This window comes from Cheilinus undulatus, linkage group 20, assembly GCF_018320785.1.
Source record: "Cheilinus undulatus linkage group 20, ASM1832078v1, whole genome shotgun sequence".
NCBI classification, from domain to species: domain Eukaryota; kingdom Metazoa; phylum Chordata; class Actinopteri; order Labriformes; family Labridae; genus Cheilinus; species Cheilinus undulatus.
Window position 1 is genome coordinate 19612233 of NC_054884.1, and position 65394 is coordinate 19677626.

The following is a 65394-nucleotide window of genomic DNA, read 5'->3' on the forward strand; positions in this document are numbered from 1 at the left end:
ATGGCAGAAAACTTTTTACAGCTCAACCAGGACAAAACTCAGGTTTTAGTCATTGGTACAGGGGACAAGAGAGAGAAACTGGTCAGCAAACTCAAAGCATTATCTTTTAATCTGTGTCAGCAGGCCAAAAATTTAGGTGTTTTATTTTATTCAGAGCTGAATTTTGAACCACACATACTGGATATCACCAAAAAAAAAAAAAAAAAGGAAGCTTTTTATCATTTAGAAAACATTGCCCACATGCGACCGTTTCTCTCTCAAGCCAATGCAGAGACATTAATTCATGCTTTTATGACGTATAGAATTGACAATTGTAATGCTCTTGTTTCTGGTCTCCCCAAAAAGATATCTCACACCTGCAGCTGCTCCAAAACTCAGCTGCATGAATGCTGACAAAGACCAGAAAGAGAGATCACATCACACCAACTTTAAGGTCTCTGCATTGGCTACCCATAGATTTTAATATTCTTATTCTGTTAAATGGGTTAGAAGGGTTCTGCTGACTTACTTATTTCTAGGTTTACCATCTTATTTCAAGATATCTTATCAAGTCAGATTATCTCACTGCACTGGCAGATAATTTCACTAGTTTTAAATCTTAAGTCCTTTCTTCTCAGTTTTGGTGTTTTTATCTTGTATGAAATCACCCATTTAGAGCTTCTCTAGTTGTCTGACTACTCAATGCGCTTTATGATACACGTGCCAATATTGTGTTTGGATTACAGGGTGGGAATGAAGGGACAGGAATGGGGAGGGAGGAGTGGGGTGGGGTAGAGTCATGTATTCTTTCTTTTTATTCTGTTTGATTGTAAAGCACTTTACGCTATGTTGTTTTGTATGAAAAATGCTATACAAAAAAATATTGATTGATTTTCCATTTTAAAAAGTATCTAAGAAACAGCTCGTTTCTTCATTTAGATTTCTCATTTCAAATTAAAAATCCACTGGCTGCAAAATATACTGACCTGAAAAGAACACATCATTTCCTCTTCGTTTTGTTGTTCCAGTTTTATAATTGGGGCGTTTCCTCAAATCAGTAAAGTAGGTCATCAATTCTAAATATTTCGACATCAAAGATACACAATTAGAATCCAATTTGGAGTGATTAGGCGTGGGCAGGGTACATTTCTTGGTAACGAGCTGCTACACAAAAACAAAAAGCTAGTCACATGTAAGGTAACACAATAGATGCCTCAAGAAACTTGGACCACATGTTGTATTTTTGTGGCTGAAACTGAAAATGGACTTCCTAAAATTATTATTCTGACTAATTATTTTCCCATAAGATGTATTAGATTTTTCATGACTGAACTTCGCTGATTCATGTTGGAGTTGTTATTTTAAGAAGTTGATTTAGATATTTTCACTCCTGTAAAACATAAATTCTCTCCACTGTAGCCAGGTTAAAAAGAACACAATAGGTGAAAATTTGATTTTTTTAGTTTCTTTTTCATTTATCAGCGTCAGAAGACAGGGGAAATTCTTTTCATACTTGTTTTCTGATGGAGGAAGACATTTCAGAGATGGATATCTTAAACGCGAGGAAACCAAAACAAATCATGGAGTCTCCCACAGGCCTTTTGAAAAGCTCTAGTTGAAATTCAGTATTAGTTTTCTTCAACAGTGGCTTTCTGTTTGCCACTCTCACATAAAGCTCTGACAGGTGAAGAACCTGGACGACAGTTGTTGTATGCACAGCCTCTCCCATCTCATTCTGTAATAATCATGTGTCTTGGTGGCCTCTCTTACTAGTTTCCTTTTTTCTCTCAGATTATGAGGATGGCCACATGTAGGCAGATTGTCAATAACCTTTTCTCTGAGTTGCTTGGCGTGTTCTTTTGTCTACATGGTGTCATTGTAGCAAGGAATACTGATTAACCAGTGACCGGACCTTCCAGAAACAGGTGTCCTTATACTATGATCATTTGAGACATTCACTGCACTCGGGTGGTCCCCGTTTCACTAACTGTGAGACTACTAGCAGCAGTTGGCTGGACCTCTGTTGAATTAGGTCAGTCACTTTAAAGGGGATGAATATTTATGCAGTCACTACCTTTACATTACATATTTTTGTTTAATTGACATTACTTTGTAAAAATCTGTTTTCACTTTGACATGGCAGAATTTATTTTTGTTTTTTCTTTATGTAAAAAAGCCAAATAATATTGACTATGATTGCTTTACAAAATCAGAAAAAGGGTAAATGTCCTTTAAATGAACACATTTCAAGAATTATAAGAATATATATCTAGGTATTTCTATCATTAAAGGTTATTTCAATGTGTAATAAAACAGTTACACACTCTTTATTTTATCAAAAGCAGTGAAAGGAGGAAGTAATGATTTTTATTCCACGTGATTACATTGGAACTGGTCAAACTACAAGTTTGTGGGAAGGTACCTGATTTCACATTATAAATAGCCTTGCAGCAGCCCTGCATCACTCAGATGCACCTACAGAACCAGAGGAGCACAAACAGGTAATTAATGCATTTTGTAGGTGTGGGTTATTATCATCAGTCTGATGTGTTGTATCATTCAAGCTATTCTTATGATGGGAGTTTTTATGTCTTACTGCATCATAGTTTGACTTTATTAAGAAATGATATTAAATTAACAAAGCTAAAGAAATTTGTTATACTACACGGACTGCTTAAAAAATACATTTTGATTCAATGGGACAAAAGGCTTGTTTTTCACTGCATATCTTCAAAATATGCTTTAAGTAAGAATTTCACTGCTTTTTCTACTTTTAAATATATCACTGATAAATTGACGTACAGTGCTTAACAAATTTATTAGACCACCTCTCATATTTGTTTCAGAGACCATCCAGCATCATGAAGTGCTTTAATGTGGACTCTTTCATTTTCAGTGAGCTCTCCACGTTTTACCATTTCGAACAGGAATGAGGAATTTCAAACTGAATTCCCCTTTTTATACCCAAATTTGAGCCGGCTCACTGGGCTTCTTTGAGAAGTCAGAAATAAATCAAGCTTAACATTCAACCACTAAAACTTATTTTTCTGTTCAGGAATGCAAGTAAATAACTATAATTTGACATATTAATCAAGAAATATTAATGTGCTTTACTATTTTTTCAGTTTGTTGGTAAATCCGTAAATTTGAAAATTTATGGATAACAATAATAATTATATATTAGCGTTAAAAATATCATTTATCATTTGGGTTAAAGAGCTTCTACATATTGGTGTATTAACCATTGCAGAAACATAAAAAATGATTTTGGTAATTACCAATGCTGTTAATTTAGTGCAGCTGTGGCATAAACCTTACTTTGGGTAGTGGTCTAATACATTTGTTAAGCACTGTATATTCTCATGGACTTCAATTTGAATGTAAACATTTTTAATTAAAACAGTTCAAAAGTGAAATGTGACGCAACAAAGATGGAGTTGTTTTTTTGTAATTCAACATTTTATATCTGTCAACAGATTTTAATTTTGAGTTTTGGAGAATGGCTGCTCAGATGACGCTACCTGTGCTGCTGCTTACGGGGATAATATGTAAGTAATAAAATCCTACTTGATTTTATTGTTTGTTGTATTGATGCATTATATTCTATTTGTGTAGGGAGCTATTAAGCTCTTATTCTTTTATACTCTTAGCTTTATTTATATGTGCTATATGAGTAAAGATGATATGACTTACCATTAGATGAGAGCTTATATCACATTCAGGGGATTCCGTGTCTGAAAGCAGCTTTAAAAGATGTGACTCCATTGCTTTAAATCAATGAAGAAATCCTTAATGATAAGTGTAGTGTACATACAGCACAGCAGCAGCTTAAATGTGGAGGATGGAGTGGGTCGACACCAGAGGAAAGGCTTGTCTCATTGTTTTTCATATTCATGCTTTTGTCTCACAGGTGTGGTGACTCCTCAGACGACTACAACCATGAATCCTCAGGTGACTGCAGGTAAGCTCAACCTTAGAAAGGATGTAAGATAATTCATCTCACTTACAGTCTAGACAGAAAATTTCTTGAGGTAACTTTGGTTTTGAGTTGGTGCCATAAAATAAATCAAGGTTGATTGATTGATGTTGTAAAATTAATTCTTATTGTCTGGTTTTTAACTCAGGTATTTTTATGTTTTATTTCCTGCTTTGGATTATGTTCTCATTTCTGTTTTAGTCACTGTGCAGCGTATGGCTAATTTTCAAAATATGCTGCATAAATAAAGGACTGCATTATATTGTATTATATTTAAAAAACAACAGACATACAGTGATATCAAATGATTATTATTATACCAAGTGACTTAAAGCTAATAGCACATGTGTCTGATTGTATGTATGAATGAGAAGATTGAAGCTGGCTTCTGTCAAGTAAACAGATACTGTACATAGAAACATCACATGCACTGGGCAGCAGATTTAGAAATAACCAAGTATAAGGACCTAAAACTCATGGCACCCAGTCAGCTGTTTGAGGACCTTTTTTAGGGCATTTCAAGGAGATACTTTTCTGTGAGCCAAATAGTCAGCTGCTTTTTTCCACTTTACAGAGCCTAATGGCAGCCTGATAGTGCTTTACTGCCCCCCTGTGGCTGTCCCTGGAAGTGTTGTACCTTCATCTACTAGTAATTTTATGGTGCTACAGTGACACATTGCAAAGGACTGGCATGTAATCACCAAACCAGTTTACCTACCAAGTTATTCTTCAATCAATATGATCATGTTTGATTTCCATTCCCATTCCAGTCCCTTAATCTACATAGTTTTCCCAGAATGCCTTTGGGCATTAATCCCTTTTGCCCCACGTGTTAAGTTACCAGCTCACTTAAAGAACTTCCACCTGTGGGGGACAGTGGTAATGTTGAGTGGACAACATACCTAACAAATAGGTCATGTCCACATGGCGGTTCAGTTTGGAATGGCAAAGCATACAGTTTTTCCATTCCATATCACAAAAGTTGGAAAGGGTCACAAAAACTGACCCATACTGTCCCAAATTTGTTTGGGCCCTTCCGTAGGGGTATGGAACTTACTTATCCGCCCCAAAAAGGTGGAGCTACACACACAACAATAGGGGTTTGCACTGACCTCACGTCAGTGTGCAACAAAACTGGAAGTCTGCTCTGTGAGGAGCGGGTAAAACAGAATTTAAACAGACTAATGTCTGCGAAAATCAGATATTTTGATTCGACAGTGATCCACAGTGTTTCCCAGTTCTTGGATATTGATATCTAGATTGTAAACGCACCGTTACAACTCAAAATGTTTCTGTACACGTATTCCATCGGCTGAGGATTTGTACTTTACATAATTAAGATGTACGTATTATTATAAACAGCACTCTCAGCTAAAACTAGATAAAAATGCAATTTCAGCTGAAATTGTGTGGGGATGCTGAGAGCTGAATTAGAATCAGAACTGCTGAAAATAGCTGAAAAAGCAAAAAAATAGCATAAAATGCCATAAAAGTAGCTGAAAATGGCATTCAGTAGCTAAAAATGAAAAAAATACCTTAAAGTAGCCTAAAATTAGCTGCAAACAGCACAAGAATAGCTGAAAGTAGCTTTAAAATAGCTTAAAATAGCATAAATATAGCTTAAAATAGCATTCATTGGCTGAAAAAGCATAGAAATAGCTTGAAATAGCTTGAAAATAGCTGAAAATAGTGGAAAATAGCTGAAAATAGCATAAAAGTTGATGAGTGCAATACCTGATTTGTGAAGAATGTGAAATCATAGCTCAAAATATGGAGTTAGTTAACAAAAACATTTAACACTGCCTTATTGACAGAATAGCCTTTTGAGTCTAAAGGCTGAAGTTGTGTGAGATTGTGCTAAAGATGGTGGATATGGTTAACAGCAGTGTTACATAACCCTGCTCAACCAAACAGCCAAAATGTTGAAAAATACCTTTGCAAGAGCCGCAATCTAAGAGGTGAAGCAAAAACAGCTTGAGGTAGCAATAAAAATTAGTTAAATTTAGGTGTCAAAAAGCAACAAAAATGGGTGAAAAGGGTGAGAATGGGAGAAAAAGTGGAAAAAGGTCAGAAAGTAACAAAAAATGGGTGAGAAGTGACCAAAAAATGAGTTATAGGTGAGATGAAATGGTCCAAATGTGGCAAAAAATGAGTGAAAATTGACTAAAATGGGCAAAAAGCAGTCAAGAGTGGCAAAAATGGGCAAAATAATTGAAAACATGTGGTATTCCATAGCAAAAGGTAGCTAAAATGGGTGAAAAGTGGTGAAAAAGGGCAAAAATGGGATAAAGTGGCAAAAAGCAGTGGCAAAAATGGGCAAAAAAGAGGAAGCAAGTGGTATTTAATGGCAACAGGAAGCTTAAATGGGTGAAAAATGGCAACAGAAATGATGAAAAGGGACAAAAATGGGATAAAAGTGGCAACAAGAAGTGGCTAAAATGGGCAAAAACTAGGAAAAAAGTGGTATTTAACAAGAAAAGGTAGCTTAAATGGGTGAACATTGAGAGAAAAAATGTTGAAAAGGGGCAAAGTTGGGATTAAAGTGGCAAAAAATGGGTAAAAAGTTGGGGAAAAAAAGCTCAAATGGGTAAAAATGAGGAAAAAGGTGGTATTTAATGGCAAAAGGTAGCTTAAATGGGTGAAAAGTGGCAAAAAATTGTGAAAAAGGGCAAAAAAGTTTACCATAAAACTATTTACACCTATTGTAAACATCTGAGAGAGCTCAAATATTCATTAAGTTTGATCAGTGATTATGAGAAATCTTCAATATCAATAATGTAAATCACAGAGCATTCCTGGCTCCTGTCATCCTCCGTTTCTCACTGCCCTGCTGATCAGTTATTATGATGTAAGAGATTTTATAATGTTTTATAATGTTTTTGATCCGTCAATTATCAACATACAGTAAATATATATTTTCTGCAATGTGGCACGTTTTAAAGGTTTTATAATGAACTCATATACTGATGTTTAATCATTAGGGTGTATCATCATGATAAAATATAGAAGTGGAATGTTTATGAAACAATATTTTAACAGTCTGCAGCTTGCTGAGTAGAGAGAGAGAAAGAGTGTGGTTTTTCATAGACAGCATTGACGCACATATGCGCCATGGTCAGAGAGGAGCTTTACAGCAGGAGCAAAGTTCAGTCCTGTGCTGAATCCTTTTCTCCTCTGCAGATAGAAGCCTCGGGTCTACACCACCAACACGTTAGCTTGTGTTTGTCTATCTGTGAGTGGTGTTTGTGTTTGCATCATTGGGCCAATGACATAAGGTGGAATGTGTCTGTGCAAATACGCACGACAGACGCATCAATAGACTTGGCCACACGGCAGCTATTTCTGAAAAAAAAAAAAAAAAAATCCTCCCTTTATGTATACATCAGTCATTGAAACAAGCATCCATTTCCCACACACTAGCACTAAGAGCCAAGCACAGTTAGAGGGAGATGGAGTTTGTGACACTGATAAATTCAACTCACCAAAGTGCCTCACTGAGGAACCCTCCATAGCTGGAATCAACCTGCATTGGGCGGCTGTCAGTATCAGGCCCTTCCATCAGTGTTTCGGCTGTTGCATTATGTGAAAGCCACACTTTACATAAGATAAGATGAGATAAGATAAGATAAGATAAGATATTCCTTTATTAGTCCCACAAGGAGAAATTCCAGTTTACAGTAACAAAAAGTAATAGATAAAGCAGGACAAAGCAGGCCATTTGGCGACAGAAACACAATAGAAATAGAGAACAAATAAAAGTAGTATTGCAAGAGCACTAATAAATACAAATATGTAATATAAAAATGCTGTCTTACAAAATATAAATAGTATCTCTCATGTATGAGGTATGCATGGAGGTAGAAACTCTAGACTAAAGTACCAGCTAGCCTAAGCATTAATGTGCCTTTGATCATAGTGCACATTAGAAAATAACAGTGAAAACTCATCAGGGAATTTGACTGTGCAACTTTTTTTCTGTCCTCCTGGAGAGGTGGAGAGCAGTGGAATGGTAACTTAAACTGTCATAAATAACATTCTTTTCAGTGAGCACTACTTCAATTTTTTAAGTTAATCAGATACTTTGAGTTGAATAATCAATAGTTAGATTTTAACTAGTATTACATGTGAAAATGACAAATTTACTAGTAAAGTAGCATAGCACAGTTAAAATGATAAAGTCAGCATGAGTATTTATTACTCAGAAATATTAAGTAATTGTATTTGCAGCGCATTTAAAATAAAAAAGAACTAAAAACAAGTCAAGTTTAGTTTACTTGTTATTTCGGAGACAACAACTTTTCCCCTTTTATAAGTAAGCTCATCCCATTTTATTTTTTGGCCCAATGTGAAAAAGTAATTGCCCCCCCTTGTTAAATCATGAGTTAACTGTGATTAACCATAGTTGTTGGAAAGCTGAGTTTAATTTCACTGTTGAATGAAGAAATCACTTAAATAGAAGTTTTCAGACAAAGTGAAGTAGGCTACAAGATCTCAGAAAGTAACGCATCATGCCACAAATTCAAGAACAAATGACAAAGTCATTGAAATCTATCAGTCTGGAAAAGGTTGCAAAGCCATTTCCAAGGCTTTGGGACAGAGCCATTATCCACAAATGGAGAAAACTGGGAACAGTGGTGAACCGTCCCAGGAGTGGTCAGCCAACCAAAATGACTCCAAGAATGCAACAACGACTCATCCAGGAGGTCACAAAAGAACCCAGAACAACATCCAAAGAACTGCAGGCCTCACTGGCCTCAGTTAAGGTCAGAGTTCATGACTCAACCATAAGAAAGACACTGGGCAAAAATGGCATCATGGGAGAGCTCCAAGGCCAAAACCACCGCTGACCAAAAAGAGCACAAAGCCTCGTCTCACATTTGCCAAGAAGCATCTTGATGATCCCCAAGACTTTTGGAGGAATATTCTGTGGACTGATGAGACAAAGCTTAGCTTTTTGGGAAGTGTGCGGCGTAAAAATAGCACAGCATTTGATCAACAGTCATGCCAACAGTCAAACATGGTGGCGGCAGTGTGATGGTCTGGGGCTGCTTTGCTGCTTCAGGACGTGGACCACTTGCTGTGATTGATGGAACAATGAAATCCATCGGTGGAGCTAGGGGATGGCTACATGGGCTGAAGCAAGGGTGAAGCTAGATGTTGCCAACATTAGGGGCTTAGCCCAAGACTAGCAATGTCTTGGGGTATTCTACCTGTGAGATTTTTTCCTACTTTACAGATACTATATTCATTGATTTAAGCTATTTCTATTCATGGAATGCACATTTTTTTTATCTTGGAGAACTTAATGTGCCTATTAAAAAATATTTATATGATTTTAAAGTGTTGTGTATCTTATCTCATAATAAAGACGTAAGTGTTGTGTATACACCTGTAACCTTATTACTTGTGCTTTTAAAAATTTTCAAAGACAGACAGCATAACAGAATTTTGTAAAGGGACTTATCATGGGTACTGTCTAATCTGTTCTGTCTTTCTTCTATAATCATCTTTAATTCTCTTCCTTCCTCTCTGAATCCTACGGTTCAGGGAGGTAAGTTAAAGCTTCAGTAACCCTCAGAAACTATTGCCTGTCATGTACTGTTAAAGATCCCCAAACAACCTTTTTAGATTTCTTTAAGGACAACAGTCATAAGAAGAGAGCCCAGTTTCCAGATTGTTGTACTGTTTCGGATCATCAAACCTATTTTAAAACCGCACAAAAACAACCCAAGTAAATATATTATGCAGTTTCTAAATGATGATTTTATTTATTATGGAAAAAAATAATCCAAACCTATCTGGCTCTATGTGAAAAGGTAAATCCAATAGAGATAGAGATAAAAGATCTGTAAAATCTGTAAGAACGAGAATGTCTCTGTGTTGGTATTATGGGTAGTGAGCATCAGGATTGAGGGGGGTTGGTCTAGGATGCTGGCGATCACTGTTTAGCCCTCTGGGAGTTTGAGGACTAACTGGACGAAACACCAGTGAAGGTGGTCCCACTAATCCTGGTGAAGTGTTGCCCTCATGGCACGCATCAGTCAGCACGGTTGACTTGTGGAGGCAAATAGTAAAGATTTAACCAGGTTTAGGCACTTCTTCGCTGTGCATTTTCCTTTCTGTAGCGCACAAGTATCTTGTGTTTGCTTCAAGAACAGAAACAGTCTGACTTCCGTGATTTGGCATTACACAATACAATATCACCTTATAGAAGCAGATTAAGTTATGGATGTTTTATTAACTATCTGGGCTGATTATATGGCAGCTTTTAAATAATTTATTTTGAGAGGAAGTGTTATGTAAGTGTAATGGTTGAACCCAGGATGCGGAGACGGATAGCAGTTTTGAACAGGTTTATTGTGCAGGTAAGTGGGAACAGGAGGGGGGATTCCAAGAGTCCGAGAAGGTGAGAGAGTGCTGGAGCTGGCTGCGGTGATCTGGGCAGGAGGCACTGGAAGGGAATGGAGAGGCACGTTAGAGGTGAGCACAGGAATAAACAAGCACTAGAGAATACTCAAAAATCTCAATAGAAGAAACACTGGTGAACTTCTCTGGAGGAATCTCGTGAGAGAAGGAGCCTGGAGCTGACGATTACCGTGAGGTAAGTAAGGCGAGACTCAGGCGCTGTAGAGAGCAGCAGGTCTTAAGTAGTGATCATGATGAGTGATTCGCTGCAGGTGTGAACTCTCCACAGCACCGGGAAGGGGTGGAAGCCTCAGGAAGAGCAAAGTAAAGTTAGCTGCCAGACACAGCCTCCGTAAACCTGATGTTACAAAAAAAAAACACGACTCCACAAAGTAAAACACCACAGGAAGTGGTCGACATGCAGATGATAATTTGCTTTAGTTTTAGTTCAAATTTGTACATTAAAGACAGAAAAACTGTATACTTGTGTGTACAATGTCTCGTAAATGCTGTCAGTAGATACAGTTATTCTGAGATCGGATTTATCACTTGTGTGCTTCTCAGGTTTTTTTTTTTTACTGTAAGTTATTAAAAATAAATGATGTCAAAATATTTTAATAGGTCCAAACGCAACCATTAAAAAAGTTCCTGTTTAAACTCCACCACTGAACTCAACACAATCTGGACGCAAGTTAAATATTAAATGTATTAATTTTTGTGTTATTTTATTTTTTATTTATTTATTTATTTTTTACATGCTGAGCATGCAAACCTGTAAAGATATATCACTAAACGTAGTCAATATTTAAAGATTGTACTTACTCAACCAGAATTAAAACTTTTTTTTTAAATGTGCATTTTAAGCACAAATAATTTGATTTAATCAAGAGTTGTTCCTTTTCTTGTACCTTTTTCATTGTTCAAGAAATATCTACAGGGCTGTTCAATTAGTTTGGAATGGGGGGCACTTTCTGAAAAAGCATCGATATGAAGGGCCGGTGCTGTGAAAAAGTATTTGCCCCCTTCCTGAGAAAGACAACTTAAGTAAATACAAAAGTCAGTTTCTAATGATGATTTCATTTATTGAGGAAAAACCCAAACCTATCTGGCCCTATGTGAAAAGGTAATTCCAATAGAAATAGAGGTAAAAGATCTGTAAAATCTGTGAGAACAAGAATGTCTCTGTGTTGGTGTTATGGGTAGTGAGCATCAGGATGGAGGGGGGTTGGTCTGGGATGCTGGAGATCACTGTTTAGCCCTCTGGGAGTGTGAGGACTAACTGGGAAACAACAGTGAAGGTGGTCCCACTAATCCTGGTGAAGTGTTGCCCTCATGGCACGCATCAGTCAGCACGGTTGACTTGTGGAGGCAAATAGTAAAGATTTAACCAGGTTTAGGGACTTCTTCACTGTGCATTTTTCCTTTCTGTAGCGCACAAGTATCTTGTGTTTGCTTCAAGAACAGAAATAGTCTGACTTCTGTGATTTGGCATTACACAATACAATATCACCTTTTAGAAGCAGATTAAGTTTTGGATGTTTTATTAACTATCTGGGCTGATTATATGGCAGCTTTTAAATAATTTATTTTGAGAGGAAGTGATCGACATGCAGATGATAATTTGCTTTAGTTTTAGTTCAAATTTGTACATTAAAGACAGAAAAACTGTATACTTGTGTGTACAATGTCTCGTAAAGGCTGTCAGTAGATACAATTATTTTTAGATAGATTTATCACGTTTGCTTCTCAATGAATTTTTTTTTTTTTTTTTTACTGTAAGTTATTCTACATCAATAATGTCAACATATTTTCATAGGTCCAAACGCTACCATGACAGCAGTTCCTGTTTCAACTCCATCACCAAGCCCAACACATTTTGGAGGCAGGTTAAATATTAAATGTCTTAGTCTTGTGTTTTTTTTTTTTGTTTTTTTTTTTTTGTTTTTCTTTTACATACTGAGCATGCAAACCTGTAAAGATATATCACTAAACGTAGTCAGTATTTAAAGATTGTACTTACTCAACCAAAATTAATACTTTTTTTATTATAGATGTGCATTTTAAGCACAAATAATTTGATTTAATCAGGAGATGTTCCTTTTTTTGTACCTTTATCATTGCTCAAGAAATATCTACAGGGCTGTTCAGTTAGTTTGGAATGGGGGGCACTTTCTGAAAAAGCATCGATATGAAGGGCCAGTGCTGCGAAAAAGTATTTGCCCCCTTCCTGACAAAGAAAACCTGAGTAAAAACAAAAGTCAGTTTCTAAATGATGATTTTATTCATTAAGGGAAAAAACCCCAAACCTATCTGGCCCTATGGGAAAAAGTAAATCCAATAGAAATAGAGATAAAAGATCTGTAAAATCTGTAAGAACAAGAATGTCTCTGTGTTGGTATTATGGGTAGTGAGCATCAGGATGGAGGGGGGTTGGTCTGGGATGCTGGAGATCACTGTTTAGCCCTCTGGGAGTTTGAGGACTAACTGGACAAAACACCAGTAAAGGTGGTCCCACTAATCCTGGTGAAGTGTTGCCCTCATGGCACGCATCAGTCAGCACGGTTGACTTGTGGAGGCAAATAGTAAAGATTTAACCAGGTTTAGGGACTTCTTCGCTGTGCATTTTTCCTTTCTGTAGCGCACAAGTATCTTGTGTTTGCTTCAAGAACAGAAATAGTCTGACTTCTGTGATTTGGCATTACACAATACAATATCACCTTATAGAAGCAGATTAAGTTTTGGATGTTTTATTAACTATCTGGGCTGATTATATGGCAGCTTTTAAATAATTTATTTTGAGAGGAAGTGGTCGACATGCAGATGATAATTTGCTTTAGTTTTAGTTAAAATTTGTACATTAAAGACAGAAAAACTGTATACTTGTGTGTACAATGTCTTGTAAAGGCTGTCTGTAGATACAATTATTTTTAGATAAGATTTATCACTTGTGTGCTTCCCAATTGTTTTTATTTATTTTTTTTTACTGTAAGTTATTCTACATAAATAATGTCAACATATTTTCATAGGTCCAAATGCTACCATGACAACAGTTCCTGTTTCAACTCCACCACTGAACTCAACACAATCTGGACGCAAGTTAAATATTAAATGTATTAATTTTTGTGTTATTTTATTTTTTATTTATTTATTTTTTACATGCTGAGCATGCAAACATGTAAAGATATATCACTAAACGTAGTCAGTATTTAAAGATTGTACTTACTCAACCAAAATTAATACTTTTTTTTTTTATGAATGTGCATTTTAAGCACAAATAATTTGATTTAATCAGGAGATATTCCTTTTTTTGTACCTTTATCATTGCTCAAGAAATATCTACAGGGCTGTTCAGTTAGTTTGAAATGGGGGGGGCACTCTCTGAAAAAGCATTGATATAAAGGGCCAGTGCTGTGAAAAAGTATTTGCCCCCTTCCTGACAAAGAAAACCTGAGCAAATACAAGAGTCAGTTTCTAAATGATGATTTTATTCATTAAGGGAAAAAACCCCAAACCTATCTGGCCCTATGGGAAAAGGTAAATCCAATAGAAATAGAGATAAAAGATCTGTAAAATCTGTAAGAACAAGAATGTCTCTGTGTTGGTATTATGGGTAGTGAGCATCAGGATGGAGGGGGGTTGGTCTGGGATGCTGGAGATCACTGTTTAGCCCTCTGGGAGTTTGAGGACTAACTGGACAAAACACCAGTAAAGGTGGTCCCACTAATCCTGGTGAAGTGTTGCCCTCATGGCACGCATCAGTCAGCACGGTTGACTTGTGGAGGCAAATAGTAAAGATTTAACCAGGTTTAGGGACTTCTTCGCTGTGCATTTTTCCTTTCTGTAGCGCACAAGTATCTTGTGTTTGCTTCAAGAACAGAAATAGTCTGACTTCTGTGATTTGGCATTACACAATACAATATCACCTTATAGAAGCAGATTAAGTTTTGGATGTTTTATTAACTATCTGGGCTGATTATATGGCAGCTTTTAAATAATTTATTTTGAGAGGAAGTGGTCGACATGCAGATGATAATTTGCTTTAGTTTTAGTTAAAATTTGTACATTAAAGACAGAAAAACTGTATACTTGTGTGTACAATGTCTTGTAAAGGCTGTCTGTAGATACAATTATTTTTAGATAAGATTTATCACTTGTGTGCTTCCCAATTGTTTTTATTTATTTTTTTTTACTGTAAGTTATTCTACATCAATAATGTCAACTTATTTTCATAGGTCCAAACGCTACCATGACAGCAGTTCCTGTTCCAACTCCACCACCAAGCCCAACACATTTTGGAGGCAAGTTAAATATTAAATGTCTTAGTTTTGTGTTCTTTTTTTTTTTTTTTTAACATACTGAGCATGCAAACCTGTAAAGATATATCACTAAACGTAGTCAGTATTTAAAGATTGTACTTACTCAACCAAAATTAATACTTTTTTTTTTTATAAATGTGCATTTTAAGCACAAATAATTTGATTTAATCAGGAGATATTCCTTTTTTTGTACCTTTATCATTGCTCAAGAAATATCTACAGGGCTGTTCAGTTAGTTTGGAATGGGGGGCACTTTCTGAAAAAGCATTGATAAGAAGGGCCAGTGCTGCGAAAAAGTATTTGCCCCCTTCCTGACAAAGAAAACCTGAGTAAAAACAAAAGTCAGTTTCTAAATGATGATTTTATTTATTGAGGAAAAAAACCCCAAACCTATCTGGCCCTATGTGAAAAGGTAATTCCAATAGAAATAGAGATAAAAGATCTGTAAAATCTGTAAGAACGAGAATGTCTCTGTGTTGGTATTATGGGTAGTGAGCATCAGGATGGAGGGGGGTTGGTCTGGGATGCTGGCGATCACTGTTTAGCCCTCTGGGAGTTTGAGGACTAACTGGACGAAACACCAGTGAAGGTGGTCCCACTAATCCTGGTGAAGTGTTGCCCTCATGGCACGCATCAGTCAGCACGGTTGACTTGTGGAGGCAAATAGTAAAGATTTAACCAGGTTTAGGGACTTCTTCACTGTGCACTTTTTCTTTCTGTAGCGCACAAGTATCTTGTGTTTGCTTCAAGAACAGAAACAGTCTGACTTCTGTGATTTGGCATTACACAATACAATATCACCCTATAGAAGCAGATTAAGTTTTGGATGTTTTATTAACTAACTGGGCTGATTATATGGCAGCTTTTAAATAATTTATTTTGAGAGGAAGTGATCGACATGCAGATGATAATTTGCTTTAGTTTTAGTTCAAATTTGTACATTAAAGACAGAAAAACTGTATACTTGTGTGTACAATGTCTCGTAAAGGCTGTCAGTAGATACAATTATTTTTAGATAGATTTATCACGTTTGCTTCTCAATGAATTTTTTTTTTTTTTTTTTACTGTAAGTTATTCTACATCAATAATGTCAACATATTTTCATAGGTCCAAACGCTACCATGACAGCAGTTCCTGTTTCAACTCCATCACCAAGCCCAACACATTTTGGAGGCAGGTTAAATATTAAATGTCTTAGTCTTGTGTTTTTTTTTTTTGTTTTTTTTTTTTTGTTTGTTTTGTTTTTTCTTTTACATACTGAGCATGCAAACCTGTAAAGATATATCACTAAACGTAGTCAGTATTTAAAGATTGTACTTACTCAACCAAAATTAATACTTTTTTTATTATAGATGTGCATTTTAAGCACAAATAATTTGATTTAATCAGGAGATGTTCCTTTTTTTGTACCTTTATCATTGCTCAAGAAATATCTACAGGGCTGTTCAGTTAGTTTGGAATGGGGGGCACTTTCTGAAAAAGCATCGATATGAAGGGCCAGTGCTGCGAAAAAGTATTTGCCCCCTTCCTGACAAAGAAAACCTGAGTAAAAACAAAAGTCAGTTTCTAAATGATGATTTTATTCATTAAGGGAAAAAACCCCAAACCTATCTGGCCCTATGGGAAAAAGTAAATCCAATAGAAATAGAGATAAAAGATCTGTAAAATCTGTAAGAACAAGAATGTCTCTGTGTTGGTATTATGGGTAGTGAGCATCAGGATGGAGGGGGGTTGGTCTGGGATGCTGGAGATCACTGTTTAGCCCTCTGGGAGTTTGAGGACTAACTGGACAAAACACCAGTAAAGGTGGTCCCACTAATCCTGGTGAAGTGTTGCCCTCATGGCACGCATCAGTCAGCACGGTTGACTTGTGGAGGCAAATAGTAAAGATTTAACCAGGTTTAGGGACTTCTTCGCTGTGCATTTTTCCTTTCTGTAGCGCACAAGTATCTTGTGTTTGCTTCAAGAACAGAAATAGTCTGACTTCTGTGATTTGGCATTACACAATACAATATCACCTTATAGAAGCAGATTAAGTTTTGGATGTTTTATTAACTATCTGGGCTGATTATATGGCAGCTTTTAAATAATTTATTTTGAGAGGAAGTGGTCGACATGCAGATGATAATTTGCTTTAGTTTTAGTTAAAATTTGTACATTAAAGACAGAAAAACTGTATACTTGTGTGTACAATGTCTTGTAAAGGCTGTCTGTAGATACAATTATTTTTAGATAAGATTTATCACTTGTGTGCTTCCCAATTGTTTTTATTTATTTTTTTTTACTGTAAGTTATTCTACATAAATAATGTCAACTTATTTTCATAGGTCCAAACGCTACCATGACAGCAGTTCCTGTTCCAACTCCACCACCAAGCCCAACACATTTTGGAGGCAAGTTAAATATTAAATGTCTTAGTTTTTGTGTTCTTTTTTTTTTTTTTTTAACATACTGAGCATGCAAACCTGTAAAGATATATCACTAAACGTAGTCAGTATTTAAAGATTGTACTTACTCAACCAAAATTAATACTTTTTTTTTTTATAAATGTGCATTTTAAGCACAAATAATTTGATTTAATCAGGAGATATTCCTTTTTTTGTACCTTTATCATTGCTCAAGAAATATCTACAGGGCTGTTCAGTTAGTTTGGAATGGGGGGCACTTTCTGAAAAAGCATTGATAAGAAGGGCCAGTGCTGCGAAAAAGTATTTGCCCCCTTCCTGACAAAGAAAACCTGAGTAAAAACAAAAGTCAGTTTCTAAATGATGATTTTATTTATTGAGGAAAAAAACCCCAAACCTATCTGGCCCTATGTGAAAAGGTAATTCCAATAGAAATAGAGATAAAAGATCTGTAAAATCTGTAAGAACGAGAATGTCTCTGTGTTGGTATTATGGGTAGTGAGCATCAGGATGGAGGGGGGTTGGTCTGGGATGCTGGCGATCACTGTTTAGCCCTCTGGGAGTTTGAGGACTAACTGGACGAAACACCAGTGAAGGTGGTCCCACTAATCCTGGTGAAGTGTTGCCCTCATGGCACGCATCAGTCAGCACGGTTGACTTGTGGAGGCAAATAGTAAAGATTTAACCAGGTTTAGGGACTTCTTCACTGTGCACTTTTTCTTTCTGTAGCGCACAAGTATCTTGTGTTTGCTTCAAGAACAGAAACAGTCTGACTTCTGTGATTTGGCATTACACAATACAATATCACCCTAGAGAAGCAGATTAAGTTATGGATGTTTTATTAACTATCTGGGCTTATTATATGGCAGCATATAAATCATTTATTTTGAGATGAAGTTGTTGACATGCAGAAGTTATTTTGCTTTAGTTTTAGTTAAAATTCATACACTAAAGACAGAAAAATGTATACTTGTGTGTACAATGTCTCGTAAATGCTGTCAGGAGATACGATTATTCTGAGATAGGATTTATCACTTGTGTGCTTCTCAGGTTTTTTTTTTTTACCGTAAGTTATTCTACATAAACAATGTCAACCTATTTTCATAGGTCCAACCACTACCATGACAGCAGTTCCTCTTTCAACTCCATCAGTGAACCAAACACATCCTGGAGGCAAGTTAAATATCAAATATTGTCTTAGTTTTTGTGTTCTTTTTTTTTTACATACTGAGCATGCAAACATGTAAAGATATATCACTAAACGTATTCAATACTTAAAGACTATACTTACTTGCATTTTAAGCACAAACAATGTGATTTAATCAGGAGATGTTCCTTTTTTTGTACCTTTATCATTGGTCAAGAAATATCTACAGGGCTGTCCAGTTAGTTAACCCTCTCAAAAGTAAATATCTGTGTCAACGAACATGTCAGTGCCATCAGAATGATAAGTCCTTGTGTCATTGTGTACGAATAAGACAGTCAAATTGCTTAGTCATGTTGTCAGTATAACAGTGTACTCTGGAGGGATGTTCTGATGTAAACTATGGCTAAAGTTTTGATGACAATTATTGTAAATTGTAAATTACACCTTAGTGTATGTGGGAGATTGATTGCAAGAGACTGGACAAGATTCACATTTACGCTTTTGCTGTTTGTACTGTAATTTGTTGACAGACGATGTCATTGTGATACAGAAAGGAAAAGACAGCACTGCATAGCACAAAGGAACCAAAAAAAAAGTAGAAATGTGAACATAGGACAATCTTCTTAGGGAAAACTGTACATGCAGTGCTGTCGGAATTACAGTGCAGTCTTCCAACACCTCCTGACATTCCTGTCTGTTGGCCACAAATTTTCATCCACATCACAACGAAAATCTTCTCTTGCGATGCAGCGTGGAAAGAATCTTTTAGAGTGTTTTATCCAGCCTCTGCAGGTATCTGCTGTGATGTCATCACACGCTGCATCCGATGATTCCTTGATTATTGGTTGATCTAATGTTTCACACATTTCCGTTAGAGAAAGTCAAGATTCACCTGGGAGCAATTTACCAATTCAGGACAGATTTAGGAAAAAGTCTAATGGAAATGTATAGAAATATGCTTGACATATTATGACAACATGCTCAACCATTTGGCATGTAAAGACTTATGTGATGAACTAATACCTAAATGTTGTGGGGGGTGAGACTGTTCAACAGAGACCCATTATAATACATTTTGATCAACATGACAAAAGCAATTCATGATGTAGGAAACAGCAGAGAATTGTACATAGTCGTTTGCATGGATGTACCAAAGCACTTGCAACTTGATCAAGGAAATAAGAAACTGCTTTTTTGAAGTGCACAAGTGACACAGTGATGTGAAGATTGAACAAGTAGTTTTAAGAATTTCAATTCTGATCTGAGAAATGTACCAAAGCGACTGAGAAAAACTGTAATATATATATTTTTTTTTAAGCACAGAAATTCTACATATTGTATGTTTAAAAGGCCACATAAAAAGACCTTGGGGGCCTTATTTGGTCCCAGGGCCTCCAATTAAATTGCCTGGTTAGATATTAAAAATATTTGCTTGCATCACCAGTAAGATAATTTGTTGTGTCTGTTGTTTCTAGGACCACTCTACCCCATTAATGGCACAGCAACTGCACCGGCACTTGATGGAAGTTCTCCTCTGATTCCCTTGGAACACCCCTTTGTGTTCTTTGGAAAGTCATATAACCAGACTTATGTATGTAAAAACAATTTCTGAAAAAATGTTTGTTTTATGGAGGAATCAGTTTGTTATTCTTCTAACATTAGTCCTAACCTGACTCACCGGATAGACTGTTTCATATACCTGTTGCATGCCATATATTTGAACCGATGTTTAGCTTGTCACATCCGTTACTGTCCAATCATCCAAGTGTCCAAAGATGGATAGGAACCTGATAAAAGCTACCTTTAGCCACGGGAAGGGGATTCTGTTTACTTTTTGCTATTTAGTGGTTTGGAATATGTGTTAAGAGAATCATCAAGCCAAAACAGGGTCACATGCATGTCAAGAAAAGATTAAGTAGTTGGCCTGCTATCAACATCGTATTTTTTAAAATGTCTTTAAAACGCTAACAAGTTTAGGAATTCAGATGAGATGAATTTCTTAGACTTAGCCCATACTAGCTATGTATCTGCTACACAGATGGGCAGGCAGATTCTAAGTGTATTAGAGTTTAAGTATATCCATAGAGTTTAATTACACTAATGTTTTTTAGTTTGTGCAGTGTGGTGCTACGGTCGCTACTTCTGCTTTCTCTCCTGCTGTTGGTCTGTATCACAGAGGTGAACGCGATACATAGACAAGTATTATCTTGTATTTTAAATGACTGGACCTACAGTAGGTATGAAGGGAAATGTACATCAAGTTACAAATAAACCTTTAATGGTGAGTTACTGCAAAGGCTGACCTCTTACTCTCCCCTCATTCAAAATACTTTGAGTTCTTCCTCTATGTGAACACTCTGTCATTTCCTTCACTGTTACCTCTCCTTGATCAAGGCAACCACCTGTATTGTGTTGGCTTCAAGCCTGCCCTGAATGAAGGTGATGTACTGTAATATCATCTGTGGAGTGTGGCTGATAGCAAAGACATGGAGGGTGGACATGATGGGAAGGAAAAACATTATAACTCGTACTGATAATGCACCAGACAATACAAAGTAAAAAAAGGTTTGGTATGGGGCTGAATCCTTAATCGAGTTTCAAGTCAAGTCTTTCAGGGGCAAGTCCTAAGTCACAACTGTGCGCAACTTTGGTGCAACTTGAGTCCAAGTCTCAAACCAAAATTCCAATCTCTGATCTGTTATGCCAAAAATCAAAATCCCTACATTTGGAAAGCTGTTAAAATTCTTGGAATATAGCTTTCAATTACTGTTAAAGAAAAAAAAAAACGTATACAATCATAACTGTATATATGTGAAAAATACATAGTGATCATTGGCAAAATTTTTTATTAATTTGCTTCCAGGTGAACCACAATGGACATTTGACCTTCGACTCCTCATGGTACAGCTACATAGCTCGACTGTTTCCATTGAATGGAACCAGAGATATCATAGCTCCATTCTGGACTGATTTTGACAACAGACAAACTGGTCTGGTTTTCTATAACCAATACACCAGTGGCGATGTCCTACAACAAGCGACAAAAGACATCAATGACTACTACCCAGGACTGAACTTCAACGCCAGCTTGGTCTTTGTTGCAACATGGTATGAGATGGCCTACTACCCCACCACTGGAACAGTAAGTCAGTTTGAAACATGAAATAGGGAAATCTAACAATTCATAGAGTTTACATAAGACGGTGTTTACAATGTGACTCCTGTTCTCCAGAAAACCACAGTTCAAGCAGTCTTGATCTCTGGTGGCCAGTACTCATTTGTGCTGATGAACTACGGGATAATAGCCCCACCAGTTCACAATGTTCAGGTAAGAGCTGATACACTAATAGAGCTTCAAGTAGCCACATGTACTTAAATCTACATGCAGAGATGTTAATGCATGGGAAAAGCTACGTTACATTTAATTTGTTTCTATTTAGGTGGGATACGACACTATCAATTCCCCATACTATTTCAACCTCCACTCAGCATTCACTGCCGCTACATTAGCCAATGTCTCAGACGAGTTCCGCCAGAGCAGCAATGTCAATGTACCCGGTCGCTGGGCACTCCGGGTCGATAATGGAACCAGGACCTGCACTTTCAAAGGTAAGACCAAATGCAGAGAGCGGTTTGCTATTTTAGGTGTTTTAAACCTCGCACACAAATACTTTTGTGTTTTGAACTACTGTTAAAAAAGGGTGACTACAAAAAAAACCCCAAAAAACAAAAAAAACAGATTGGTTTAAATTTTTTAAATTTTTAAGTTCAAAGGAATATTTTGTGATTTTTAAAGTTGGGTCATATGAGGTAGGCTACTTGGTTATAGTAGTGGCATTAGCCTCCAGTGATTTCAATGAAAGTTGATCCTGTGGTTATTACGAGCTCGGAGAGATTCGGCACATAGTGGCTGTAGATAGGATTGCTTTATCTGTGTAGTTTAATGAGTTTTACGTAAAAATGGGTCTGGAAGATATGTTAGCTTGCCTGTTCGCTGTGTCGAAAATGAACAAAGCACTTAATTTTTCCCAAAAATCCCTCTGTGTCAGGCACTAATTTACGTTGCAGCTTTTGCCATTTTCTCTCCTTCCGCCACACACTGTTATCCTCTGATCAGCTGTGTGGGTCTGCGGGTTTCTACAGGGATAATAACGCTAACACTAAGCTAAAACAAAGATAAAATGGGCGATTTCGACTCTAGTGATGATAATGTGCCGCTTACTGTGGATATTAGAGGATATTTGTATGAACCGCAGCACACCGAAGAAAAACTTAAACAGATGGTGAGTCAGCAGGCTGATAGAGAGCAGGGAAACTTCATTTGAAAGTTTTGAGCAGGAGAGATCCCGAGCATGGGTTCGCATTTTCCACACCTACACCACCAGGTAACTCAGGATCTCCCTCAATCTTGGTTTTAGTGCATGTCTGTTCATATCAACATGCCAGCACTCAATATCTGTTCATATTCATTGAAGTGCAGGGAGTGGCATTGGGTTAAATTACATTTTTCAAAAACATAGCACCTCCAACTGGCAGTATGAAGTAGGCTAGTGTTTTTGCTAAATCACCTATAAATCCTACAAAAAATGAAAATATCCAATTTTATTTGAATTCCAATTTATGGAAAAATATTAGGTAATCATCTCTGCCAAGTTGTGGGATTAGTTTAAGTTAATTTAGTTTTACAATCTGCCTGTGACACGGTTGCCATGGCAATTTGTTGCCACCATATGAAACAGGAGTACGTAATTTTTTCAGGGGTTTAAGAGACTTGTAGGGTTATAAAACTTAGTAGAAAAAATTCTTTTGGTAAAAGGAGATGACTAATAGTGGTTTTGTTACTAAGTGTGACTCATGGGCTCAGTTGCACCCCCCAAAATATTTTTAAAAATTGGCCCCTACACCTTGTTTAACCTAGGATTTTGAAATTTGGTACACAAATTCAGCCCAGCAGGACCTCCATAACAGCCTCTTGGACCAATATTGCCAAATCAACAGTAATTCTGCCATTTTGAAATTTTGTTAAAAAACCGGAAATGAAGCCATTTCTAGGGATCCTTCTAATTTTCTAAATTTTTGTTTGCTGCTACACCTTGATAAAGGGTATTGATCACTTTAGGTCACTCCCTCATTATACAAATAAACTTTACCTGTAAATGCTTCATTCCAATAAGCATTCCAGTTGATAAAACTTGGTGTTGGAAAATATGCATAAAAATTAAGATAACCCGCAGCCCGCGGTGGAGAAGACACCTTTGTGGAAAAAAAGAGTAAGTGGGCAAAACTCAAAGGGTGTGGCCATGGCAGCTCCTCAAACTTTGATCACTCACTGCAGCACACAATGTGGTCCCCTCACAAAAATAGGGAAAAATTCTCCCAGGTTGCCAGAATCCCTCTTAGAACTTAGTTTTTAGCATTTGTAAATATTCACCCTTATGTCATGTTAAGCTCACAGATTTGCAACTAAAGCTGTTGCTCTGATGACACATTTTGTCATTTTGAACATGAAGTAGTTTTTAAGAAGGGCTTAAAAAGCTTGTACTGCCATTGATATTGACAGAAATTATCCCAGTCAAGAAAGTACTAGGATCATTAAAGTTGTTTGAGTCATCGTGGAAAAATTTCTCAGCGGCACCCCCTTCTTTGTGAATTCACCCCCCAAAGGTAAGATGTACCTATGACTGTGAAATTTGGCAAGTAAACGTTACATGGTAGGGCCTCCAAAATACTCTTGTACCCATTTACAAAAACAATAGGAAGTCCACCATTTTTCAATTTTTGTTGAAAAGCGTCAAATTTGCAGGAGTCTTCTTTCAATGAATTCCTCCAACTAAGTAAACCCACCCCCTTCAAATTTGTGTAGGTGAAGAAAAACCTTGTAAACAGACATTTCTTGGGCTCTTGTATGGAACTCTAAGGCCATGGCGGTGATGGTTTGTCGGATTTTGATGTCTTGCCATTAGATACAAAGTGTACCATTATACACACATATGAGGTAACAAAATCCTTAAAATGTGCTTGTTTGATTACAGACCTCCTTTGAACATTTTGAGTGGCCAACATTAGCTACTATAAATTCTAAAACAAAGACAAGGGCTTTTATTTACAAGATTACAGAAGGTACCAGGCCTTTATGTGAAGGGGGCTTATTATTTTATATCAGGGATCAAGTTCTAATTCTCCCTGAGAACTATACTTGCTTATGGTTTAGTTCAAAGGAAATATCATAATTTAACATCAACAGTAAAGACTTAAACTAAAAATATTTTATAAATTGGATGTTGTTTGATAACTAAATAATATTACAAAAACTATTAACATTTGCCACTTTTAGTCTTAAGTAAGCTAAATAAGGGTTTGAAAGAAAATAGTGTTTTTAAATGTATATTATATGAGCTAAAAGTTGGGTCCCTGTTTCTTTTTCTCACTCTCAAACTTTCTAATTTAATGAAAGAGATTATCTTGAACTTTTCTGTTAACACTTGTTCTGAGCCAAAAGTGTGACAGGTAACCTGCTCTGTCAGTGAACAGATTTTCATGTTGATCTAAAATCATGCAACTTTAAGACGCATTGTTTGCACATTGTTGATCAGTGAATGATAGTCATTGTGGTCAGTGTGAGGATTCTGACTGATGGATCATATTGGACTCATAGTTTCTTAAATTTCTGTTTCCTCTGATACAAGGGAGTCAGGGTTATATTGCTCAAAGACATGCTCTGTCTCTTGGTGATGTAAGACCTAAACATAATAATCATGGGGACAGTAGAAACCTCATATGTGATGATGTCTAACCTAATGCCAAGAAAAGATGCTCTGTTTAGTAAAGATTCACATTTAAAAGCATGCACCAGAATTAGCATGTTAATTTTCTGCTGACCACAGCCTTACACATGGCAATGTCTGTGTCTGAGTAAGCAAGCCTGAGTGAGTGATCCTAATTTATAAGCCATAGAATACAGAGTTTCGTTTGCTTGGACTGAATGCTGGCGGTCATGGCTGCCTCCACTGTGTTAACTAGAGCCATACATGCAGAGTTGCGCCATGGGCGGGGTTTACTTGTGCTGAATGCCCTCTAATGGCTGCCTCCACTGCTGTAAATACTCAGATACAGCTTTAGCTTCTGTTTCACTAGAACTGGGCCCCATTTCTGTATGACAAAGAATGAAAACAACCCTACCAGCTTTTCATGTTGGGAAAGATGTTTTTACTCTTCTTCTGACCTGCTTTGGCATGACTATGTGATAGTTGAGGGGGGAAAAGGTAACTTCTTGTGTGAATGCTTGTGTACACTGGCTGCTTGTAGAGCGATTAGCTCTGAATTAGTCACAGCAGCACTTTAGTCAAAAGTGGACATTTCTTCATAAAAACAAGCGAAGACAGCAACACTAAAAGCTTTCTGGCAGAGAGGGTGATTTTGCTCTTCTGCCAAACCGCTTCAGCGTTAGTGTTTGATAGTTAAAGGGGGAAAGGGTTAGTTATTGTGCTAGTTGAACGTTAGCTTAGCCTTAGCCAGACCAACACATGTCTTTATCATAATTAGTGCTGAGAGCAACACAGAAAGCTTTCTGTGACAGAAAACAACATTGTTGCTCTTCTGCTGCCCCGCTTTGGCATGATTATGTGTTAGTTTCAGGGACAAGGTTAGTTGTTGTATACAGCTAATGAGTTTTGGCTCTTTTCTGTATTCCCACGGCAATCTAAAGAGACATTAAACCGTAAAAAATGCAGCCAGCCTTTCTTTGAATGACTGAAATTCTCCATCAACTGCTCAGACTCGTCATATTGCTGTTGCTGCTGTACGGTAATCCTTCTCAGTCTTGGACAGAGTGATTAAAAACTCTTAAACCTTGTTGTTAGTCCCGTTAGTTAAAAATATCAATCCAATGTTGAAATCTGTGTTAAGATCGGCAAGATGACACTGAGTAGCGAGGTAAACGAGGTGACAGTAAAATTATTATGTGTTTAATGACAACTCAGACTTTGGAGTATTGAAGGGGGGATAAAGTTAAGACATTTTGATGTTGTGTTCAAATGTCCCACGGAGAAAATTAGAATTTACATTTTTAGTGAGAAATCTGAATAAATCCAGTCATTTTAAAAGAGGAATATTTAATATAAGATAGATGTAAAGCATGAGTGCACTTAAAAACATGTCTCATTTTCCCCCCAAAATACACAAATAATCCTTTAAATGTAACTAATATTATAGATGAAGAGTAACAACTCCTCTAGCCCTTTAGAAGAAAAAATTGAAGAAATTCATACATTAATAAAACACATCAGCCTAACCCACCTGTAAAGCTGGAACAGCTTGAAAATAATTGATAATTTAATTTAATTTGGCTCGAGGTTTTAGGTACTGGGGACTCGTCTAGGACTCACACACAGGTAATGGGGATTCCACTTGGACTCAGAGTCAGGTAAAGAGGACTCGACTCAGGCTGGACTCAGATTTTTCTTTGGTGACTCGGACTCAACTTGGACTTGAACACTAGAACTCAACTCAGACACGAGGTCTGATGACTTGACTGCAACACTGTCTCCACACACACAGAAGGAGACGGACAGAGAGATACAACAATATGTAGCTTTTTACATTTCAATAACTAGTTACTGTACATTTGGCTAAAAATAATAAACTACTAACCATCAGGACAAATTCACTCAGCTAGAACACACATTTCACTCAAGCATTTCAACAGGCATCCCTGATAGTTGGGGTCAGCCATGTACTAGGTTTTTACCCAGTCTTGTTTTCGTAAACCCCTCGACCAAACAAAAGAGGGCTACCTCTTATTTGTTTGTGCAGACTACTGCCCAAGATGTAACATGGATCACTGCTGAAAATTGACTATGGGTCATGTTTAGGTTCAGGAAATAAATAGTATTTCAAAAGATTACCTATATCCAAGACCATGTAATATATTTAGGACAAGCTTTAGTTGGTTATGCAGTGTACTCTCATGTCGTGTTGGCAGTAGGTGAAAGTCCGAGGGCCCATTCAGTGCTGTCTGCAGCCCTGGTTTATGATTGATTTGCTCTCTAAATAGAAGCAAAGGCAGGAATTACACTTCGCTGTCAAACTTTGAGGGGCTGCATATGATAAGTGCATTTTTTGAGGAATATGGTACAAAAACCGCACATGCACATCCTTTTTTTGTGGATCTGCTTTAAGTCTTTTAAAGTATGTTATGTTAATAGGGATGCTCCAATACTCCTTTCTTATAGTGGGTGCATGTGCTTGCATTTGGATACTCACCAGTACATAAAACATATGAATACTTAAATTTTTTGAATAAGTTGAAAAGTTGGTTTGGTTTTTGTAGATGTTCATTTCACATCTTGCATATTATCTTAATACCTTGATTCTGTTCCCACTGTATTTTGGTTATTAAGCCGTGATGTGTTGTAGGGCATTTCCTGTGTAACTTTGGCTTTTATTTCCAACAAAGGTAACCAAATCCAAGAGGGTGAGTCATTCTGGAGTGACAGTACCTGTACAGAGAAATGCACCTGCACCTGCGCCGGCCTACAGTGCACCAGCCAACCCTGCTCTTTCTCTCAAATCTGCCAGCCTTCTGCCTTTCAGTTCTCCTGCCAGACAGTGCAGAGAAAAACCTGCACTATAATGGGTGATCCACATTACTCTACCTTTGATGGGACATTGTTTCACTTTCAGGGCACCTGTACTTACATTTTATCAGAGCAATGTGGTCAAGGACTGCCCTACTTTAGAGTAGAGGGCAAAAATGAACACCGGGGCAGCACCCATGTTTCATGGACCAGACTGGTTAAAGTGTTTGTCTACAATGAAACTATTGAGATTGTGAAAGGACACACGGGTATGGCCAAGGTTAGTAATCATGACTAAGGCTTTATTCTTGTAAATGTTACTTTTAATGGTATTTCTACAACTTTTCTTTGCTCTCTGGTGTGATAATAGGTCAATGGACTATTTGAAGCCACTCCAATATCACTTCACAACGGGGCTATACAGGTCTTCAAGTCAGGTTTTTCTGTCATCATCACCACTGATTTTGGATTGAAGGTATCCTACGACACCAATCATTACGTCCAGATCAGTGTACCCCACACGTACTTCAATGCAACATGTGGCTTATGTGGAAACTTCAACAACAACCCTGGGGATGACTTTCAAACCCCTGAAGGACAGCTTGTTAGCTCTGATGTGGATTTTGCCAACAGCTGGCAAGCATCAACAGACGATAACCTTGGTTGTGAGCCCCAGTGTGGAGGTCTGGATTGTGCTGCCTGCACCCAGTACCAGACCGATTTATACAGCAATTCTTACCATTGTGGTCTCCTCCAGAACAGTTCTGGTCCTTTTGCTGCTTGCCATCAAGATCTTCCTCCAGAGACCTTTGTAGAGAGCTGCGTGTATGATCTTTGTGTAGGAGGAGGTTACCAGCCCATTTTGTGCCAAGCCCTAAATGTCTATGCAAGTCAGTGCCAACAGTTGGGTATTCAGCTGCCAAACTGGAGGAGCGAAGGATTCTGTGGTACAGCTCAGTCACTAACCATTAAAATATTATGTAGATAAGATGCTTTGAAATCAACATTAATTTGCTTCTCTTCTGTTTTAGGAATCCAGTGTCCCCCTAAAAGCCACTTTGAGTCCCAAGGAACAGGATGTCCAGCTACCTGTGTCAATCCCAATTCTGCACAAAACTGCCCTCTGCCTGACCAGGAGAGCTGCATCTGTGATCCAGGCTACATCCTCAGTGCTGGAGTCTGTGTTCCACATGCTGAGTGTGGTTGCAGCTTTGAGGGTCGCTACTACCCCTCTGGGGCCACCGTAGTACTAGACGAGGACTGTGGAAGGCTTTGTAGCTGCAGTTATGGCTTCATGAATTGCAGTTCGAATACTTGTGGCCCACTAGAATCTTGCGGAGTGGTTGATGGAGAAAGAGGATGCACACCGAACAGCTATGCAACATGCTGGTTGAAGGGCCCTGGGTCTTATCATACATTTGATGGAAAGACATACCAGTACCCTGGGGCCTGTCGATTGACCCTTGCCAAAGTCATGGGACTGTCTGAGCATCCTCACTTCATGGTGACAACGGAAAAAGTCCCCAAAGGCCAGCAAGGTTTTGCCAATGTGTTAACGTTTGAGGCAGAGGGAACACACATCTCTATTGAAATTTCAGACAGCAGCAGAGTTAAGGTAAGTGGTTCTGGTTTGTTTCTGGAGCTTACGGAGAAAATTTAACAAAATGACTACATTTTTCTTATCTTAATATCTGACTATGTTTAAATGACCACTTAGGTTGACGCTCAGCTTGTCAGACTACCCTTCAGCTCAGCTTCTAACCGAATCCAGATCTACCACAGCAGCATCCACAGTATCATCATTCGCACATCATTTGGCGTAACTGTGCAGACAGCCTGGCCACACTTTGTGCGTGTCACAGCGCCCAGCAGCTACAACGGCTCACTTGGTGGACTCTGTGGTAACAACAATGGTGACCCTTATGACGACTTCCTCACACCCAACGGCAACCCTGTCGAGAGTGCTCAGGTCTTTGGTGACAGTTGGCGAGATGGTTCCCTATCTGCACACTGTGTTGAAAACAACATTGCTACAAAATCAAACAACTCCAGAAAAGACTGTGACATCCTTGGCTTGCCACATGGACCATTTGCTGATTGTTGGGCCATGGAAGATGCACAAAAACATTTGAATGCATGTGTGGAAAGCATTGAAGCCTTTCCAGATCCAGAATCAGCACTTTGCAAGGTCCTGGGTGATTATGCACTGATGTGTCAGCAGAAGGGTGTCTCCATTGGATACTGGAGGAATTTAACTGGCTGTGGTAAGCACTCTGTCTGTTTTTGATGTATTTGTCCATATATTTACACAGAAAGAATTTCCATTAGAAGTCCAGGACTCTGCTGATATTTTTTTTTGTCTCTCTCCAGAGCAAAACTGCCCTCCGCACAGCCACTATGAGCTCTGTGGCAACTCTTGTCCTTCCACTTGCCCCAGCCTCTCCTTCCCCTTCACCTGTAACACCAAGTGCCATGAGGGATGCCAGTGTAATGACGGTTTTGTCCTCAATGGCAATCAGTGTGTGCCACCAACAGGCTGTGGGTGCTACTATAAAGGACGATCCTGGCAAAATGGTGATGAGTTCTGGGACAGTGAGGAGTGCCAGAGCCTGTGTAGCTGTAATGGCAACACTGGGTTAGTCCATTGTACCCCGTCCACATGTAGTCCCCTTGAGTCCTGCCGTGTGGTGGAGGGTGAATACGGTTGCCATCCAAACCCGCATGGGGTCTGCTCTGCCTCCGGTGACCCCCACTACGCAAACTTTGATGGCAAGTTGTTTGACTTCCAGGGTACCTGCCGGTATGTTCTGGCAACACTTTGCAATGCCACTGATGGACTCGACAATTTTTCAGTGGAAGCAAAGAACAAGGCATGGCACGGGAGTCTTGTCTCAGTCACAGACGAAGTTTTTGTCTCTGTTTGGGGCTACCAAGTGTACATGTCAGGTGGCAGTAACAGCGTGGTCCAGGTGAGTGGATCATTTGTGTGAATACATTTTTAGCACTAAAAACCTGGGTCACTTCTTTGGATTTAAGGTATCAATGCTAAAATGCGTCTTTATTCATGGCCAGAAGAATAGTATTTGGATTTCTCGAGGGTTTATTTCAGTATTGGTACTAGCTGCAATCATGATGTATTGCTAAATCATCCTTGGGTTATGTTTACAGGTAAATGGAGTAACCACAAATTTACCAGTTGTCTTGAATGGAGGTCAAGTGTCAATCTATGCAAGTGGATCTCGCACCTTTGTTACCACTGATTTTGGCCTGAGTGTCACATATGACGGATGGAGTACAGTGACCATTTCTGTGCCTTCAAATTACAGGTATCTACTATTCAAATCTTACAGTATGGTAGTGCAATCAGACAGTATTCAGACCCTTTAATCAGTACTTAGGGTTTAGTACAGTTTCTTGCAGCGGTATTCCTGGTAAAAGATCCAATGGCCTGTAAGGGTAGCACCATGTCACTTAGATCCTGAGTAACCTGCCCGATTAAACACTTGTAGATGATGATGTAATAGTCAAAACTTAGTATGTTTAGGTTTTCAGGAAAGGACAAGTGTGATACCTCATGGGCTGTTTGTCCAGTATTTTTAATCCATGTTTATAATACCTCTTGAAGGGTTTTGAAGGGTTCTGACACAGCCGCCAAGGTGTGAGAGAATTACAGCGTGCAAAAATGTTTTATCTGCATCAAATTTTAGGCTGTCTCTGATCAGTCAGACGGTGTCTAATATCAATATTTGACTTTAATAGGGATTTATTTTTTTAGAAACTTATCATTTCATTTGGGATTACTTGCAGTGATCAAACGTGTGGACTTTGTGGCAACTTCAACGGGAATCCAAATGATGATTTCCGCACCCCATCCGGAATGATGGTCAACACCCCGGATGACTTTGGGAAAGCTTGGAAAGTGGCAGGCAACTACACTTGCAGTGATGGCTGTGGCTCCTCTTGTCCACAGTGCACCAATGACCAGCCTGCTAAAGCCAAATGTGAGGTGATTCAGGCAGTCAATGGCCCCTTCAGCTTCTGCTACACCAAGGTGGATCCAACGCCGTATTTCAATGACTGCGTGTTTGACGTTTGCGTGTCGGGTGAAAACAGCCAAGATCTTCTGTGCAGGGCCATTCAAGCGTACGCTGCTGCCTGTCAGGCTGCTAATGTTCGAATCTACCCTTGGAGAGAGAACACAACCTGTCGTAAGTTTACACCAAATCAGTCTCTAAAGAAACACAAACAGATATCAGCAACTCAATCTGCTTACCATTCTCATCAAGTTGACTCATGTTTGTCCTTTTCCTCAAAGAACTCGACTGTACAACAGCCAACACTCACTATGAGCTGTGTGGTACTGACTGTGGCCACACCTGTGCTAGCAACATCGATGCTATCTGTGAGCACGTCTGCTCTGAAGGCTGTTTCTGTGATGAAGGCTTTGTCAGAAGTGGGGCAAATTGTGTTCCTGTGGAGAACTGTGGTTGCCAGTATGATGGCTACTACTATAGTGTAAGTCATGGGAATTCAAAGATTTATGTAGTTGTGTCTATGTGTCTGGTATTCTGTAGCATGGGAGTCTATGCTTACATACAGATATTTACCTTAAAGTCTGGCACACACCTAAAGATTCTAACTGATTTTGAAAATGTGAGAAACCTCACACGTACTACATCCAATGTGGTAGTAATTTCGAGAGGGGTCTGGCAGCTGGCCATGCATTTCTGATGGCCACTCTTACTTTCCGTTCATCTGAGTCCCCTTATATCTCAGAAAGGAAGTGCCATTATTTGCCAGTACAGCATTTGGGTTTTGAAAAAAAAACATTAACTTCATTCATAATCAAAGTCTGGCAATTACATTTATGAAATAACCATATTGCAAACATTACAGACTATAAACATTTCACAAATTCTTAGGATTTTCCCCTTGTGGGACTAATCATTATGTCTAATCATTGTGTATCAACCCATTTAAGAAGTATTTTCAGAAGTCATTTCATGAATGGTGGCTTACTTTAGCTTCATTAGCTTTAGCTAATGCTAACATAGATATTCTAGCTACGTAATTACCTAAGCCAGTGTTGCTAATGTAGATACATAGCTTATGCATGCTTTGTGAGCTTAGCTTTAGCCACATTAGATATGTAGCTTACATAACTGCTTTGTTAGCTTATCTTTATCTACAATAAATATGTAGCTTACATAGCTCTTTTGTGATCTTGGCTTAAGCTATTTTAGCTACATAGCTATGTTATTGTTAGCTAAGTTCACTTTAGCAATGTGAGTTTTAGTAAACATTGCTAAAGTCACCTTTGCAGGTAACGTGGACTCTGTGTTGTATACTATTAGATTTCTGATTGTAGATATTGAAAATGTTTTTATAGTCTCAGGTCATAGCAGCCTGATAGAGAAAGGTCTTTACAAAATGAGGGAGCTTTAAAAGAGGCATAGCTGGCCTCTGAGCTCATTACAAGACTCTTTAAGGCTTTTAACTCTTTTCATCTAGCTGGATGTGAAGTAAGAGGTCTTCAGGACCAAGTCATATTGATATTGATCGCCTCCAAGCCAGACATGTTGTATGATCCTTGTGGGGAAAAAAATCCCCTTTTTATTGTAAAGTGCAGGGATCATACCTAATGTATGTCATTTTTGATGGCTCTCCTACAGGCCGGTGAGTCCTTCTGGACAGAGAATTGCTCACAACATTGTGAGTGCTTTGCTCCCAACGACCTACGCTGCTCTGCTGCATCTTGCACTCCTGAACAAGAATGCACCATCAGAAACGGCCAGCTGGGCTGTTTTGGTGCGATGCCTGCTATGTCTCTTTGTACCGTGTGGGGGGACCCACATTACGTCGGCTTTGATGGGGCACTGGCTCATTTTCAAGGCACATGCTCTTACATCATTACTGAGAGTGTGAGCCACGGCATCAATGAAACCCAGTTTCAGGTCGTGGCCACCAATAATCATCGCGGAAACAACCATGTGTCATTCGTGTCAGCAGTGGATGTATACCTCTCTAAAGCACCGGAGAACTCAGCACACATCAGGATTGGACCAAACAAAAGAGTGAAGGTAGCTCTTATTTCCAAGATGAGCAACTTTCTGCTGAAATAAAAGGGGAAACAAGTATCTCCTCACTTCCTGCTCATGTCTCTTTAATCTTATCTCTTCAGGTGAATGGAAATGCAGTGTCTCTTCCCACCACAGCAGGAGCCTTTGCTCAGTTGTCAATGCAGGGAAGATTCGTAGAGGTCGATGCAGGTGACCTGATTGTAGAATTTGATGGAAGGAGTACTTTACTGGTTAGAGTTAGCAGAAATCATGAAAACAGAGTCAGAGGGATGTGTGGAAACCTCAATGGAGATGCCACAGACGACAAAGCCTTGCCCAATGGAACTTTGGCACTGAATGATAACCAGTTTGGGCACAGCTGGAAGTCGCCCACGAGCCAGCCAGGGTAGGCCTGACATTGTCTCACCTCCTAATGAAACACTCTTTATTCACAATCAGATTTTTACTTTATGCATGTCTCAAATCCCCAGTTAGGAGTCTTAGACAGTTTTGAAACAGACTCAGTATTATTGTTGTCTTTTCCAGGTGTGGATCCACAGATAAAGAAGTTGATGGTGGAATAGACAACTGCCCTTTGTTGCAAAAATACTCTGACCTCTGCAGTGTCATCACCAACACGAGTGGCCCATTTAGTGCCTGCCACCCGCACTCCGATCCACAGCTGTTTTACACCTCCTGTTTGTATGATCTCTGCCTCTACACTCCAGCCCATGGCACGCTGTGTTCTGCCGTCTCCGCCTATGAGACAACCTGCACAGTTTTAGGATCAAACATCCTAGAATGGCGCTCTGCTCTGCAGTGTGGTATGTTCTTGTTAACAGACAGCCAGAGATAAAGAATGTCTGAATGTTTGTTTCTTTCTTCATGCTTTTCTTAATTTTTGCACAGCTGAGTCAGACCCCTGTGATCATCTGGACTGCACAGAGGATGAGTGGTGTGGTGAGAAGAATGGAGTATATGGCTGCTTCTGTGATGAGACACACCATCGGGCCAAAAACCAGAGCTACGGTGGGACTGTTAAACCCCAGACTTCTTTTTAATCATTGAAGTTTAATGCTTGAGTACATTAGCAGATATTTATGGCTGTTTATAACTTGAGCATTGTTTAACTATTTCAAGCTGCATTTGTGATGAGTAGGAGTGAAACTATCAGCTAAAAAGACACAAAAATGTCTGTCGGATCAAAAGATCCAGATCAAGCAATTGTGATGTGTTATTGTTTCATGTCTTGCTTTTATACTGTGAAGCACTTTGGTCAACCCTGGTTGTTTTAAATGTGCTATATAAATCAAATTCCCAATACTTATTTCAAATACATATATAAATATACAAGTTACATATCCCAAATTTCCATGAAAATTCATGTAAATGTCCATCAGTCTCCCCAACATCCAAACAAATTTCCCAAATTCCAATGAAAATTAAAAAAAAAAAAAAAGAAAAGAAAAGCCTTAAAAATATATCCTCAAAATGTCCATGTAAATACCTGAACATTTCTAAAGAAAAATACCCTAAAAAACCTGAAAATTTAATGGCAAAAAAATCCAACATTTCAAGAAAATTACCCCAAAAATTCAGCAGCCATTCTGGAAATTTATTTAGCATACAGCATACATACTGATTCAGTGTAAAAAAAAAAAAACCTGAATATTTAATCAACTGACACAGGTGTATTCTGTCTCAAATATGGAAGGTTTCGCTCATCAGATTGCAGACCTGACCGACTTATGTCTGAATTAATCTAACAAGTGCGCTGTCAATGAAAGACAGTAAACCAACAGACCATCTGTGCTTCTGTTCAAACCACTGTTGAAACCAAACCTACACCATAGGTCAGTAAGCTGTGATCACGACAAAAACAATGAAAACAACAATTTTTTTCTGTCTTTTTCCTTTCAAAGACTCAACTATCACTTGTGCCAGCAGCACAGGCAGCATGTCCTTGTCACGCTGCCAGCTGTTTGAAGCTGGGTTTGATCTGAGCGCCCTCCACCTCAGAGATCACTCTTGCAATGGGACAATCCAGGACGGACGATTGATCTTCAATTTTGACAATGCAGACCACAAGTGTGGGACAGTTCTCAGGGTATAGTCTGAATACCATAATGTCACAACATAGTCTGAATTAAAGAAGTTATCTGAATATGACTAGAGAGTAAAAGCACTACATAAAACACACTATTAACAACTTTTATCATTTGGTGTTTCTACTTTCAGAGCAATGGGACACATTTCATCTATGAGAACAATGTCAAGGGTGACGTTGATCCCCATGAGGGTCTGATCAGCCGCAAAATGTCGCTTAATCTGGCTTTCTGCTGTGATTACCCTCTGACACAGGACCTGTCTATGACTATGGGTATCAACCCCGTAGAGAGGTAATAAAAACCTCCTGTTTGCTTATTTTTACTCCTCTCTCAAAACTGAAAATCTGCTTATAGAGTTTTTTGTTTCAAAACTTCAGTAATGCTGAGATTTCACACACCATACTTCATGTAACCAACACCAGAACTGTACAGATGCTCTTTATTTTTAATAGTTACAGTGATACCAAGATTCAGTTCAAGTTATTTGCCCAATTACCCTAAATTGTTTCCTTCAATAAAAGTCCTACCCATGTAGCCACCTTTACAATAGAGATCCAAGAGTGTCAATGTGTCAAAGCATTTCAAAAAGCCGTTAATCTTAAATACTTTACGTACTCTAAAGCTTAAAAGTGGTATTCTTTTTCAGGTTGTTAACATTGTATTGTATGATGTCTGTTTTTTCAGCATTGTGAACAGGAAGCTTCCAAGTGGCATTGGGCAGTATAACATCAGAATATTACCCTACCAGGATGCTGACTTTCAATTCCCCCTCACTGGAGACAGCACCGCAGAAACAGAAATCAACCAGAAGATGTACGTGGAAGTGCGCACAGAAGGAGTGGATGAAGAGCAGATCTCCACCGTCATCAATTCATGCTGGGCCACACCTGTCAACATCGCAAACCACCCTGTCCGCTGGGATCTCATCACTGCAGAGTAAATCCACATTTGCCAGCCTAACTCATCCAGAAAAACAACATTCTTGTTTTTATTTTCTTTCTTGAAGTCTTCATTTGCTCCAGTCATCATCTCCTCTTTCGCATTGTCTTCCAGGTGTCCCAACCCAGAGGATGGAACCGTAGAGGTGATTCAAAACGGCATCTCCACTGTGTCCCGATTCTCCTTCAGGATGTTCACCTTCTCAAACTTCTCAGCCATCTACCTGCACTGCAAGGTCCACCTTTGTCTCCTGAAGGAAAATGATTGCGCCAGCGTAAGTACTGACATGTTTGTGTATGTTTTTATTCAGATTATGCTGTATAGACTATCAACAGGTGCATTACCATGAAACTATCTCTGCAGCACTGCTACCAAGGTGACCACGGACGATTTAAGAGGGCTGTAGCACACCTTGACAGCACAGACATCTCAGTTGGACCCATCTTTAAGAGGCAGGAACGATCACTTTATAAAGGTAAAGCTCTTAAGTTTGTGCCTGTAAAAAAAAAGTATTCACTCTCTTGGATTTTGTACCTTTTTATTGATTTTATAAATCAATCATGGCCAATATAATTTGGCTTTTTTGACAAAGAAATATTACAAAAACACCTCTTTAATTTCAAAGTGAAAGCAGATTTCTGCAAAGTAATGCCAATTAGATTAAAAAAAACAAGTTGTCTGTCTCAGTTTGTGAGGACGGCCTGATCTAGGCAGATTTACACAAGTGGCATACTTTTTCTTCCATTTCTTGATTATTGATTTAACTGAACTCCAGGGGATGTTTTCATTGCCTTGGACGTTTTTTTGTATCCATCCATTGACTTAGACTTCTCAAGAACCTTTTCTCTGAGTTGCATGGAGTGTTGTTTTGTCTTCATGGTGTAATGGTTGCAAGGAATATTGATTAACCAGTGAATGGACCTTCCAGACACAGGTGTCTTTATGCTGTGATCACTTGGGACACATTCACTGCACTCAGGTGATCCTGATTTCACCAGTTGTAAAAATACTGGCACCAAGTGACTAGACCTCAATGAAATTAGTTCAGTCACTGTAAAGGGGTGAATATTTATGTAGTCATTTATTTGACATTACATATTTCTGTTTTATGAGCATTACTTTGTAGAATTCTGTTTTCACTTTGATATTAAAGAGGGGTTTTTGTCTTTTTTTGTCCACAAAGCCAAATTACAAGGACTGTGGCTGATTTACACAATTGATAAATGGTAAAACCTTCAAAGGGGTGAATACTTATTGTAGACACTGTAAGATACTACAGAGTTGTGTGGTACATTGTATTTAAAACTGTGCCTGTTTTTTGCAGCTGTACCATTAGGAAAGAGCGGTGCCCAGGGCCAGCTGATCTCTGTCGTGATCCTGCTAGTCAGTTTGCTGACTGTAAAATCTCTGATCTAGAAAGCTCAAAAATGAGCCCACAAAGACATGCCATCATATAAGACTACAGCATATGAACCAGTGAGAACTAGCTTTATGTAAAAATGTATGTAAATAGTCAATTGTTTATCTTTATGCAATAGAAATATATGGAATGAGTACCCTTTTAGTGTCCTAAAACTTTTCCAGATTTGGGCCCCTCTGTAACACATCATGTCTGAAGTTGTGGTTGTATTTTCTGAGGAACATTCTAAGGTTGTAAGATGGCAAATACAAATTTGACTCTTGTAAATGACACTGATATCTCCTGCTCACTTCTTTGTATTTACTTTAATGATTATTGATTGTTTTTAAAATGGGATAATATGTGGTGTAAGTCATCAATGATGAAGGAAAAGCAGTAAATGAAGTTAATTGTTAAATGTGCATCTTTAACAAGTCACTTTATATAGCGATTTGTTAAATGTTTATGCATATTTGGATTGTTTACATGAAGAATTCTTTTTCTGAATTGTGTTTTCTTTCAAAGTTGAAAAGTGGTTGCTTTATCACACTAAGGAACACCTTTTTCACAGCGTTGTAATTTAGTCTATTTACTTTGTATAAAACACCATTTCTTTCTTGTATACTGGTTTTCTTTGAAGTGACTCATATCATGGGATCATTCACAATAAAGTCAAATTTATCTTTATTTGTGTTGTCAGGATCTTATCGGATATGGACTTATATTTATATTTCACACTGAAACCTACTAAGCCTTTCAGGTCATGACTCAATCTCTTAATAGTACTCTGTAATTATTATTGCATTTTTCATATGCTGTCCAGTGAAATGTTTAAAGAGGAATTCAGTGAAGATAATTTGAGAAAACTATAAAGTGCAAATATATAAGAATGTCATTAGGCCATTTTAACCTTATTTCGCGTATGGAGAAAAAACATGCAAACATGAAAAACAACGCCTAAAAATCCATGTTGCTGCTAATCATTGATTTATCCAAGACTGTAATAATTAAACACAACAAAATGTACTTTGCGTCAGTGGAAATAATTCATTTTTCTGTTTTTGTCATCGAAAAAGAAAAAAGACTGGCATCATGACAAAAACTGGCATTCAAGGGGTTAAGGTCTTAAAAATGAAAGAATATTTGATATCAATAACGAGGTCAGTTCTAGGAAGAAAAATTAGCACAATCAAAACAGAAGAAAATATTGATGTCCATTAATGTATGTAACATTATACAAAAAATAATGCGTAAAAATCAACGGTGCCACTAATCATCGACATATCACTGGCTATAATAATTCAACACAAAAAATGACTTTGCATTTAGTATATCGAAAATAATTCATTTTCTGTTTTGTTTGTTCATCAAAAAACATGGTGGCATCATATCAAAAAACCTGGCATTTGAATAATAATAGTAAATATTTGATATCAATTTTTTGGCCAGTTGTAGGTAAAAAAAAATGCTCAATGAAAGTAGAATAAAATTTATGGTGGTCACCTGTAGTTTTGCTTTCAATAAAGTGAAAAGAGCACAAATTCGGCTGTTTACAGCTGACCTACGTTTTGTAACTATTCCCCAGGCATACCTGCCATACTAGCTTCGAATTAGAAAATCCTGTTACTCAAATATTCAGTGTTATTTTTTGTTTGAACATATCAAGTGTGGTATTTAAAACACCAACAAGGCACCACAATAAACTTTTTTTTTTTTTTTAAATAAACTGGCTGGTTGGAATTTGGTACAAAATTACAGCCCCAAAACTTACACTTCTACACAGCTATCAGGCGATTTAGCTACAACCGGAAGTCAAAAGACATGACCGAAGTCTTACTCGCGGTCCGTGTCTGGTCTCAGTGCTACCTAAGGTGCAGGGCTGTATGTTAACTTTTTTTTGCCCATAGTGCTGGTGCTACAGGGTTTGACAATCTTGAAGAACAGAACACAAAACCTGTAGCACAATATTTTTTACATCTCTAAAACCAACATATAACCAAAATGTATGTTCAGTAAATGAATGCACTTTAAATACAACACCAAAACAGCCTAAATTATAGCTCTTAAATAATGTCTAACGAAGCAAACAGCCAATCATTGTTAAGAATTTTGAAGTGCAGCAGAGAAGAGAGAGATGCTGATGGTTCATCTCTACATTCAGACGCAAAAGAAGAGCCAACTACTGGAAGGTGACTAATTTCATAGCAGTGCTGGTGCTTGAAGGTGATTAGAGCAGTATGATTTGGAAATCAGACCTTGAGAATCCTTTTGTTTGTATTCATCAGTTTTTTAAACTTTAGGAGAGACCATCAGACAGCTGAAGTCTTTTCTGGTTCATCCTAATTAAACTTTCATGTGGTCTACATTTAATTTGTATATATCAACATATTATATAAACCCTGATATTGTGCATTCGTAGTCAAACTACGGAATAGAGTAAAGAACACGTTTTAGGTTCTTATGTGGGACTTCTATTTGATTTCTTGCCAGCTGAGTTGGCCCACAGCCCATAGTTTGGACACCCCATATGTATTTGCTGATACTCAGAGTAAAAAGAAAAATATTTCTAACATTATTAGAGTTTGGTCCATATTGTACACACTGGGTTCTGATGTTTATAGAGCTAATGTAAATGAATAAATCTATATTTTCTCTCTAACAGTGTAATGATAAAATCAGTACTATTGGAATTAGATTGTAATTAAAACAAAAAAACCTGTCACCAAAACGAGTCATTTCTACGGTGGCCCTGCAGGCCAACAGGAATAGTATTTTTAAAAGCACAAAATACATTTCACAAAGCACAAATAAATAAATTTTTAAAAACCATAAATACATTTCACAGAACAAAAATAAATTTCACAGAACAAAAATTAAGTGTTTACCAGGATGGAAGAGGACGTTCAGCTGATATAAGGCTTTAACAAGGGACATACAAATTGTGTGATTCTTGAAATACTCTCTGCGTATCATAAATACACATGATTGTGTCAATCTTGAATGTCATTTCTTGTGTGTCAGGTCCCAGCAGCTCTGGTAATATTTCCCTCCTAAAGATATTTAATGAAGAAAATCCACTCCTGGTCCGAGGTCCTTTAAGTGAGCTTTAAGGGTTCCAATTGGGATTGGGTGAAATTCCTTTTTTGATACTATCATCCTCTCCCTGGATTATACAGGAGTATACAGTGGTACCGCCAAGTGTTTACATTATAATCAAACAATACACATGTTGGGTGGATGCAAGAACAGCGAGCAGAGCTTGCCTACCCCAGCGTTTCATGAAATTATTCATCAAAGCGCCTCGAGTCTAAAAAAAAAAAAAAGTGTGGAAGGAAAGGTTTGCAGAGGATTTGTAATTGAATTGTTTTTTTTTTTTTACAATATCTAACTTACTAAAAATAAGCTACGTTCACTCTGTTCCTCTCTGGTTTTTGAATGTATTGCGCTCTTCTCATTCCTTTTTCCTTCCCTTGTCCCCGATTTACAGTTTTCCTCCATTGGTTTGGCTCATTCCTGAAACCTAAATTACATTCTCAAAATAACATAGACAAACCTCCAAACCACTTGGCAAATGTTCATAACAGAAATGAATTTCTCCTTCGTTAAATCAAATTGCAAATGTCATAGTACATGTCTCAATGTCTCAGTACATCTTTACAAATGATCAAGTACAGATAGTCTGCATTTAGCACAATTTCCAAGTGAATAGATCTTGTTGAGCTAAACTGGTTGTTGACTTCTCAGTCTAATAGTTGTTATCTCCAAAACATGTCAGCATCATTTCATTGTTTAAGTCATCACATGCACAATAGTCTGTTCAATAGTCAAAATTAGTCAAGAATATACTGTAAAACCATAAATACCATACATGAATCTCTTGGAACATCGGATAAATTAATTAATTGACAGTCAGGTGAAACTAGAACTTGAATAACAAAGGAGGAGTTTCACACATCTCAGATGACCAATCAAAACGTGTGTTTAGTTACCTGACAGGTGCTGTCCGTGATTGTGAATGCTGCCAAACATGTATAAATAGAGCTTGTTTTTTGTTTATGTAATTATATTACATGAGGTATAAATTTTCTTTTCACTCTGATGTATGGAAGTTACCTACAGTTTTTCTCCATTGGTTTGGCTCATTTCTTGAAACAGAAATTACATTCTCAAAACTCTAAGATCATTTGGCAAATCAGTCTTACAGTTCAACACAACAAAGCTCATATCTCTCCCAAAACTGTTCACTCATGCTTCACAACTCAATTCCATTCCCATATAAATAGTCAGTGCCACCAAAAATGCAAAGATCCTTCTCTGCTTTGCTTTGACTCATTTCTTAAAACAGACCGGACGTTCTCAACACTCTTGGTGCTTTTGCCAAAATAACCTGGATGATTCAGCACAACACCATGGTTCACCTGCAACAGCTCATATCTCTCCCAAAACAGTTCACTCATTTGTCAAAACTAAATTCTATTCTCATATAAATAGTCAGTGCCCCCAAAATGCATAGTCCCTTTGGCATTGTGTAAGCAATGCAAGTCAAAATATTTTGATGTTTTGTCACTATGGCAGATGACCATTGAAATATCCCTCATGTCCACCTCTCAGTCTTAGCCCACCCCTTTATTGACAACTGTTACTGTGCTAGTTTTTTTTTGTCTAGCTAACAGAATACAATTGTGTATAAAACTGAGAAAAAAATATATATAGGATTTCACGGTAAGAGTAGCCTCCAAGTTATTCTACTCATCTACTCAGCTACTCATCATAATGTTGTTTACCAGTAATGTAGTACCATAATAACCAGTTGTTACAGCGTTGTATGTAAAATGTAGAACTCTGGACTGAAAATGAACAGATATATTATATTATCTGTCAAGTATTACATCATCAGTTTTGAAAAAAAAATGTTATCACAATATCAGCCAGGATATTTTATTACATTATTGGTGACGTTATTACGTTATTGGGTTTTATTACATTTTTGATCGAGTTAAGTGCATAATTTATTATATTTTCAGGCGTAATTACATTTTCAGGAAATTATTACACATTATAGGGTGCTACATGGATGAGAATCTGTGGCCCAACAGACAGGAATGTCAGGAGGTGTAGGAAGACTGCACTGTAATTCTGACAGCACTGCATGTACAGTTTTCCCTAAGAAGATTGTCCTACGTTCATATTTCTACTTTGTTTTTTGTTTTTTTCTTTGTTTTATGCAGTGCTGTCTTTTCCTTTCTGTATCACAATGACATCGTCTGTCAACAAATTACAGTAAAAACAGCAAAAGCGTGACGGGGGGGGGGTGTAGGCAGCTCACAAGACCAGCGAGATCTCACAGGACTTGAGTTCAAACTGTGGCAGCAACTATACCATAAATAGAGTAATGAAGTGATTATTTTTTAATGAGGCATATAAAAAGCATACAGAGGAAGGTTGAGAAGTGTTGAAATGGCCCTTTAACATTGTTTCAGTGTATAATGAATGCATATATAGTTGAATCAATGTTGATGCAATTCTACATTCTTTCAATGTTGATCATATCATAGTAAAATCAAGGTTGATTCATTGTCAGAATTGATTGGAAATTCAATTATTCAATATTCAATTATTTCCCTGTAGATCATAGCGAGCACTTTCAATGTTTTTTTCCAATGTCTGACATCAGTGTTGATTGCAATCTTCAGCCTGACAGTATCACAATGTTGATTCAATCACTTCTTGCTATCTGGGATGGCTTTTGCAGGTAATCCATGGTGTTTTGCTATTTGTACGAATTGTTTTGAGAAATGCACTTACTGTTTTGTAAATGTCGAGGATGATTCGAGAAATGTACCAAAGCGACTGAGAAAAACTGTAAGTAACTTCCATACATTGGAGTAACAAGAAAATGTATACAGCATAACATTCTGTAATATAATCACATAAACAAAAACAAGGAACATTATATGTAGACTACAGTGCTGTAAATAAAGCTGGAGTTTCACAACTAACACTTCTTCACTGGTCGTCATCATCCTTCCTCTCCTGGCCCTCCTGGCAGTCCTCCTCACCCTCCTGGCCATCCACATGCTGTTGTCTGTCTGGCAACAGATTTTCATCCACATCACAGCGTATATTCTCCCTTGCAATGCAACAAGGGATTGTTGTTGATGTTTTTCACTAATTTTGACTATTGAACAGACTACTGTGCATGTGATGACTTAAACAATGAAACAATGCTGACATGTTTTGGAGAGAACAACTATCAGACTGAGAAGTCAACAATCAGTTTAGATCAACAAGATCTATTCACTTGGAAATTGTACTAAATGCAGACTATCTGAACCTAATCATTTGCAAAGATGTACTGAGACATTAAGATGTACTAAGACATTTGCAATTTGATGAAATGAAGGAGAAATTCAATTCTGTTGTGAACATTTCACATTTCATGCTACTACAGTAGTGTGCATAACACTGAAAACTCAGGCAAACATTAAATACTGTATCCAGCACAGGTTACAATTACAGTAAAAAGAAAAAAAAGGAAAAAAATCTGAAAAACAAAAAATACAGAACAGAAAATACTAGGCATTATCTCTTCAACTAGTTGGACCTGGCCAGAGAATTTCATCAACATCACAGGCGATATCCTCACTGGCAAGACAACATGGAAGAACTGTCTTGAATGTTGAATCCTTCCTTGCACAGCTGCAGTGTCGATTTGGTCACAGGCCTCCTCCATGGCCTGAATGAGGGGTACCTGAGCCTGGGGCCAGAGAACGTAAACCCTCTACTGCAATGCTGAGAAAAACTCTTTGATTGGATTTATATTTTTTAATGAATTTGGTCCTCTTCTTCTTTGAGCATGTTCTCTTTTTGCTTCAGGTCTTCCTCTTCCCCTTCCTCCTTCTCCTCGGTAGATTCCTCCTCTCACCCTCACACTTCTTCTTCTGACTCCTTCCATTTTGGTTGAAGACAGGTGAACTCACCTGCTGCATTTTTATAGTGCTTAAACTTGACTAGTGTGTCTACAATTAAGCAGTCGTGTGTTTGTGCACCTGATGACTGTGTTCAGCCAATGACTCATTGGTGTGGTTTTTTGACAGTCAGTGCTTTGGAATTGCAAGGAAGTGACATCGTGATATACTTCTGCGTCTAATGTATACAAGCGTGTTTAGTGTTTTGCAAATCACTGTGTGTATTGTTTTGCTAAAGGGGAAAAAGGCTGACATTGTGCTTATAGTGGTGCAAATCTGAGCTGATGTTTTGCTCCTTGAGTGTAAGGTTTTGATAATTGTGTAATACTTTTGATTTTAGTGTTTATGCAGTCGAAAAAACTTAAACACTTCAGACTGTTGTTCAGCAACATCATTTGACCCTACATGTATTATGATGTTCCTTACAGTTAGATGTTCAGCCACGCTATGCAGAATCCTTTCCGTCATGTTGAAAACGATATCCTTGGGGAAACAGATCACTTTGGTGTTTTTACTGCACATCCTGTGTAAGTCTCTAATGGCATTGTCACCTACAATCAAAGTTTGAGGCCCAGGCTTTAGCTTTCCCTGTAGCTTTTTGCTGTTTGACATGCTATCAGTCCTTACCCCGCCATCTGAGGATGGATGGTCTGACGGAGATCCAGGGTCCTTCATCAGTGGAGAATATCTGTTCTGCAGCTCGATATTTGATTGTTTTGGAGGTTTGTTGCTCATCCTCCCTTTTGCCGCTTTCCATGGCTTTGTCCTTCCAGATACGGGGGTTGAGGAGGCACTTTGCCTGGGAGGGAGTGCAGGCCAGCCGGTCTCATCACATATCTCAGCTCGCTGTGCTCCGCCTGTTAAACGTCCTTCCGTTACCCAGGGACATGATTTGTTCTTTGGCTTCGCTCCAAGGTGGTTCCAGGGAGGACTACTACTTGCAGATTTATTACACAGATCAGAGCCTATCTGTTTCGCGGTAGCTTTGTCTCTGCTAGTTAGCCGTGTGTTAGCCAGCTCCTGTCCACTGATTTAAGCCAGTGGTAAAGTGGTGTCATTCCCAGCTAGTCCGTTTACTTCCACATTAACCTCCAGGCGGTGAATTTTAGTCTCCAGCACGGCAATTTTATGTTGAAGTTTGTGGCAGTCGTCTGTAGATAGAGGAGGCATCTTGACGCTAATTAGCTTAGCTGAGCACTGTGTTTCCAAGTGCTGTGGTACAGGCTTGTGCTGTTGACAGGCCACAGTCAAGTAGCACTTAAGAGGTCACAAAACATTGAAAAATGGCAAAAAACTCCTTTGTCTTTCAAAAAGTATGTCTTCAGTGATTAAAGAATGTCAGAGACCTTCTGTCTGCAACTTTTAGTCCAAAATAAGAAAGATATCATCGAAAGAATGTAAGCAAAGCAGGGAGCGGACTGCGTACAAAGATCTGTGCATAAATCCACAGATGCATGTACAGATCTGAAAATGCATGCACAAATCCACAAATAGGTGTACAGATGTGCAAATCCGTGTAAAGTTTTGCAAATTTGTACAAAGATCCACAAATGCATGCACTAATCTGCAAATATGTAGACTAATTTGTAATTGTGGACTTGGTTCATTTTGGTTCAGAATCTGCCTCTCAATTGGCTGTCATCCACACGTGACTTTTGCAACACTTGTACTGCACACGATTTGTACTCAGATCCATAAGCGTGTACTTTGATCTGTAAGCGTGAAGTTGGGTCTATTACCCTCAGCGCAGGCTCACAGGCAAGGCTGCCTTTCTCATCACAAAGGCATCACACAGGAGGCAGCAGTTAAGACTTAGTAACGGCTCCATGTAACGTCAGTGTGGAAGGAGAAATGTAATTGTTTTATACTGTTATTGTAATTATTCATATTTTTATTGAAAAAGTGAATAAAACAATGACTCCCTTATCTCCAAAATCATATCACAGCGGTGGTTGAATTGCCATCTGTACAAGACGAGGGTTTCATTGTGTTGTATTTAACAGAAATCCCCATTAGGACGCTGTATGAGCCGGGGGATGTTAGCAATAAGATTGATAGAGTGGTCTGTAACATTTCTAATTATATAAATTACAGGGGAAGAGAAAGATTGTCGGCTAAATGGCACCGACCAATGTTGACATCTAAATCACATTTCTCAGCTGATGATGAATGTGTCGTTTAAGTGGCTGAGTGCCAGCATCGCGGACTTTCATTCACCTAGTCCTAGGTTTGAATCTTGCAATGTTCTTGCAATGTTCATCTCTGCTGAAGCTGCCACGATGTTCACCAAGAACCAGCTGATTAAAAACATGGGACGGAAATATAGATATTCAGTTCAGCCAAAAATGCTGTAAGCAAAGATCCATGCAAGCAATGTATGATAATGGCCGAGATTTACATTGTATATTTGATATGTTTCACAGGCAAAACCTTGTGGTGTATTCTTTAACAAATCTCCAGTTACTTGGTGAAAGAATGGCATGTAAACTGCCTGTATTAAATTGCAAACATCTTTGACATTCAAGAGCACTGAAAAAAATATATAAAAATAAAAATGTAAAAACAAAAGAAGTGGGATTATTCTATGCCTGATAAATCTGAAATAAATGCAAAAGTCACCAAGTGTCAGCACCTTAAATCTGGTTACTGAATGAATAAACGTGGTATGAATTGTGGCATGCATCTTTAAATAGTGAAAATAGTGAGTCCAGTTTTCTTAAACTTACCAAACAAAATGTTCCTCTCAGAAGTATCCAAACCAAAGTCTTCCTGCCGAATATCTCCATTGTGCATAAAATCCTGAGGAAGACCCATCCACGCTCACCTCCTAATGTTCATTATGGCTGAGTTAACTTTATCAGTCTGTGTCCATGTTTCCCCGCTGCAGGAGACCTTCTGCAACCTCCTTGCACAGCACACTCACTGTGAGCTTTTCTCAGAACTCCAGATTTTTAACAGTTGAGCCGTCTGCCCTCGTTCACTCTGCCCCCCCCCCAACACCCCACCCACTCAAGCACACCCCCTGAAGTTACACAGTGTGACCATTAACACACTGCAGCCTTCTTCTCCCTCAGTTGAAACATTATTTTATTTTATTTTCTGTGAGATTAAATCATTTAGTTTGTATTTTTATGAATTATAATTTGCTTCCTTTTACTGTTTATGAGGCCGACTGTTTTTTAAATAATGTGATGATGCCATCTTGTGGCCACATAGCAGACTGTCAGCAGAGCTCTCAGAGCAGAAAATATGAAGTAACAACACACTTCTTAGCTGTATGATCAGCAAGCCCAGTTACAAAAGGTTTTACCTCTCAAATTCCCATATTAAGGTACTAAATTAACTGATAAATAGATATGAGACGTATGAGGGAGGTAACACTATTACCTTGTTTGAAGACCACTGGTAGTATCTCTTTGTCACTCTATTACACTGAAATGAAAATGTGCATTTAAGAAAATTATAACTGAGAAAAAAAAGAAATAAGAAAATAGAAGATTACAAATAAAAGAATCAAAATTACTCTAAAAAATGAAAAAATCTAAAATTTAAAAAAATAAAAAAATCATAAAAATCAAAATAGAAAACAAAAAAATTAAAAAAAATTAACAATAAGAAAATTAAAATACACACGGTGAGAATTATAACAAATGCTTTCTTAGCATGTCCTTACTTAATTCAATGTTTTATGCTTGGAGTAATTTTTCCCCCTTTTTAATGGGCAGCACACATTTTTTCTAAACAAACCTTAAACAATAAAAAAGTCTGTTAAATTAATAAATAATTATGTTTCAGGATTGGGATCTCAGTGTTCAAAATAATAGCAACAGTTATTTTGGACAACTTCCTGCAACCGTCGATACATGCATGCATAAAGATAAAAACATATGCCTGAAATCACATTTGTAAGTGAGATTTTTAATCTCAATGAGGTTTTCCTGGTTAAATAAAGTCAAATAAAAAATAAAATAAATAATAAATGTACAAACCAGCATGTTACATCAAAAAAATGAAGGATATCTTTGGAATATAATATTCTTATAAATATCTGAGGTAATCTACCACTCTACTCCTCTACTCAGCATAAAACACATGGAAGCCCACTGGTAGTATGCAAGTGAAAGCTAATTCAATCAACTCAATTCAATTCAAAGAACTTTATTTTTCCGTTAGGAACTTGTAAGTCATTATATATATATATATATATATATATATATATATATATAAGTCATTCATAAGGATGTGGGCACGAAACTTGACATGGCTCTCTTGGTCCTAAAAGTGAGTGACCTGTGCCTCTGGCCTGAGGGGAGCAGACTGTATTGGCTGCGCATTGTATGAGTGATGTCTGAGGCTATCTGTGTTCCTTTTAGTTTTGTCCTTCTGTTGTAGGCGCTGATGAGTGGTTCTTGCTCCAGTCCAATTATTTTGTTGCTCATTGTTATGATTTTGTTTAGTGGATTGCGATGGATGGTGGATAGGGACCAAAACCAGGCTGAGATGTTGAGGGTAATGACTGAGTCAATGAAACATTTGTAGAAAGCTGTCAAAACTGACTGGTGAACCGGAAGTTTGCAGAGTTTCCTAAGGAAAAAGAGGCGCTGTTGACATTTGGAGAAGACGCTTTCACTGTTTGGTTGGAAGGTGAGTTTGTGATCAATGGTCGTCCCGAGAGACTCAACTCTCTCTAATGTCTGGTTGTTGACCGACAGAGTGGGGATGATGGGGGGGATCTTTGCAAATCCACAACCAGTTTCTTAGTTTTAGAGGGATTGAGCTAAAGGCAGTTCTGCCTGCACCACTCTGGAAAACAGTCCATCTCATCCTGTAACTCTCCCTGGGAGTTGGTGGTGTCAATGATCACAGTATCATCATTCCACCTCCTCCTGCTGCAGCTCCAGGTTTGCCTGGGTAGGTAGCATTGGAGTGAGCTCAGCTATAAGCTCCTCCCTCTCCTGAGAATGGTCGGACTGGTCAAACCTGCAGTAAAATTGGTTGAGGTTCTCTGCCATGTTGGCTGACTCTCTTGCCATGGAGGGTGATGATGCAGAGCTGTTGTTGGGGAGGCCAGCCAGTGTTTTAACACCTCGCCAGGCTTCCCTGGCTTTACCCTCCCAGAAGAATTTCTCGACTCTCTCCTTGTATCCTCTCTTAGCTGCCTTTATTTTTTTGTTCAACCTATTTTGAATGAGTTTAGACTCAATTTTGTTTCCTGAGTTAAATGCAATTTTCTTTTGGTTCAGTGTTGATTTCAGGGCTTTTGTAATCCACGGCTTGTTGTTAGGAAATACCTTTACAGTTTTTGTGGGCACAATCATATCCTCACAAAAGGTGATGTAGTGAGTAACCACCGCAGTGCCTTCCTCAAGGCTGCACTGCTGAGTTAATGCCTCCCAGTCAGTGCAGTTGAAACAGCCCTGTAGAGTCTCGGCCACATTATCATTCCACTTTTTCACTAACTTCTTGGCAACACCTTCTCTCTGCAGTTTTGTGCGGTAGGCAGGGATCAGATGAACAATATTATGGTCTGCAGTGCTAACAGGTGTTTTTTATATGCTTTGTATGCATTCTTCACATTCCCATAGCAGGGATCGATTGTTCTGTCGCCTCTGGTGGCGCATGTGACATACACTGACAAACAAAAGAAGGCACCATGAGACGCTCAGCACCCATCGCCATTACAGCGCCAGCGGAGTTTTACGTGTTTTTCACTGAGGAGAGGTTTCTGTCAAGCCACTCTGCTGGCGTCCACAATAATGACCATCAACCACTCTGCAAAACAAGAATCAACGTGATCTAAGGTTTGTAGCTGGCATTAAGATTAGTGTTGATTCAAGGTAAGGTAGAGAGGGTGGCGCAAGATCAGACAGTCAAACCTCAGAGTTTTGTTTTGTGTGATTTACTGTCTGTCATTAAACACTCATAAATCATTCCGTTGGAGTGGGACTGTCCATAATCTCTCTGTCAACAGCAGGCAAAAAAAATGTTAAAAGCATGCATAAACGCAACAAGGAAACATTGAAAGGCTTCGTGCACATGACCCATATGCACCTGCAGTCTGCCCTGTCACGCTCATGTATTACCTCCACCAAGGAGGTTATGTAATTGGCAGCGTTTGTTAGGTAGTTAGTTAGTTACTTAGTTTGTTGTTAGCAACAGAACTTAAAAAGCTGTAGATGGATTTTGATGAAATTTTCAGGAAATGTCAGAAATGGCACAAGGAAGAACTGAATAGATTTTGGGAGTGATCCAGATCACCGTCTGGATCCAGACATTTTTTAAAGGATTCTTTACTATTGGGAGATAGGGCTAATGGCAGAGGTCTGCGCTTTCCGAGTGCTTTTCTAGTTTGTATAAGGATTTTTGCTTTAATCATTTCCCACAATGCCAAGAAGGTAAAAGAATAAAACTTTATGAAATTCCCCTCATGTAGCAAGCTTTTGAAATGTTTGAAATTTTTCAGCAGGTGTGTTGTGTTTATTTTTCTCCAGACTGTCTGCAGTAGAACAAAGCTTACCTTCATTGTAATAACAGCGACCAAACAAGGAGCATGCTGACTACGGCCCTGTTTACACAACAACGTTTTCGGGTGAAAACACAAAACTTTGGTGGCGTTTTGCCTTTCTGATAATATCTGCACTCAGGCCTGCCCACAGAGTTGGCTGTGACCCTGAAAACCCCAGGGAAAGGGCCCCCTCCACAGTTGTGAGTTATTGCTGATGTCAATGCATGTGTGTTGGATCAGTAACATGTGTGTTAATGCTAACAGTTACCTCATTTTGGAGACGAAAAGTGTATAAAACTATTATTGGGTTCTGATGAAATTATTTATTTGTGCCACTTTTTAACCAATTTCCACCAATTAACACTTCTTTGCCACTTCAATTTCCCACCTTCATTTTTCTACTTCTTGTCCACTTTTGGGCCTTTTGACCAATTTTTGCCACTTTTTTCATACTTTTATTCCATTACTGCCACTTTTTGGCACTTTTAACCAATTTTTGCCCTGTTTTTGACTCTGTCTCAAAATTATCTTAATATTTTCCATCAACGTTGTCTCAGTTTCCACTACTTTATATTTTTAAGTCTGACATTACTTTCCAAATGTCAGTGTGCCCTCCACATTGTTGAAGGAAATGGAGATCTCCAGCACAGTGACCCTGATGAAGGCTATAGCCGGTCTAATAAAGCTGTTCTCTAAACTACAAATGTTGCAGGAGATTTGTGTTTCCTTCAAGACTTTCTTCATTTTTCATGCGCCCTGGAAGTTGGTGAGGTTGTGCAAGAATTTACTACTTTAAACCATCCACATTGTTAAGATCTGCATAAAAAGGTCACACTGGCTTAAGAAAAGGGGATTACACTTTAGAAAAGCCTTTATTGTACCACATCATAAATAAATACAATTCATTTTTATTGCTTTGATAAGAGTGGTTATTTTCTAGGTTAGAAATAAAACATGGTTGTCACAGCTTAACTTTACAACGGACCATGATTTTTCTGACCCCCATGAGCTGTCAATTTGGCTGGCTTGGTGGGATCTAAAACCTTTCACTTCTTGCCCTGGATGAACTCCTTTGTTGTTTTAGCAGTGTGTTTTGGCTCATTTTCTTGCTGCAGGATGACAGATCTCCGAATCAGTTTGGTTGCATCTTTTTATTTAAATTGGCAGACAAAATGTTTCTGTAGACTTCTTAATTCATTTTGCCATCACATGTCACATCATCAATGAAGATTAATGAGCCGTCCCAGAAAAGGCCCAAGCCATAACTACCTCCACTGTGTTTCACAGATGAGCTTGTATGTTTGGGATCATGAGCAGATCCTTTCTTTCTCCAACCTCAGCCTTTCCATAACTTTGATAAAGGTTCATCTTTGGCTCAGCAGTCCATTGAACTTTGTTTTCGGCGAATTCCAGCCTGGCCTTCCTATTCTTCTTGCTACTGAGTGGTTAGCATCTTCTGGTGTAGCTTCTGTTCTTTTGTTGATGAAGTTGTTACTGATTTAACTAACATTTGTTTTAGGGTCTTTCTTTACAGCTCTCACAATGTTTCTGTCGTCAACTGCTTTACCTTGGTCTACCTGTTTGACGTCTGTTACTGAGTACACTGGTGGTTTCTTTCTTCTAACCTGAGAGTAATCACCAAACAGTGAGGACCCACAGTGACTGAAACCAGTGTGTGGAGAGCTTTTCATGATTTTGAGGTTCTTCTATATACGTGAAACCTGATCTGAAACTATAGATTATTCATAATCAAACACGCCATTGCTTAAGGAAATACTCTACTTATCCACAGTGTGAGACCTTGCATAAACTGTAAAATAAGTTATGTAGTCAGGTTCAAAGTGACATGCCAACACTCAGAGAAAGTAATGCCTTCAAGTTCAATAGATTATTCAGTTTAAAGAGGTTCATGCTAAGATGGTTATTATAAAGTCTTCATCCTCCACATTTAATGCTGATTACAGGGAGTTAGCAGACGTTAGCTACCATTACAAAGTGTGGGCCACACCTGTTTGATTTGGCTCTTCTGAAAGGGAGCTCAAAGGACAGTTGTGATGAGAGTGCGTTAAAGGTGGTGACAACATGTCATAAAGCTATTAAGTGTAATTCAGTTTTGAAAGACCGGCTAATCGATTATGTTTACATCAGGCATGTCAGTTAATGAGATAATGTGGTTAACCTTTACTGTTGTAAACCTGAGTACACTTTGTGATCAAAAATTAAACTAAAGCCTGGTACACACTAAAATAGTTCCAAAATCTTTACTGTCAGTACAAATGAAAACAGACATTTTTGTTGGATTCCTGTCATCAATTCGAAGATATGAAACTTTCAAAATAACGCTTTCACACTTGGCATGAACCGGATCATGATTTAGCTTGGTCTGGGCCGAGACCACCACTTTTGGTCTGATCAAGATCTGGCTGTTTGGTTCAGACCATGGTCCAGGGGAGGTTTCACACCTTTTGAATTTGGATTAAACCGAAAAGTCCAAATCATAGGTGTGAAATCACCCTCAGTTCCACTAGATTTAAGCTAAGTAGAGATGAATGTCATCAGCACTGAGAGGAAATGATATAAACCGGTAATGACCTGTTATAAAGGCAGAAAATAGAAGAGGAAAGCAGAGACCCCAGAATCAAGCCTTGTGGAACTCCTAACATCCTTTCCTATGTTTAGATGAACCAGTCTATAATCTTTTATTCTATGAAACTGTATTATATAAAATTGTATTTTTATTTTTGTTATTAGAATTTTGAATCAGTAGATGATATCCCTTTCTGTTTCTTTTTATTTTGCATCATTTTGTCATGTTCATTTTTGTCTGTTTATTGTTCAGTATATTACAGACCATACAAGGGGCAGTTTTAAACACAAGATGGAGCAAACAGTAACTGTCACTACAGCCAGAAAACTAGAAATATGCCTCTGAGACTTCTAGTTGCCTTTTTTCTAGGGACGAACCCATACCAAACTGTGACCCTATAACCATGGCACGAACTGAACCATGAGCTCTGCAAACCTTTACACCCCTGACAGATTTTCTTATAAAAGTGCTTTTAGAACAGTGCAGTTCTGGAAACCCTGACTTACATACAGTGCTGTGAAAAAGTATTTGCCCCCTTTCTGATTGCTGAGTTTTTTGCATATTTACCACACTTAAATGTTTCAGATCTTCAAACCAATTTTAACATTTCACAAAGACAAAAAGACAACCCAAATAAATAGAAAATGCAGTGTTTGACTGATTATTTAATTTTTAAAGCGTTAAAGCATGAGGTAACTGTGATTTACCACAGTTTGTGAAAAGCTGAGTTCAATTTCACTGGCCACACCCAGGACTGATTACCGCCAGATTTGTTGAATGAAGAAATCACTTAAATAAAAGCTGTCAGACAAAGTGAAGTAGGCTACAAGATCTCAAAAAAAGAAATGCATCATGCCATGATCCAAAGAAATTCAAGAACAAATGAGAAACAAAGTGATTGAAATCTATCAGTCTGGAAAAGTTTACAAAGCCATTTCCAAGGCTTTGGGACTCCAGCAAAACCACGGTCAGAGCCATTATCAACAAATGGGGAAAACTGTGAACAGTGGTGAATCGTCCCAGGAGTGGTCGGCCAACCAAAATGACTCCAAGAGTGCAAGGATGACTCATCCAGGAGGTCACAAAAGAACCCAGAACAACATCCAAAGAACTGCAGGCCTCACTGGCCTCAGTTAAGGTCAGAGTTCATGACTCAACCATAAGAAAGACACTGGGCAAAAATGGCATCATGGGAGAGTTCCAAGGCCAAAACCACTGCTGACAAAAAAAGAGCACAAAGGCTCATCTCACATTTGAACAAACATCCTGATGATCCCCAGACTAATGGAGAAATATTCTGTGGACTGATGAGACAAAAGCTTAACTTTTTGGAAGGTGTGCGGCCCGTTTCATCTGGTGTAAAAATAGCACAGCATTTGATCAACAGTCATGCCAACAGTCAAACATGGTGATGGCAGTGTGGTGGTTTGGGGCTGCTTTGCTGCTTCAGGACCTGGTACACTTGCTGTGATTGATGGAACAATGAATTCTGCTGTCTACCAGAAAATCCTGAAGGCGAACGTCCGGTCATCAGTTTGTGCCCTAAAGCTCAATCGCTTATGGGTTATGCAGCAGGACAACAACCTGAAACATATTAGCAAGTCCACCTCTGAATGGCTCAAAAACAAACAAACAAACACCATTAAGGTTTTGGAGTGGCAAAGTCCGGATTTAAATCAAATTTAGATACGGTGATGTGACCTTAAACAGGCAGTTCATGCTCAAAAACCCTCCAATATGGCGGAGTTAAAACAATTAGGGCCAGATAGGTTTTGATTTTCTCCCCTTAAATAAAATTAAATAATCATTCAGACACTGCATTTTGTATATACTTGGGTTGTCTTTGTGAGGTATAAAAATTGGTTTGATGATCCAAAACACAAGTGTGATTAATATGTACAAAAAAAAAAAAAAAAAAGAAAAAAGACAAAAAGAAAATCAGGAATCAGAAAGGGGGCAAATACTTTTTCACAGCACTGTATTTACCCTGACTTTGCCAAGAAATTCCTTTTGGCACTGCATCAGCTGAAAACTGGTACTGCCAGATAATCAGACTGTATTTTCATCTAGTGGGTGTACAGCTCACTAATCACGCTTGATTACACCAGCAATTAACAGTTGTTCCCTTACATGCTTTTGTTTTCTCTACGTTTGGAGTATCTTTTCCATCTTCGCTTACTTTCAGTACACACCTTTGACAAGCATTTTTTTACCATTGATCTGCAGAGATGAACTGTCTAGATTGATGAGGTGCAGTGTTCTAAAATGTTAATCATTTTAATTGTGCTCTATATTAATGACACACTTTTAAACAACAAGAAGGTCATTAATGTAAATAGCAACAAACAAAGACAAAGTCATCAGCTCAGGACATTCAATGAAAATAAAGAAACACATAACACTTCAAGCTTGTAGAAAACTGTAGGGAAATAAAAAGAAGTTCGTGATCGGGGTTTTGTTTTTTCTTCAGAATGTTCATTGCATAGCTTTAAGTGTTTCTCCTCTTTCACATTGTTTTTCGAACAGAAAGCAGGTTAACGGACTCTGTCTGATGAGCTCATGCTGTGTACTGGTCTGGTTTGTGACTATGGCAAACTATGATGATATCGAGTCAAGAGCCTCGCCAATCACACATCAGAAAAATGTAAAAACAAATTCAGAAGAACCTGCTTTCCTAAGCTTTCCTAACCCTCCCCTCCGAGTCTAAGGATCATATGATACATGTTACCAGGCCTGCCCACAGAATTGGCTGGACTCCTGAGGAACCCAGAGAATGGGCCGTCCCCAGTTGTGGTTTATTGATGATATAAATGTATGTGTGTTGGATCAGTAGCATTAGTCCTAGCATTATGGCAAACAGTTACCTCATTTTAGAGTTTTCAGAGTGTCAAACTATTCTTCTAATGTTTAAAATCATCGATTGGTGCTGCTTTTTAACCCCTTTTCAACACCATCATTTTTCAAATGAAGTAATTGTAGTAATTATGCTAATTCTGATGTAATTATAAACTAACAACTCTAACAAGAGTTGTATGAGAGTTGTGTCCGCATCCACACCACAAAGTCAGGCACTTTCCCAGTGCGTGTTGGCTGCCCCTTGTCTCCCAATGAGATCCTGTTTGTGATTTTCATTGACAAGATCTCAAGGTGCAGTCAGGGGGAGGAGGGTTGCCAGTTACGGGAGCTCAGAATTTCATCTCTGCTGTTTGCTGATGATGTGGTTCTGCGGGCTTCCTTGTCTGGGGATCTTCAGCAGGCACAAGGGCTGTTTCAGGCTAAAGCTGAGTGTTCACTGTGTGATTTTCCTGCCATTCAGCCAAAAATTTAGAGTCACATGACTCACTCTGAAGTCGGGCCAAATTTCAGTTGGATCGGGTGGCATTTGTCGTGCTGTGTAGAGGGGCATACTACGGCCGACCACGGCCCGGTTACAACCCCACAACCTGCTCCTGACTTGTCAAGAGGATTTCTGGCATGTTTGATATTTTGGTTGTACAACTCCTGACACTTCACAGTGAGAGCAGAAATGCGAGCAGAATAAACAACTTTGGGGGATTGTTTTCCTTTGTAAACAGTCTGACAACATCCTAAATTACCATGACAACAGCTGGAATGACTTTCTGATGCACCCCGCTATGATAAAGGAAATACACGAGTAGGAAATATTCCTATCTGTGGATCTGCAGCTGACACAGAGGTGATGCTGTTTGTGTGTTTGGGACAGAGAGAGGTAAAGGGAGAGGGAGAGAGAGCGCACGAAAGAGAGAGAGTGGGAGAGATAGAGGGAGAGGGGGAGAGAGAGAAAATATGACTGGAGTGTGGAGTGTGTGAGACTTTTTAAAAAGGAAACTCCACGGGCTTCTGTCACAGTCTGACCCGACTTCAGTCGCACAGTGTGAGCACTCAGGTCATGCGCGATGGTTGTGCGTCATCAGCGATCCAATTGTACAGTATGAGATGACATTCTGCCACGACTGTCGTATGGTTGGCTTGAAATCGCAGTGTATACCCAGGTTAAGTCCAAAATGGCTGGTATAAGAATAAGCACCTCCAAGTCTGAGACCATGGTCCTCTGCTGGAGAGCGGTGGATTGCTCCCTCTGCATAGGTGCCCTAAGTGAAGGAGTTCAAATATCTCAGGGTCTTGTTTATGAGTGAGGGTAGAATGGACCGTGAGATCAACAGGCAGACTGGTGCAGCTTCAGCAGTTTTGCAGATGCTGTACTGTACCACTGTGGTGAAGAGGGAACTGAGGATTCGATTAACTGATCAATCTATGTCCCAACCCCCACCTATGATCATGTGCTCTAGGTAATGACAGAATGTGATTGCACATGTAAGTGGTTTCAAATAGGAATCCCCTAGGAGCTCACACACCTGGAGGGATCCTGAAGTACAGTCATTACCCCCTTACATCGAAAGAAGCCAGTTGAGGTGGTACAGACATCTGATCAAGATGCCTTCTGGTTGCCTCCCTGTGGAGGTCTTCCAGGCATGTCTTACTGGGAGGAGACCTCAGGGCAGATCCAGAACTAGCTGGAGAGATTTTATATCTGATTTACACCAAATGATTTTTTTTCTCTGTATATTGTTGCATATCAGATTAAGAAAGCTGTATCTCTTTTCTTTTTGCTGACTTTGTCATGTACATGCAAAAGTATCAATTGCTTTGTTCATATAGCAGGTATCATACAAAATGCAACTGTGCTTAACAATACAAGAATTAAAAGGTTACAATAAAACACAAAATGAAAATATAAAAGCATGAACAAAATGCAATTAAAAACAAGAACAAACACACCTACACAGAAATCAGTCTCATAAATACAAATAGTATGATAAGATAATATCATTTTAGATTTTCGTTTATTAGTCCCACAAGGGGAAATTCCAAGAATAGATAGAATTGAAAAGAGGCTGCTTTTACATCAAGTTTTGAGTAGTAGTTTCTCTGATGAATCAGAATTTAAATTGCGGTATTGCAATTTCTGGCACTTACACTTTGGCCTTTTTTCAGGACGGGAGGTTGCCGCTTGGATGAAACACAAACATTTTTTCAGTTATTTTTTCCTTTTTGGAAAACAAAAGCAGAGGATGAAAAATTGAAAAAAGGTTAATTTTTCATTTCTTAATTCTTTCTGATTTACCTGCCTGAAAGCACCTATGTTTTTCTTTACCGTCAGACGCTAAGTGTTTCTATGTACAGATCATGCCAGTTTTAAGCTCTTTTTGAACGGCTTTTAAGGGCACTTTGTGTCAGATATTAATAGCTAGAGCAGGGATTCTCAAACTTTTCGGGGCTGGGGACCCCTTACATGGCAGAAAATTTTCCAAGGACCCCCACATAACCCTCACGCTGATAAAACATGTTTACTGCCATTTGTACTCTTGCATGCTGTATTTTAAACTCTTCAACCTAAATACAAGCTCTTGTCCAAGTGAGAGTCTTCCTACTTTTTGTGATCTTTTGAGCAGCCACAAAGAAGCCCTCTGCTTTTTCTGAGGTTGTGGTCAGGTTCACCTTTCAAGTTTTCTGGCGGATGTATTCCTCACCCTTTTGTCAGAAAAAAAATGTTTGTTTTATCCTTAAAGAGGAGGTATTATACTTTTCCGATTTTTAAAACATAAATATAAAGTCACAATGTCGAGTGTCCATACTCCACGTATGCAAATTTTCAAACCACAAGATAAACGTATGTAGCAGTAATCTTGGAATTAGTGTGTAAACTGATGAAAATGGTTTGTTGAAAATCTCTCCGAGAGTTACCTGAGTCGAGATTTCGATGGAGCAAACTGATGAGGTCACCGCAATAGGATCTCCTGACTGGTTCTTGGTATATCTGTGCTGCCGGCAAAGTGGAACAGACCACCCCCACAAGGCCTTTCAGCCATTTAACTATTTAGTAACACAGTAATTAAACACTTACCAAACAGATACATCCTGCTATATCCTTCGCTGCTGCTGGTTTTCTTCCCCCTCTCTCTCCAAACTATAAGGATCAGACTCCGGGTCTAACACGTACGGACGTATATCAAAATTCGCCATATTCTACTCAGTCGGACCGGTTCATTCAAAGTTTATAACTACTAGCATAACAACATAGCCACATTGGAGGGGACAGGCACAAAACATTGAGTTCTGCCACCGGCCAGCCTCTGGAAAATCGGACAATCAGAGGAAAGCAGATCTGTGGGGGGTGATAACGAGACAGCAGCAAAAACGAAGCGTTTCAGACAGAGGTTAAAATAAGAGGTTTTCAGGACGCCAGTGTGAGAAACATGAGGAGTTTTTTGAGCTGTAAACCACGTAAAGCTACTATGTGGCTATCAGAGAGATGGTGTAAAGCCTTGAAAAAAGACATAATACCCCCATTTTAAACTCTGCATGCTTTGCTATCAGATGACGCTTTAGCTTGGCAGGCTTCATGTCTTCAAAGGAAGACACACAACACATTTTGGTGTCACGTCACTGTTTCTAATAAAACCAAACTCCAGATAGCTGTCATCATAAGCTGCGTTTCCATCAGGGGGTCTGGTTTGGTTCAGTTTGGTTTGGTATGGTTTGGTACGCTAAACCCCAAAATAGTTTGCGTTTCCACAGACACCCGTGCCCTCATTTGGTGGGCAGGCTTTAACGGTGATGAATGTGAAGTCACATGCAGCGTGAGTCTGCTGGTCCTACCGCAGAGTTATAGAAAGGATGAGTGACAGAAATCAGTAGGGAATAAGCAGTAAACAGCTTTATTTCAGCTGAAAGTGCTTTTAAAAAAAAAAACTAAATTTTAATGATGTAAACAGTTGTCATTACAGCTCCTCAGCTGATGAAATACATGTACAGAGAAGGTTTGAGTCGTAACGCTACGTTAATATGTGAATATATTTAGTCTATAACAGTTTATAGGACAAAATATGAAAGTTTAGAGCTGTACTGTGAGAATTTGCTGCATTGAAAATAAAGGAAACGTTCAGCTGATTTTAAAATCAAGCTAGATTAAGACAGAAATCCGGGGTGCACTGATCTTGTTTTAAAATAGATCTAAAAACACGTTCAACATCCACAGAGCGATGTTTTCACAGGTTGCCTAAAGTAAGAAGTAGATTAATAAGAAGAGAATGAACTGTTCTAAGGCTTCGTATTCACAAAACTAAAGCATTAATTTAGTTTCTCATCCATCGCGGATGGATCAGGCTGGTGTGAGCCTTTACTGGGCTCTGCTTTGTGTACTTAAAATCAGGTCCAGATAAACGTCAGGAAACTTGATTTGTAGTACGGAGAGGTAAGATTGGCACCCCTACGGAAGGGTGCCAAGAAATGGGATGGAACGGGTCGGTTTTTTTGGGACCCTTTCCAACTTTTGCTCTATGGAAACGCAAAAAAATGCGTGCCATTCTGCACCAAACGGAGCCGGACCACTTGGTGGAAACGACCTAATATTTTCTCAGTTTAGCTGGTTTTGGCCTAGCATCACTTGATGAAGTGGACAAGCTTAGATAATTATCCATTGTTGCTAGCTAGTCCTGCACACCAATGTGGGAGTCATTGGTTTATTATGGTTGTTTGTATGACGCTGAGGTTCCTATATGTATTTATTTGCTTTTATAATGACATGGCATTGCTTTAATAATTCATTCTGAATTATTTTGCGGACCCCGTAGCTGTGGCTCGCCGACCCCCAGGGGTCCCTGGACCCTAGTTTGAGAACCATTGAGCTAGAGACACTAAATATTTTTAAAATCCTAGCCCCAAGCTTGCAGCTTTAATTTTTTGTTTTGATTTGATGATATCTCACTTTGAACACTGAGCGGGCCTACCGCCTTCATCCTCAGTGTTTTTTACCTTAGCAACAGGGAGTCTGGTCTCTATCCCACTCCTGCAATATCAGGACTGTTCACTGCGAGGGTTGTTTAACCATTTCTCACGCAAAAAGAGAGGTCACTAACCTTAGAGAGGACATCCGGAGGCTTTTAGAGGAAATGCAGAGGAGGGACTCTATGCTGTCAAGCTACAAGGATATGGTGGCATCTGAGTCCAAGTGGCTACTGGCTATTCACACCGAAATTTCGGTCAGTACTTATCTTTTGAATATCATTTCTTTGTTTTTAGCAGTCCTCCCATACTATGTTTAACCATATACAGACCACCTAAATGTTGCACATATTTTATTACAGAATTTTCAGAGCTGCTCTCTTTCATCCATCAAAGTTTGACAGAGTTATTATTTTAGGTGATTTTAATCTGCGTGTAAACAATCAGTCCGACTCTTTTAGCTCAGGATTTCTAAACCTACTCAACTGTATGAATTTTACCCAACCTGTTATACAACCCAACTTTGCCCGTTTTAAGTACAATTTTAGAAAAGATTGTTTTAAAGCAGTTAAATGATTTTATTAAATACAGAAGTATTTCTGAAATGTATTAATCCGGTTTTAGAAGAAATCACAGCGACTCCTTTAGTGGAAATTGTTAATGACCTCCGGTCAAACATGGATAATAAATTGCCTTCTGTTTTAGTTTTATTGAACCTAAGTGCAGCATTTGATTAACTTTGCAAAGCAGATGGACACACCTGTTTCCGTGTTTCTCACTGGCGAATCCATCTTGCAAAGCTCCCATCTGAACAATCTGGCTCTGGTTAAAAAGTGACAGGACCAATCAGCGACAAGGGGCAGTACTTTCAGGTGCGGCAGAGTCATGACCCTGGGCAAGCAGCAACAAGAGGCCGGTGCAGTTATGGCCGAAGAGCCTAGCGTAAATGCTGCCAAAGTGCCAGTTTTATCAGAACTTGACCACATTTCTTCATTAAAAAAAGAACAAAGAACAGCAGTGAGTTGTTTTCTTTTAAAAAACGACAAAAGTTGTGTACTGACACGTCTACAGTCAGCATGATTCATGTTAATCCTCGTAGCTGCGCACTTGCACCTCGGTTGCGGCTACGTCACGTGTTTTGTTGCTCTGATTGGCCTGTAGAGATGTGACAGACAGAACATTCATCCAGTCACACTCAGAGTTTTTTTTTTCAAATCCTCAGCCCTTTCCCAAACGCTTAGTATTAAAGGTTTTCCAGATAGATGTGTGAAACACATCCATCTGATGTGTCAGGTTAGCATTTGGTACAGTCAATGCAATTCTCTTAAATATACTTCGTAATTGTATTGGCATCTCTGGCACAGATTTTAACTGGTTTAGATCTTATCTTAGTGACAGAAAGTGTTATGTGGCTTTTGGGGATCACTTATCTAAATGTTATGACGTGAAGTGTAGTGTGGTGTTCCCCAAGGTTCAATTTTAGGCCCTACTCTTTTTAATCTTTATATGTTACCTTTGGGTAGTGTCATCAGGAGACATGGCATCAGTTTCCACAGCTATACTGATGACACTCAACTCTGTGTTGCTGTGTCTCCTGATGACACACTTGATGCCCTTTTTAACTGTATTTTAGATATTAAATCATGGATGGCAGAAAACTTTTTACAGCTCAACCAGGACAAAACTCAGGTTTTAGTCATTGGTACAGGGGACAAGAGAGAGAAACTGGTCCGCAAACTCAAAGCATTATCTTTTAATCCGTGTCAGCAGGCCAAAAATTTAGGTGTTTTATTTTATTCAGAGCTGAATTTCGAACCACACATACGGGATATCACAAAAAAAAAAAAAGAAGAAGCTTTTTATCATTTAGAAAACATTGCCCACGTGCAACCATTTCTCTCTCAAGCCAACGCAGAGACATTAACTCATGCTTTTATCACGTGTAGAATAGACAATTGTAACGCTCTTGTTTCTGGTCTCCCCAAAAAGATATCTCACACCTGCGGCTGCTCCAAAACTCAGCTGCATGAATGCTGACAAAGACCAGAAAGAGAGATCACATCACACCAACTTTAAGGTCTCTGCATTGGCTACCCATAAATTTTAATATTCTTATTCTGTTAAATGGGTTAGAAGGGTTCTGCCGACTTACTTATTTCTAGATTTAACAGTCTTATTTCAAGATATCTTATGAAGTCAAATTATCTCACTGCACTGGCAGATAATTTCACTAGTTTTAAGTACCTTCTCAGTTTTGGTGTTTTAATCTTGTATCAAGGCACCCTTTTCTAGTTGTCTGACTACTCAATGCGCTTCATGATACACGTGCCAATATTGTGTTCGGATTACAGGGTGGGAATGAAGGGACAGGAATGGGGAGGGAGGAATGGGGTGGGGTAGAGTCATGTATTCTTTCTTTTTATTCTGTTTGATTGTAAAGCACTTTACGCTACTTTGTTTTGTATGAAAAATGCTATACATAAAAATATTGATTGATTTTCCCTTTAAAAAAGTATCTAAGAAACAGCTCGTTTCTTCATTTAGATTTCTCATTTCAAATTAAAAATCCACTGGCTGCAAAATATACTGACCTGAAAAGAACACATCATTTCCTCTTCGTTTTGTTGTCCCAGTTTTATAATTGGGGCATTTCATTAAAGTAGGTCAGCAATTCTAAATATTTTGACATCAAAGATACACAATTAGAATCCAATTTGGAGTGATTAGGCATGTGCATGGTACATTTCTTAGTGACAAGCTGCTACACAAAAACAAAAAGCTAGTCACATGTAAGGTAACACAATAGATGCCCCAAAAATCTTTGACCACATGTTGTATTTGAGCGGCTGAAACTGAAAATGGACTTCCTAAAATTATTATTCTGACTAATTATTTTCCCATAAGATGTATTAGATTTTTCATGACTGAACTTCATAGATTCATGTTGGAGTTGTTATTCTAAGAAGTTGATTTAGATATTTTCACTCCTGTAAAACATAAATTCTCTCCACTGTAGCCAGGTTAAAAAGAACACAATAGGTGAAAATTTTATTTTTTTTTTAGTTTCTTTTTCATTTATCAGCGTCAGAAGACAGGGGAAATTCTTTTCATACTTGTTTTCTGATGGAGGAAGACATTTCAGAGATGGATATTTTAAATGTGAGGAAACCAAAACAAATCATGAAGTCTCCCACAGGCCTTTTGAAAAGCTCTAGTTGAA

At 38.5% G+C, this 65394-nt stretch overlaps 1 protein-coding gene across 1 annotated transcript; it reads left to right on the forward strand.

Moving 5' to 3' along the window:
• Positions 1-3478: 3478 nt before the first annotated feature.
• Positions 3479-38325, forward strand: LOC121528608 (alpha-tectorin-like). The gene is made up of 24 exons (XM_041816122.1): positions 3479-3527; positions 3890-3940; positions 19704-19819; positions 21092-21370; positions 21461-21556; positions 21669-21837; positions 27683-28083; positions 28174-28750; positions 28835-29418; positions 29521-30067; positions 30174-30772; positions 30972-31129; positions 31611-32011; positions 32119-32318; positions 33476-33883; positions 33985-34268; positions 34409-34686; positions 34772-34891; positions 35785-35969; positions 36101-36261; positions 36655-36906; positions 37024-37183; positions 37273-37384; positions 38234-38325. Exons 1-24 carry the CDS (start codon positions 3479-3481, stop codon positions 38323-38325), a joined length of 6279 nt encoding a protein of 2092 aa, XP_041672056.1.
• Positions 38326-65394: the final 27069 nt, after the last annotated feature.

What these genes read in the sequence shown, in the direction of transcription:
- LOC121528608 (XM_041816122.1), top strand. Translation starts at nt 3,479, where the DNA reads ATGGCTGCTCAGATGACGCTACCTGTGCTGCTGCTTACGGGGATAATA. An exon ending in GAATCCTCAGGTGACTGCAG is followed by an intron (nt 3,941 to 19,703) that starts GTAAGCTCAACC and finishes TGTTGTTTCTAG; the next exon opens with GACCACTCTACCCCATTAAT. An exon ending in AGGAAAATGATTGCGCCAGC is followed by an intron (nt 37,184 to 37,272) that starts GTAAGTACTGAC and finishes CTATCTCTGCAG; the next exon opens with CACTGCTACCAAGGTGACCA.